This window comes from Lycium barbarum, chromosome 5 (genome assembly GCF_019175385.1).
Source record: "Lycium barbarum isolate Lr01 chromosome 5, ASM1917538v2, whole genome shotgun sequence".
Taxonomy (NCBI): domain Eukaryota; kingdom Viridiplantae; phylum Streptophyta; class Magnoliopsida; order Solanales; family Solanaceae; genus Lycium; species Lycium barbarum.
Window position 1 is genome coordinate 20024383 of NC_083341.1, and position 72089 is coordinate 20096471.

Here is a 72089-nt window from a genome sequence, read left to right on the forward strand (position 1 = left end):
AAACTTTTGAGTCCGGCCCGCGCAATGTGTTGCGAAGCTCTCTATAATTAGGCTTACGCAAGAACCTCTCAACGTGTATGATCTTTCTCGGGGAATTGCTTTCATTGGTTAATGGTGTGGTATGAGAATGGAATTTGTTTCCCCCGAATTGGGATGACATACTCCATCTCTTTTTCATAATCAAGCCCGGGGTCCCAATTTGCATAAAATTCTTTAACCATATCGATATTTGCGGGGCCAACTGTTTGGCCCAAACGACCATAACCCAGAGAAAAGATACTTATATGGATGCATTGGAACTTATTGCGCAGCTTATTCGCATCAATGGCAACCTCTGGCGCGGGAGCAATTGCTGGCTCAAAGTGTTGGAACCAGTAGCGACTATGTGGTTCTATTGCCCCAAACAACGGTGCATTGTTTGTGTCATCCTCTTCTACGGGGGTAGGCCTCTTGTTTTTAGCTCGACTACTTGAGGTAGCAGGAGCTTTGCCCGAGATTTGTTCATTTCGGCCTTTGAGACTTTATTCCCGCAATCAAACAAACCAATTAGCCCAACGTATAATCAAGAGGGTCCACCCCCACACTTAAATCATTGATATACTCATGGTGACAACAAATTTGTGGTGCTTACAAGGGGATTCAGACTACCCCATTTTATCCAATTCGTGCGGGTGGTAGTCAAATGACACTCGGGGCCATCGCTTTTTATGACAACAATTTCAACACAAGACTACACCCCCACACTTATTTTTCACAACATAATCACCCCTAAACATTCATGCCCTTTAACAACAAATTTTCTTTCTTTGTAGCATTTTGACAAACACCTAGCATGTATAAAAGTATTTGTCATTCATTCACTTAGCAAGCTAGGGATTGTTTTCAAAAATTTAACCCAACCCACATATCCACACCACCCCACACTTAATTTTCGGCCATTGCACATCATAATCCACAAACTTTCACATGTCACATGCTAGACTTTCATGAAGAACGAAATTAATGGAGGGATTGGGGAAGTGGGTTTTCCATGGAAAACAATCCTACCCTTAAAATAAATCATAAGAAAAGAGGGAGAAAGAGATATATACCTTGATTCTTGCAAAGGATGGAAAGGATTTGAGGATTTGGGAGGAAGAAGGTTTTTGGTCATGGAGGGTTTTGATTTAGAGAGAGAGTGAAAAGGGAAAATAAGAAAAGAGAAGGGGAATAAAGAGGGCTTTTACGTTTTTGTTGTTGCTGTTTTTCTGATTTTTTATTTTATTTTGTTTTTTTAATTTTTCGAAAAAAAAAAATTAATCCTGGAGCGCCACCTTGGGCGGCCCCCCCAAGAGGGTTTCTCAGAACCTTTTTTTTTTTCTTGTCATATGGATCACCGTCGAACGAACGTGTGCATTGCCTGGGGCGACACCCAGAGTGTCGCACACGGTCATTTTTTTACCTGAACGACTTTTTGCCTCAATTCCAACCTCGTTTAAGTGCTTACCTTGCTTTTTCCTTCGAATTGCCACTCCAAAATCCTGCAACATGAACAAATGTGACCTATAATTATAAAAACATTGGGTTGCCTCCTAATGAGCGCCTTAGTTAAGTCGTGGCACGACACTTTTTGTGATTTGTTTTTCTCATTTTTTCATGTTTTTTTCTTTATGCTACTTTTACAAACACGGGTTGCCTCTCGATGAGCGGTTGATTTAACGTCACGGCACGACGCAGGCTCTCTCAAGCCTCTTCTAGTTCCACTGAGATCTTCTCGCGATCAATGACCTCTCCAAAGTAGTGCTTCACTCGCTGCCCATTTACCAAGAACGACTTGTCAAAATTCAGCGACTTCAACTCAACTGCTCCATGTGCTGTCCCACGCACTATCTGAAAGGGCCCGGACCACTTACTTTTCAACTTTCCGCCGAAAACCTTCAGCCGAGAATTATACAACAAGGCTAGCTGCCCAAGCTTAAACTCACGAGGTTGGATGCGCTTGTCATGAAGTCTCTTTGTCCTTTATTTGCACATCTTCGCATTCTCATATGCATGATAGCGAAATTCATCCAACTCGTGCAATTGCAACAATCTCTTTTCTCCAGCTTGTACCATGTCTAAATTCAGCTTCTTTATTGCTCAATACGTTCTATGCTCAAGTCAACCGGTAGATGACATGGCTTACCCAAGACGAGCTTATAAGGAGATGTGCTAATAGAAGTTTTGTAGGCTGTTCTGTATGCCCACAGAGCATCATCGAACTTCAACGACCAATCTTTCCTACTCACGCTCACAGTCTTCTCCAAAATTCACTTAATTTCTCTATTCGATACCTCCACTTGACCACTCGTCTGAGGATGATAAGCAGTCGCTACCTTGTGTTTCACTCCATACTTGAGCAACAATATTACACCTCATAGTTTTGTACGTTGAGATTCGTTAGGTGTTGGTTATTTTAATTGTGGACACTGGAGTTACCTTCTAGGATATATGAGATTATATGTGCCTATCTTATGGTTATGAGGGTTTAAGTTCATATAGTAAGCTATGGAAGGATTGGAGAACAAGTGAATTAAGGAAATTAAGTTTGTAGGAATTTTGGAGAAAAGACAGGGACAATTTTGGTCCAAATTGAGGAAGGGATATCTCCTAATATACTAGGAGTTTTAAAGTGAAACGAAAGCCTAAATTGAAGTTCAGGAAGTCTAGTTTCCAACGCAACAAACCGCGTATCGATTCGACATCGGAATCAAATGTTATGAGCATTTTAAGACAAACTGCCAGAGCAGGGTATTAACCTTGCACGAACACGCCTGTAGGTGGCGCGAACGCGCAGAGGAGCACTGGGCAACTATGCGCGAACGCGCAGAGCAATTATTAAGTCAGTGCCAACCTACTTCAACCCACTATATAAGGGTCAAAAACCCTCATTTATCCCCCAAAAATATTCTAGAAAGCTCAGAAAACATAGAGGGATATATATATATATATATATGTATGTATCATAGAATTGAGGAATTTGAGTGATTTCAAGTGGTGGAGCACTAACCTAGGCTCGGGTAACGTATAGTTGTGGTTATAGTATCGTCTTGTGGTGGATTTTGGCTTGGATTCAAAGTAGATATTGAAGATATTGTTGTTCTAGTAAGAACAAGGTATGGATCTCTCTTTATTGATATTGAATTAGGTTTATTTACAAAGATAGAGTTATGAAATCATCGTGTAGTGGATTAGTTGGTTGAGAAATCGGGTAAACATCGTGTGGGATGTTTTATGGAGTATATTGGTATTGATGATGATGTTATTGATGTTAGTGTTATTGTTGTTATCTTAAGAAACAATGAGCTTAAGACAAGTGAGCTTCCAGGTATGTTAAGGCTAAATCCTTCTTTCTTAAGGCATGATTCTTTTGTTGTGAACCTATACATGATATCTTCAATAACCCTGTTTCTAAAGATACCAAAGCTTATAGTTCCCGATGTTCTTATGATATCATTGAGCTTGTTTCGTGACTATAGATGTTATTCATTGGTGTTGATCTCATCTTATAATTTTGTTCTTTCAAAGTGAGATATGTTCATGATAATAATTCCATAATGTTAATCGGAGGTTTACCGACCTTACATCACTCCGATGAGTTTAGAAATGTGTACCTAAGCAATGTTTTGTAGGACATGAATAGAGTGCTAGTAGAGGATCCCTAATGAGGTATTTGATGCTAGAAAAGAGGCTTATGATGTATGTCAGGATTTGGTTAATGTTTAGTTAAGCGGGAAGAAGTCCTAATGGCCCAGAACTATGCTTATAAGTCTTATGTGATCATGTACGCAATAATGGATAAATGATGACCATGAGAAGTACATAGAGATTACTCATGGAGGTCGGGTCATGATGTTGATTATATTTACCACTGGTCCACAGCCAGTTGAGCAGATTATGTATCACTATTTACCACCATGCTACGGCTGGTTGGGCAGTTATACCACCGAGCTACGGCCGGTTGGGCAGTTACCACTGATTAGTCGGGCAGTTGCGCTCTACCATTGGGCGATAATCGGATGGGCAGTTACCACCGTGCTACGGACGGTTGGGCAGTTACCACTGATCAGTTGGGCAGATAGCACCAGGATGATACGTAGGTCAGGATCACAGTATTATACATAGATGTAGTTAAAGACATGAGAATATAAAGAGACATGCGTAATAGATTCTCATTAGTAAGCCAGTTGTGCCAAGTTGATTCTTATCCTTATTCTTTGTAGCATATGTTTATTATGTTACATTTCCGCCTTACATAATCAGTACACTATTCGTACTAACGTCCTTTTGCTTGTGGACGCAGTTATAGACAAACGAGACGAGGACCTTCCACAGTAGGCTGCCTCCAGGTACTAGTCTTGATTGGTGGGCTCCACTTCTTCCTGGAGCATTGCCGAGTCTAAGTTCGTATATGTATTTTTGTGTGTTACGGGTATTTCGGGGGCCCTGTCCCGACTTGTATACTTCAGTCATGTTCATAGAGGCTTTGCAGACAGTTTCTTATATACAGCTTAGTTATGTCTTGCCAGTGGTTATGTCGGCATCGTGGGCCCATTGTACATATACATATGCATGATATTATATTCATAGTTAGCCTCCTTGGCCTTATTTTGCCATTCGAGACATAGAAGATGCAAGTTACAGCTTGGTTCGCACGGCCCCAGTAAGGTGTCGGGTGCCAATCAAGCCTTACCAAGGTTGGGGTGTGACAAATAATTTATCAAAAAGCCGGTTGCAAAAGTGCATACCTTGATCGCTGATGATGGCTCTTGGGGTTCCGAATCTCGTGAATATATTATTCTTCAGAAATCTTGCTACCACAATAGCATCATTGGTGGAAGTGCAATGGCTTCCACCCACTTCGAGACATAGTCTACAACAACCAATATGTACCTATTCCCCTTGGACGGTATGAAGGGACCTATGAAGTCGATACACCATACGTTAAATAGTTCAATCTCCAAGATGCCCTTCAAAGGCATTTCATGATGCTTGGAGATATTTTCGGTTCTCTAGCAGCTATCGCAAGCTCTCACAAATTCATGAGCATTTTTTAACAAACTAGGCCAATAGAACCCGGACTGCAGTACCTTCGCAGCTGTTCTGTCACCAGCGTAATGTCTACTATAGGGTGACACGTGACATGTGACACTTCTCAAGAATCGCGGGGACCTCTTCCTCTGTGATATATCTTTTAATCAGCTGATCTGTGTCAACCCTGTAGAGATAGGGCTCATCCCATACATAGAAACGACTATTATACAAAATTCGCTTCTTCTTCTAGTGATTAGCACCAGGTAGGGGTGGACGTTTGGTTCTTCGGTTCGATTTTTTCAAAGTTTGTTTCGGTTTTTCAATTTTGGTTTTTTGAAAATGGACACCGAATACCGCACCGAATTAGTTCGGTTCGATTCGGTTTTTTGAAGTCGATTCGATTTTTCTAATTCGATTTTTTTCAGCATGGGCCTGAAATGGGCTAATTCCTGCTTGTAAAATTAGGTGTGGGCGTTTTTATCAGTCAATAATCGTTTTATCGAACAAGGTCAATTTAATTTGGTGGCTCTGCGCAGACTGCAAAGTACTGATTATTGAATGCTTATTGATTGTTTCAAAATGAGATGCTTTATATTTATGACGAAGTCCTATAGATAAGTAAACATAATCACCAAAATGTTTGACTTCTATGTTAACTTCCAATACCACATTGTTTTGTTACATAACTTAAAACACATAAGAGGACATAGAAGTTGATATCATACAGAAAATAATACTAAGCAGCTAAGAAGCAACAAGAAAATGGATCATGAACAGAGCCTATCAAAGGCCAACATGAGCAACAGTGACCAAAGGTTCTGAACTTCTGATATACATAAACCAAACAACTGAAGATGTACCAATATTAGCTATATTCAGGACAAACATCACATTTAAGAATGAATACTGAAAAATTTGAACTCGTGATGTAATCTTTTGCATTATGGAAGTCAAGTTGATCATTAAACTGACTGCAATTCATCAGTTCATTAAACTGAGGACAGAGGAGAGGAACTGAGGAAGTGAGGAAATGAAGTTAGAGCTTAGGTTAAGTGAATGAAATGAGAGTGGGTCTATACTCTATAGGGATGGGCTTGGATAAATTAATTTGGGCCTGAGAGAGTGGACTGAGTGTTGTAAAAAAAATTGTATTCATGTAGTAAATCTTCAAAAAAAAAAAAAGTTAATCTTCGGTTAAACCGAAATACTGAAGAACCGTTGACCCGGAACCGAACACCGAACCGAAATACCGGATTTGTTATTAAAAAAAATTGAAACCGAACCGAAACACCGAAAAACCAAATTAATTCGGTTCGGTCCGATTTTTTGATTTTCGGTGTTTATGTCCAGCCCTAGCACCAAGGGGATAAATATTACTCACTATAAGTTCACATGTCTGCATACCATGGCACCTCAGCTGACTGAAGAGCAACGAGTTGTTCATCAGGAAAAGTCTCCCTAATCACCATTGCTTCATCTATATGTTCCCGATCTTTCAATCTCGCTAAGTGGTCTGCTACTTGATTTTCTGTGCCCTTCCGGTCAAGAATCTCAATTTTAAACTCTTGCAGCAGCAACACCCAATGAATAAGCCTCAGCTTTGCATCCTTCTTCATAAACAAATATCGAACTGCAGTGTGATCAGTATAAAAAATTACCTTTGTGCCCACCAGTTATGATCGGAATTTGTCAAAAGCATACACTACCGCCAATAGCTCCTTCTCTGTAACCGTGGAGTTCTTCTGGGTTGCATCAAGTGTCTTGCTGGCATAATATATCGGGTGAAATATCTTGTCCCTCTTCTGACCAATGACAGCTCCCACAGCAAAATCACTTGCATCGCACATCAAAATAAACGGGAGAGACCAATCGGGTGCGATGATAATAGGAGTAGACACTAACCTTTTCTTCAACTCATCAAAAGTCGTCAGACAGGCTTCATTGAACACAAACTTCATATCTTTTTCTAACAGCTTGCACATCGGATTAGCAACTTTAGAGATATCTTTGATGAACCGTCGATAAAAGCCTGCATGCCCAAGAAAACTGGGCACTTCCGGAACTGAAATGGGTGGTGGAAATTTTTTAATCGCTTCAATTTTCGCCTTGTCAACTTCTATTCCCTTGCTCGATACTTTGTGCCCAAGAACAATGTCCTCTCGAACCATGAAATGACATTTTCCCAGTTAAGTACCAAGTTCGTTTCTTCACAACGAACCAAAACGACATCAAGATGGTTCAAGCAATCATCAAAAGAGTTCCCAAAAACAAAGAAGTCATCCATAAATACCTCCACATGGTTTTCCATCATATCGGTGAAAATAGCCATCATGCATTGCTGGAAAGTGCCTGGAGCATTGCACAAACCGAAAGGCATCCTCCGGAATGCAAACATGCCATATGGACAAGTGAATGTGGTCTTCTCTTGGTCCTCTGGTGCAATCATGGTCTGGTTGTAGCCCGAATATCTATCCAGAAAGCAATAATAATCGTGCCCAGCCAATCTATCGAGCATCTGATCCATGAAGGGTAACGGGAAGTGATCTTTTCTGGTGGCGTTGTTCAACTTGCGATAGTCAATACATATCCTCCAACCAGTAACAGTTCGTTGCGGCACCAATTCATTCTTCTTGCTTTCTACCATAGTCATGCCCCTTTTCTTCGAGACACATTGTACATGACTGACCCATTTGCTGTCAGAGATGGGATAAATAATGCAGCTGTCAAGCCACTTGATTACCTCTTTCTTCACCACCTCCTTCATAATTGGGTTCAATAATCTATGGCATTCAACACTGGGCTTGCTATCCTCCTTTAATAATATTTTGTGCATGCAAAACGAACTATTAATACCTCGAATATCAGCTATCGACCACCCAAGGGCTTGTATTCAATCTCTTAGCACTCGCAATACACATTCAACCTGCACATCAGTCAAATAAGCAGAGAGGATCACAAGTAATGTGTCTCCACTACCCAAGAAAGCGTAGCGAAGATGAGGAGGTAATGGATTCAACTCAAGAATAGGAGCCTCTTCGATAGATGGTTTTGGCTTCTTCCACGACTCTGGTCTGTCTAACTCCTCAAATGGTGTGTTTGCTCGCAAATAAGCACATGAAGTGTCAAGGATGCTAAGACACTCCTCGACTTCTGCATCAACCATCAAGTCTTTCCCATACACCAAAGCTGTCTCCAAAGGATCTCGCGAAGCTAGAAATTGATCTAACTTTGCATTAGTGAGCTCGAGCTCCACCACTGTAATCATTTTCAACTCCTCATAATGGGCTGGAAGCTTGGTAGCTTTAAACACATCAAACGTCGCCTCTTATCTATCAACTGTCATGGACATCTTCCCATCTCTAACTCGGATCACAGCGTCAACAGCTGCCAAGAATGCTCTTCCCATGATGAGAGGAACACTCTTATCTGCCTCATAATCAAGTATAACAAAATCAACCGGCAGAATAAATAGACCCACCTTCACAAGAACATCTTCAATAATACTGTCAGGATAAGCAAGAGATCGATCAACTAGCTGCAAAGTAATAGTCGTTGTCCTAGGCTCACCCAAGCCCAACGTTCAGAATACGGAAGTAGGCATCAGATTAATACTAGCAACCAAGTCACATAATGCTAGCCCAACTTTAATGTTGCCAATAGTAATCAAAATCGTGAAGCTACCCCGATCTTTCAACTTTGGAGGAATTTTACTCCTCACTCTAGAACTGCACTCTGCAGTAAGTGCAACAGTCTCAAACTCTGTCCAACGCCTTTTGTTCGCAACCACATCTTTGATATACTTAGCATATTTTGGAACTTCTTGTAAAAGCTCCACTAAAGGAATGTTGATGTGTACCTGTTTCAAGAGTTTAAGAAATTTTTTACAAGCCGAATCTGCTTTTTGATTATGAAGTCGTTGTGGAAAATGAGGGGGTGGTCGAACTACTTCCTCTACGGGTTGCTCTACGACTTTCGGCTCTGGCTCAGCTCGCTTAGCAGGGATAAGTTCTGCTTCTGCTACGTTCTTCTTTTTCGGAGGCACTTCTTCAAGTTCTCTGCCATTCCTCAAGTTGACTGCCTTGCACTCCTTGTGATTCTTCTCAGTATCACTAGGAAGAGCACCCAGTGGTTTGACATTCTGCATAATAGCCATCTTCCCTGTTTGACGCTCAAACTCATGAATAGATTTTTGCATCTCACTCTGAATTTTCTGATTCTGCTGCTACGTTACTTGTGTTTGAGCTATAAGCTGCTTCATCATCTCTTCCAAATTGCTAGTTGGCTGAGCCTGTGGTTGCTGATAATTGTTCAGCTTGTGGAAGTTCTGCTTCCCGAATGGAGGATTATAATTGTTTCCATAATAGTTCCCACGATTTTCGACACCACGGTTCTGCTGCCAAACATAATAGACAGTTTCTGGGTTCAATGGGCAATTAGAATAATCATGAGGCTCACCACAACTTACACATGCTGCTTGTTGAATATGTTGAACTGGCTGGACCTGTTGAGCTTGAGGAAACTCCCTCAACATCACATTAGTAAGAGTACTTATATCAGTTCGAATAGCTGCAACATCATCTACTTGAAGAACCCCAGCAGTTTTCTGTGGCAACCCCCGGCTCGTCTCTTGATACTCATAAGCACCTTCGGACATCAACTCAAGGCGAGCTTCTATCTCCTCATATGTTTTGTTTAAGATCTGCCCTTGAGCTGAAGCATTCAACAAGGCCCTTGATTCATGCTTAAGTCCTTCTACAAAATAGTTTCCAATGATCTCCTTCGGCTGCATGCAATGTGGGCAATCTCACAAATAGCCCTTATACCTTTCCCAAGCGTGTGTCAGAGATTCAGAGTCCCTTTGAGTGAAGTTAGAAATTCTCCCTTGCAGCTCCTTTGTTTTCTTGGGTGAGAAAAAACTGTCGATAAATTTATTCGATAATACCTCCCAAGAAGTGATAGAACCTGCAGGCAGATTTGTCAACTTTTCCCTCGCTACACCAATCAGTAAGAATGGAAATAAAGACAGCTTCACATAATCGTCGGGAACATCTCTATATTGAAAATTCTCTCTCAACTCCACGAATTGCATCAAGTGCTTATGCGGGTCTTCACTAGACTTACCCATATACTGGCACGTATGCTGCACCAGCCGCACTATTCCTTCTTTCAGCTCAAAATTTCTAGTAATGTCAGGCATGATGATAGCCTTAGCAATAGTTGCCAGACTAGGTCTAGCATAACTGGAAAAAAGAATATGTTGTTCTTGTGCCCTCGCAACATCTCTCACACCCTGTTCATCCCCGTTTCTGTTTCTTTCCCTTTCTGTCGCTTCCAAAGCAAGTCTTGCTGCTTCCTCAGCCATTTTTCCCTGTCTGTGTAAAGTTCTTTCGATTTCGGGATCAAGATCAGCTAACAGTTTTCCTGAACTTCTAGTGCTTGGCATAAACCAGAGGAAGTCACACAAGTGGACCAACAAAAATAGTAAAAACTTGAATAGAAAAACAAACTCAAATTAGAAAAACAGTAAATCTTTCTAAGTCCCCGGCAACAGCGCCAAAAACTTGTTGCTCCCAAACTCACACGCAAGTATACGCGGTCGTACAAGTAATATAGGATTTTTAAGTCCAGATATCGTACCCACAGAGACTTAGATTCTATTGTTAAACTAATTCAAATTCAAATGAACTATTCAAGGAAGTAAATAAAGATGGTTTTGTTTTGACTAACTAAAACTGAAAGGTAAACAATTTATGATGGGTGTTTTTGTGACTGAGAATATTTCGACAAAGATTGTAAGGTTTATCAGATGATGGAGAGTTCCAGGGTCATGGCTTTCGACAATTCAGTTGATCTTCTGACATTTCTACCTATCTTATTTCCTGGGTTACCAGTTGAGGGGTTAATTGTAACTTTATGATATTCTCTCGAACTACTCACAAGCCTGTAGATGTTGCTATAACGCCTATATCTCTATGGTCATCAGAGGTAACAAGAACGCATTTAATTCTCCGTATTCAACTAAGTAGGGCTAAAGTGTATATCTCTATCCTCAGTAGCGAAACGATTAGATCGAACAAACTCTATTTATTCTTATTATGTACATGAATTCCCTTTCTCAAGTCCAATTCACGCACCACATATAATGTCTAACTATGATAATCAAACAATTAAGCATAAGAATAAATAAGCAACCCAAAATACGGAAATTTAATCGATAGAAATTGTCGTCAAACCAACTATCATGTCTTTCGCCACAACCCTAGAATTAAGAAGTTTAGCTACTCATGATTCTAGATGAACAACAAGAATTCATGAAGAAACTAGGGTTTAAATGATGAAAAATAAAATAAACCTAGAGAGAGAAAGTAGAACGGCGGCTTACAAGTCTTAAAATAATCCCAGCACACCATTTAAGCTATAGTCTAGGGCTAAAAATAAATTAAGTAGACCTAATCCCGGTCGAACTGGGAAAACTTTGCCAAAAATAACTTGGGGCGGCGCCCCAAGAAGATTTAACAGGGCCTTGGATCTCTTTCAGCTATTTTGCCATTTTGTGCGAGGGCGGCGCCCCAGGAGGCTTTTACAAGCTTCTTGTTTTTCCCACACTTCTCTTCGCTCCTTCTCGTGCACACTTGGTCCTCGATTCCCAAACTTGACCAAACTGCTCGGTTTCTAGTCATTTGTCTTCATTGTACCTAAATACAGAAAACATACCGACATAAGCACGAATACAATGATTCCATCATAGAAATTGCAATTAAAGTACTAAGAACGAGAGGTAAAGTGAGGCTAAATATCGATATTTGTGCCAAATATCAGTTGTAGTTGGCGTATCTCGTTTTTAAGACTTCTAACAAAATACCACATGTAAAATTGATGCAAACTCATTTTAGTTATCTCCTCAGAATAAAATAGACAGGTAAAAAACTACAGAACTAAATTTTTTTATCAAACGTGCAGTCAATGATATTGTCGCAAAATGTGTGCTTTTAGTTTTTATAACTAATAAAACTAAAATATATATCAATTATTTTTACAATATTAGTTATAAATATATTATTATTAATTGATATATTTTCAAGAAACAACATGTATCTTAAATAGCAAATTTAATATCAGTTATAAAGTAACAGATATTTTTGCAAATATTAACTTTTAAGTTTTGATAATTAACTTTATTTAAAATTTAAGTTAACTGTGTAATTACACTTGTGCAACCAAACAGTACGCATGTAATTACGTTGTGATATTACTATAGTGTGTAATTACAGTTCCAATTACCAGGTGGCTTTCCAAATAGACCTTTAGGGCCTGTTTGGAAAGCCGCCCAGGTAATTGGAATTGGGTGTAATTGGCTGTAATTACACAGTTTGGCCTGTTTGTTTGATCAAGTAATTACACAGTTAGGTGGGAATTGGGTGTAATTGAGAGGGTGTAATTACACTCTCCAATTCTCAAGGGGGCGGGGGTTGAGAATTGGGTGCAATTACAGGGTTACTTTTTAGTTTGTTTTTTTTTTTTTTTTTTTAATTTTAATTCTTTTTATTTCTATTATTTTAATTTCTTTTGATTTTTAATTCATTTTTTATTTCAATTATTTTAATTTCTTTTTAATTTTACTTTTTAATTATTTTTATTTTTTAAAATGTATTTTTCTTTTTATATTATTTATTTTTCATTTCCTTTCTTCTCATTCCTAATCTTACTTTTTGTGGTTCCATGTAATTGCTCGTTTTTATTTATTTAATTAATTTAGCATAACGTGTTATTATTCTAATTTTTGAAACTACACCTCTTAATATTGGAAAGAATGAGTCATAGCTCCCGACCCAATTCCAATTCTAGTGCTTATTCACTGGAAATGCTTCCTTTACTGGAGCAGGTAATGGAAATGCTGAAGTTTGAGCTTGTGTTTTCCTGTCTTCTCTGCCTTGCCCACTCCACCTTATTTGCTGGAGGGAGGATACGATTGTCGATTAACAAACTTGACATATAACGAGTAACGTTATCAAAGTAGAATTTCGTTGTGAATGAGGTTATAGACTTATATTTTCCCTTTCTTTTGAATTATTTTCTTAAGTTACGTTGGAACTTACTTATGTAATGTTGGAGTTTGACCTAAGAGTATTATTTTAAACTTTTTCTTTTGGATTTTGAATTTAGGTTATATTTTTAATTTTAAGTTATTTGCTTTCACATTGCATGTTGTTTATTTTTCACTTACATTTGATGGATTTTTTGTGTCAAACATTTGAATAATGTTATGGCATTATATTTATAAATATTATTTTTTTGTCAAACATCCAATTCATGACGTTCTCACAAAAACAGTTTTCTTTTAAGTTTTACGATTAATTAAAATTAAATATTACATTAATTTGAAAAATATATATGAATTATTTTTTACAATATTAGTTAAAAATATATTATTATTAATTAATATATTTTTTACAATATTGGGTAAAAATAGATGATTAGTAATTAATATATTTTCAAGAAACAATGTGTTATTAAATAAGTAATTATTTATAATTTATAAAGGCAAACATTCTTTAAATATTAATTTTAAATTTTTTATAATTAAATTTTATTTTAAAATTAAACTAACTGTGTAATTACATTTGTGCAATCAAACAACACGCTTGTAATTACATTCTAATTACATTATGACAAATAAACATGTCGTTCTAATTATACTACTGTGTAATTACTAGGCGTAGTAATTACACCAATTCCAATTACCAGGTGGCTTTCCAAACCGGCCCTTAGGGCCCGTTTGGCCATAAATACTAAAAACTTTTTCACTTTTTTTGGAATTTTTGAAGTTGGAGTTGGAATTGGAGTTGTGTTTGGCCATAGTTTTTGAAATTATAGTTTTTGGTGAAATGTAGTGTAAAAAAGTAAAAAAAAATTGAAAAATAAGTTTTCTTGTTTTTGGTATTCCAGAATACAACTCCGGAAAAAATTAAATAATTTTTATGGCCAAACGCTAAAAGTTAAAAAAGTAAAAAAAAATTCTGAAAAAAAAAGAACGATTTTTATGGTCAAACGCCCACTTAATGTTTTTCCCCGGTTTGCTGTCCTTGTTGGCAAAGATTCTGATACAGCCCCCTCTTTCCCAATCGCGTGGCTTGCGCTAAGCCGTTGAATTCACCAATCTTAACCGTCCATTTAGATCCAAATCGAGCTCTGGGCCCCACACTGATTTACTTGCTTGTGGGATAAGCCCGATCTTACACGTGTTCCTCTTTTTATTACTAGTATACTACGGGGCCTCAATTTTAGTAAATTTAGATTTTAACTCTTGGATATTTGATTAGATATATTTTATCTTCGTATTAATCCAAACGTGTATTTTGAATTCTTTTAACGTGTAAAATAAATTCATGATGATTATAATTGTTTCATCACTTAATAACTTTTTTTTTCAGTACTCAATAACTCGTGTTATATATTAAATTTCTACTATTTCACGTTAATATAGTTTTAAAAATATTTTACATGTAATATATTTTTGTAAATGGACCTATTCAATAAAAAGGGTGATCCGGTGCATAAAACATTCTGTATTAGCAAAGTTTTGGAATGAACCGCACGCCAATGATGTAGACTGCTGTACCATAACTCAAGTATTAGTGACTCCTTTCACAGTCCCGTGATCTATTACCGTCACTCCAGCTTCAACTCCAAATTTAAAATTTCAAAAAAAATGAAAAATATTTGGTTTTCGTGGCAAAACGCCTACTTACATTTTACTGCCCCTTTCTTTCATTCAGCGGATTTGAAATGAATTATCCAATCTGGTTAATATTCCCATTATGTTATAACTAAATTGTTTGCGGAGAACAGACCACGTCAGAGTCTGACACAACAAAATTAGTGGTAGTATTAATTAAATTAATTGGCCAATTAAAACCCCACGACACGCAAGAGACGCGTAAATCAAGTATTGAAATGACACGTCAGAATAATAGGTTACGTAGGTACGAATTAAATAAATACACGAAATTCAAACACGCCAGCTCAACCACTAAAGCTCCGTATGTACAGAAGTATATATCTACGTATACGTGAGTAAGCTGTTTTAGATACGTACACGTGTTCGGTGACGTGGATCTTGCCTTTGTTCTTTCATCAACAACAGCAATGTCACATGCTTTTTATGTGCTCGTCTTTCTCATTATTTATATTTATTTCTGTCTAGAGAAACAAAGTAGATACAAAATGCAGAAATTTTGATTAGAGTTTGAGGTATGTACAAAATTTTTATGATTAATAAATTTCTTGAAATAACCTTAGATAGAAGAATATGAAAGTCGCGAATTAGCGCAGAAAATTAAAAGGTAGTTGAGTATCGACTCGCTTTTTAATAGAATTAGGCTTGTTGGTAGTTTGGAGCACGTGTTTGCCTTTCATATTAGCCTTTTTCATGTAGTTTTTGCTTTTCTATATCTGTTACAATATGTTGTTGCCTTTTTTCATGTAGTTTTTTACTTTTTGATATGTGTTACAATATGTTGTTTATTGTGTTTCTGTTATCACACCATTTTTGCTGTTGTTACTATTCTTTTTTGTGAATGATCTGTACTGCTTTCATAATTAGTTGTCATCTTTTGTTTACTGTCGAATTTCCTCATTCATAACTACTTTTATTTGTTGCACCCGAGTCGAGGGTCTTGCGGAAACCGTCTCTCTACCGCACGAGGGAGTGGTAAGGTCTGTGTACGTTCTACCCTCTCAAGACTCCACTTGTGGGATCACACTGAGTTTTTGTTATTGTTGTTGTTGTGAAATGTTTAGGCTTCTGAAGCTGAATACAAGTTTGATCTCTTGTGAATTCTGTTTAATTTTCTGTACTGGAGGATTACTTTCTGTTAATTTATGTTATTTTCTATTGAAGAGAATTCTTGAGTTATGATTGTGATAGTAAAAACAGGAAGGAGAATAAAAAAAGAAGAAGAAAAATAAGAGCAATAGAGTAGAGCTGGGAGTAATTGAGATTTCTTTAAGGGGCATATAATTTCTTATGATAATGCTTAGAAATTAAGAAAATTTGTTAGTCCATGAAACGTAATTTAGAATTCATGTAACAATGTTTAATTATTCTTTTGTTTGATATTTTCTAGTTGTAATTTAGGTGTGTTGATGTCTTGATGAGGACTAGTTTGTCCTTACATCCTAGGTAATTCTATAGGTTCATAGTTTTGTAAAGTTTGTCTTTTTATTTGGTTTTGGATGAGGAGTATGAATGGACTATTATGCCCCTGCTTCTCTTTCTCTCTGTTTTACCTGAGTTAATTTCTTGAAGGGTCAAAGTAATCAGATTTTTTGACAAGTAATTAAAGTAATAAAAAATTATCCAATCAAAGAATTTAAGAAACCTGAATATTTCTAAAAGCATTATGTACAGAAAACAGATTTTAAATTTTTCGAGGAAGCTATGGTCTTCAAATCTTCCCTTATGTTTGCCTTATGTTGCAAAGATGACAGCTTTTCCGACCAGCAGGGAATGGATGCAATCAGCTAAAATCTGTGTTAAAAGTTTGGGCTGTAGAAACTATTTCATAAAATGTCCAACTTTGAAGATGTTACATAGTATAAATTTGACATTTAGAGTAATTGAGGGTCTTTATCTAAATATTACTCTCTTTGAGTGCCAGCCTTTAAGTCTCCTATGTGGTCCTCTACCAATTTTCTAAAGATGTGTTATGTATTTTCTTTGCAAATTCATATACAAAAACTTAACGTTTACTGGAATATATTAAAGACGGATTAAACTTCTCAGAGTTATTTGCTTCCTCAGCTTCGGATGTTTTTCTGCCTAAATCCTTTACAAGTTAGACCATACTTGTATTAAGAAAGAGGGAAGTTTTTTTTGTGCAATCCTTGGTCTTGTGAAATGTTGTTGCTCACATTTGACGGGCTTTATTTTATGCAGTTGGCATAATAATCTTTACCTCCAACAAACAACGCTTCAGTTCCAAACAAGTTGGGATATTGGTCAGTACCTCCAAAAGCAAATAAATCATTTAGCAGTGAAATAGTAGAGCATTTAGTTGCTTTCTGACACATGGGAAATAATGAGGACGAGAAATCTTGTAAGCCTGAGAAATCATCTTCAACTGCACCAGTAAGCAAATACAGAAATGTGTCTTCTTTAGTTTGTGTAGTTGTTTGACATTGTTCTTCTATGCTTCAGAATATTTGTGGCTCGTGTCTTTGAATGTCCTCTATGTTAGTTTCCTCTTTTAGTCTTAATCTCATCTTTGAAGTTCATCTCTGAGTAGTTAGCAAATGTCTTCCCTCTATTGACAGGATCAAAGCAATATCCACGTGTATCCTGATTGGGCTGCTATGCAGGTTAATCACTTTCTGCCATGCTGTTAGATATTCTTTACCATAGCACTAGTGATTGTTGATATTTATGTAAGCAGCTAAATCTTCAGGCATATTATGGTCCTCGGTTAGCTGTACCTCCATATGTTAATTCTGCCGTTGCACCTGATCATGCTCCTCATCCTTATATGTGGGGACCACTGCAGGTACTTTCGACTTTTGCAGGCCGAGTTTTTCTTTTTAAATTTTTGCAATTTGCTTAATCTAAGTGCTAGGTAACAGTTTATTGGGCTTTGACTACAGGAGTGCTAACTAAGATTCTCCTTTTTTTAGACTATGATGCCACCTTATGGAACACCATATGCAGGAGTCTATGCGCATGGTGGTGTTTATGCGCACCCTGGAGTTCCTATTGTGAGTCCACATTCCATCATTATCGTTCTTTTATTCTTTTTCAAAATCATGAGTGTTTCTGATTCTTACTATGCTTTATAAAGTTTTCTACATGTAATGTGGAAACAGGCCACTGGCAACAGTAGAACAATGCTGGTGGCTGTTAACTTAGCTGAACCCTGTCCACACTTTGCTATGCCATCCAATTTAGTTTAGATTTTAGGGCATCGATCAACAGCTTAATTCATTGAGCTAGGCCAGCTAATTTCTTAAAGGAACTGAGAAGAAGTAACTTCTGAAGAGAAGTGAATTGTTATAACTATGTTAACAGTAAATGGAGTGTGAAAAACAAGCAGTTGATTGATTTTGGAATTAGGCCCTACAATTAACCAACAATCATTTCCAGTATCTACCCTATTAGGATTTAGGAGTGTACTGCTCATCTGTTGGTAAGAAGAAATATGAGGGAGAAGCTTGTTTTGATTATTAATTTTTTTTTTTAAAAAAAAATTACATGGGGCCGCGGGGGTTGTTAGGGAAAGGGGATTGCAACGTGAGGATTCGAACCCTCACCAACAAGGTGAAAGTTCAGGAGCTACTAGATCCCTACTTTTGATTATTAATTCAGTTGAATATTTATGGGTTGGCTCAAGCTAATGGTGATCATTGAAAGAGGATATCATATCAAAACTTGAACAACCTCTAAAAGTCCATATTCTTTGCACGATGTTGACTTTTTCAACTTGGTAGGATGCATGTGTCATCTCTTGATAAGTTAATATTTCATATGCACTATTGGGAACTTAATACTTCTCAGTGAATAAAATAAAATAAAATATAGGAATTCCATAATTTCTAAACATACTTGGATTCGTCATCTCCATATTAAGCATATGATTGTGAGTTCCCCTAGAGTTACTGCGTCATACAACTCTAGTGACAGAGTTGTGGCTACAACTTATGAACAAGCCCATCTTAAAGATTATTCGTTTTTCTGATTCCAGGTGTCTTGCCCTCAGGGTACCGGAATGACATCATCTCCTGCTGTTAGCCAAACCATGGTATATATGACTTTTAGTTCTTTCAGCTTTTTTGAACTTATTTGTATTGGGGAATGCCGACACTGACAAATTATTCTTTCCTTTAGCTCAATCTAGTATACTAGCACCTAATGGTGGGATTGAAGCTAAATCACTCTACATTGTGTAGGATACTGCTTCTTTGAGTATGGACACTTCTGCTAAGTCTTCGGGAAATACTGAAAAAGGGCTTAATGGGCTTGGAATGTCAATAGGAAATTGCAGTGTTGACAATGGTGATGGCACTGACCATGGACCTTCACAGAGGTTTGTGCAATACCAGTTCATGCTTGAGATCATACTCACTTACTTCCACTGTTTCAATTTGTTTGTTTTACTTTCCTTTTTAGTTTGTTTCAAAAAGATTGTCTCTTTCCTAATTTGGCAACTCTTTAATTTCAACATCCCACAAGGCATGTTTAAGACCACAAGATTAAAATGCATTTTGGTACATTATACATATCTTTAATGCAAAACCACAAAATTTAGAAGTCTTCGTTACTTTCTTAAACTCTATCCTCAGTCAAACTAAGACAAACAAATTGAAACGGAGGGAGCAGTTAAGAACCTTGCTCGACTCAGTCATAGATAGTATACATAATACAATCACTGGTCATTCTTGAGAATACATTGTCATCCTGTTAAAGATATTGACTAATTGTTAGATTTCATGCTATGACAGTGGGCAAATTGAAGGTTCAAGTGATGGAAGTAACACACACTCAGCAGAGGTATGATCTTCTGAGATTTATAAATCCATTTGTGTCTATTTTTTTTTTATTTGTTTTGGGAAGAAGGCTGTGGTTGCTGATACTTTCTCCTCATACTCTAGGTGGGTGAGACCAGTAAGAAAAGAAGCCGTGAGACAACTCCTGATAACTGTAAGAGTTTGGTCTCTTTATCACTTTGTATCCGAATTTCAATCAAGTTCAATAGATATAGGATTTACTTATTTGTGAAGTGTGGAGTTTCTTCAGAGTGAATTTTTAGTCCTTGCTTTTATTCAATTGTCTTGCTTCGTTTCCTTATTTCTTGACGTTAGTGTCAACTGCTGTAAGGTCCTGGGTTTAAGACTACTGACGGTGGCATCAGGTACATGCAGTAAATACACAAACTTGAACGCTAAATTACTGGTAAAACAATTGGACCAAATGGTTTGCCTTTCTTTTTCCAGCCATTAAACGTGTACGGCATTTGCTATTGTGGGGACTTGCTTAGAAGTATCATTTTCTTAAATTTCGTCACTTGATCTCTTAAAACACTGTTGATGCATTTACTAGAGGGTAAACAAAAGTGAGAAAACCCCAGTTCGGACGTAGTTTGACTGATTTCATCTTTTGATCTCTCTGCTCTTCAAACCTTTTACAGCTGATGATCGGAAGAGTCAGAAACTGTGCAGTCCACAACGTACTAGGGAGATAAACGGCCCCTCAGAGAAGGGAACTTCTGTAGCTGCTAATCCTGGTAGCACAGCAGAAACATTATCGGGAACAGTATTTCCTGCTACTACTCTGGAACTGAGAAATCCTGTTGGTACACTAGTGAAACCTAGTCCAACTAATGTTTTACGAATCAGCCCTGCAGTACCGGGCGAAGCCTGGTTACAGGTATATGCATCTACCAGGTGAACTTTGCTTTGCTTATTTTGACGTGACCTTGGGTGTCTGCATTTCTGTTTTGTATATGAATTTGATGCGAACTGTGTTTATTATGTGAAAAATCTAAGTTCTAATTGTTAAATGCAACTATATTTTCAGAATGAACGTGAGCTGAAGCGGGAGAAGAGGAAGCAGTCTAATCGAGAATCTGCAAGGAGATCAAGGTTGAGAAAACAGGTAAGAGGGAAATGTCAACATTACAGAATATCGCGATATTCATTTAATTTACTATATGGCCTATGAGCTGTTTTTATATACTTTTTTCTGATACACATACTCTCTGTATTTCCCTCCTCCCTCCAGGCAGAAACTGAAGAATTGGCTATGAGGGTTCAATCTTTAACCTCCGAAAATTTGGCTCTCAAATCAGAAATAAACAAATTCACCAAAAACTCTGAGAAACTGAAGATTGAAAATGCTGCTTTAATGGTATGAGTTTGACTCTTTGTTAAGTAGTCTTCAACGGAAATTTTTACTGGCACTAGTTGTGTGAGACTTCTTTTTGTCTTAGAAGTTAGTAAATCAAAAGTTTGTGAACCCAAAAGTGAGAATTGGGTCCACCAACTTGTGAGATAGAAAGAAGGCTTACACAACTAGTGTCAGTTGTGTGAGGCACATAATAAAAATTTGCATCTTCAGCTGTTAGTGACGGCATGTATCTTTGTTGTTTGAGCTTACTAAATGTGACCTGGATCGCGCAGGAGAGACTGAAAAATAAACAACAAGGACAAGCAGAAGAGGTAAAATTAGGTGAGATCGATGATAAGAGGCTGCAACCTGTTAGCACGGCGGACCTATTAGCAAAAGTCAACAACAATGGTCCCTTCGATAGAACCAACGAAGGTGAATTTCATGAGAATAATAGTACCCCTGGAGCAAAGCTTCATCAACTCCTTGATGCAAGCCCCAGGACTGATGCTGTGGCTGCTAGATAATCATCATCAATTAATAGTCATGACCGTGCCTTCGACTTTGAAAGATGTTAAAAGTTTGATTGTGTAATTTTGGTGCAAGTTCAAACTAACTGCTAACTGCAGCAGAGGTACAGTACAGAAGAGCAGTGATAGGACTCTGGAACTTAAGAAATCCTAATTTTCACCTAATTGTAATTTAGCCATGGATGAAGCTGAGGAGTCTTTTTTTTTTTTTTTTTTGTCCCTTCACTTCAGAGTACCATGTTGCATGATCTCCTGTAAGATTTTGGCTTGGATGTCTAAAAGTATTGCCTAGGGAGAGCATTCAACAAGTGATCTTTGAGCTGTATTTGGTGTTAATAACTGATGTCTAGTATTGAGAGTTTTTATTATCGAAAATGCTTACAACAACATACCCAGTGTGATCCCACAAGTGGCGTCTGGATTGTTGAAAAAGCTTGTTTTAGTTAAACTTTTGGTAGTGCAATGTTATGCACATTCTCACCCTATCATCATGCTCAAAATAGTACTTGGAACGGGCACAAGAGACCATCAGGCCTTAGCTGGTGGTGTACCTGGTATTTGCCCAGGCACATATGTGGTACTAAGATAATATTACTCTCATTAACTGTGAAAATAAGCTTTTCTATTAATTCCATATAAGCCAACAAAGAAGTACCTTAAAAATAACTCACATGGGCTGTGGGTATATGCAACACTTTAAGAATTTGAGGACTGAATTAACAAGTTGCCCAATACCTAATATTCTACTAACTAATATTAGAGAAAATAACATGCAAAACAACCCTAACTTTTATCGAGAAAATCACTAATGCAGGCAACAAATACGCTAATACTAATTAAGATGAGAAAAAATTCCTAGTCTATATAGTATCTTCTTCTCTTGACGGTCCTGAGCGAAATTTGAAAACTAATAAGTGCTTCCGTCCTCTTCTCAACCCCAACAAGTTTCACTAATTCAATGACTTGATCTCTCTTACGCTCTACCTTCACAGGCACTGGGATTGTAGCCCTCCCAACCACAACTTCACCCGTAGAAGTTCCTGGATCGTCGTAGCAATTTTCGCGAATCACCATCAACTTCAATATCTGACCAAAAGGATAGCTACTGAAACGTATCTCAATGTCCTCGTCCCACACTGGCGCAGGCCTCCCTATTCTTCTGTTTGTGCTGAACTCTCTCCCGCTCTCATCGCTCACAATCACACGATAAATCCCGTCCAAAGAATACGGGAAAGTGCCTTTCAGTAGAATAATATTTGAAGCTCTTCTAATTAAAAGCTTAATGACATATTCTTCTTCCCCACAACAGTTCTTGTCATCGCGGTAAAAGTTATTGTTGTTGTATCTTCTACGGTTATTGTTGTGTAAAGTTGCTATATCATCGTGATCGGATGTCATCGGATGGTAGAAACTTCTTCGTGAAAAATCCATGAAGGAATTATAATTAATGGAGAGGGAGAAAGAAAGAGACAGAGAAACCTCTTTAGGTACTTGGTGTTTGCGTAGTATTATAGCATGTTTGGCCAAGCTTATTTTTCCCCAAAAGTACTTATTTTTTTAATAAGTGTTTATTTAAAAAAAAAAAAGTAAGGTGTTTGGCCAAACTTTTGGGAGTAGCAGAAGCAGTTTTTCAGAAGCTAAAAAAATAGTTTTTGCCCAAAAGCACTTTTTTGAAAAGTACTTTTGAGAAAAATACACATAGAAGCATTTTTTAAAAGTTTGGCCAAACACTAGTTGCTACTCAAAAGTATTTTTTAAATTAATTGGTCAAACACAAACTACTTTTAGCCAAAAGTACTTTTGAAAAAAGTAATTTTTTTAAAAAAATAAATTATTTTTAGAAGTTTGGTCAAACAAGCTATTAGACTTTTATACAGGTTTAATTAGTTAGAACACTAATCAAAACTCTGTACACATCGCAAGGTTTCTCTATAAAAGAGTTTAATTAAATCAGGTAAGTTTAACGCCTATTATAGGTAGTTTTTTTTAGATATTTTTCCTTTTTCAATTTTAAGTTATAGAAAAGGTAAATAGTAATAGAAGGTAACTTGGACTCTATATTCTACCGAAATTATGACCTTGTTTACCCAAAAATATAAAGAACATATGAAAACTTTTTATACATTTAATTTTTTTCCTTCAGATTTTAGAGATGGAAAAGTTTTGTGGTTGATCCACATTGTTATACGTAACTCTTTTTAAGCTAATCCAACGTAAGAAAGTACCAACAACGATTCTTTATTCTGATGACTAGGCTAAAAAGATTATTTCATCTCATTTTTTAAATTAACTGTCATAAGTTATGATTCGATAGTTTTTAAAATTATGAACTTCTAGGGGAGTACGGATTTAGTAGTTTTCTTCCAATTGAAAAAAGATCAATTATAGTTTCTCCGAGCTAAACCTTGAATTTTTTGATATTTAAAATAGCTGAAATATTAATATAGTAAAAGTATGTTTTTCAATGGATAACCAATTAATTTTAAGTAATAGCATATGCAAGATCAACTGATAACCAAAATAAGTTTTAAGTAATAGCATATGTAGAAAGACGCATCACTTGCACGCGTTAGGTAAAAGATTTACAAATCACACACTCAACATTTATATTAATTTTAAGATACTAAATAAAGGTTAATTTATATTACCAATTCAAAATTCATAAAATATTAACCATCAATTTCAAAATTTTCACCTGTGTTTGGGCCTGTGCACAACACGGGGTTTTACCTAGTATAAGAGAAGATAATGTCTCTTATTTACTTAATAGTTAATGAAAAAAGAAAGAAAATAAAAACGGATGATGAAAAATCTAAACTATTTGATCAATTTTATTAAATTTGGACCGATCAAATAAAGCATTGCACATATATTTTTTTAGTCCTTTATTTTGTTGATAAAATATATGCTGACCACGTATATAAAAAGGTGTGTGTTAGACATATCTAAAAAATTATTTAATGTGTAAAACTTTCTCTGTTAAATTAAAATGTGTAATTTTTAAACTTCGAGAGTAAATTATGTATTAAACCTCGAAATTAGAGTCGTCAAATGAACTAGGCCCTTGAGGTCAGCTCAGCCCATCTCGCTACTGGGCTAGGGGTAGGGTTAGGTTAAGACTATTTAAGCCCATTGAGAAATGACACTTATAAACCCAGCCCACTAACCCTCGAGGCTTGGCTAAGGCCCGTGAGCCAAAAGGCTATTTAATTTAAAAGAAGATAGTGAAAAACAAAGTAAAAAACAGGAATAGTGATTACCGAATAAGTTTTGTATCTCAACCAATACTTTACGCATTTGGTGTTAATCACCAAGAATAGAAATTGCATTTATGATTGTGATTTAATTTAATTTTAAAATTAAAAAGAAGATTGTGAAAAGAAGTAAAAATTAGGAATAATGATTGCTTAATCAGTCTTAGTATCTTACAGAATACTTTACTTATTTAGCGTTAAATCCCTAACACTAAAATTCCTAATCACTAAATGTAAAAGTTGCATCAATTATGAAAATGTCCAAACACTTGTTGCTTCTCGAAAATGGTTGCATTACCCAAATTCAAAGTGGTAATAAGTGAATTTAAATATTACTAGTTTTGAAATGTAGTTATTTGATATGTTTAACTAATTGAATTTGCATATAAATGTAGACGAAGATGAAGATGTTAATTAAGATAACTTTATGGGAAAATACATAAAAAAAAACCCCTAACATATACTCGGATTAATTATGACGCACCTAACCTTTGCAGGCGACCTATTACCCCCCTGGCTTATTTTTTTTTTGTATTTTTGTACCTTTTTTGGTTGACATGGAAAAAAAATTAATAGCAAGTGAAAACAGTAAAAATAGTTTTTATATTTAATAAAAATTAATTTTAAAAAAAAAACCCATTTTTTTCTCTTTCTTCTTCTTTCACCTTTTTCTCTTTCTTCTTCTTTCTCCTCAACCACCCCCACCGCCGCCGCCACCGCCGCCATCGATGCCGCCATGATTGAACATAGCCCAGTTCGTGAAATCATGGGCAGTTCGTGCAATTTCTACATTGTTGTTAAATTTCATTCTCCATGAATTTCCATGAAATTTAACAAATGGCAAGAGGAGCGGGTTGGACAATTTCCATGAAATTTAACAAACAACAATTTCCATTGTTGTTAAATTCCAGTCCATGATTGAACATAGCCCAGAAAGGAAGAAATTGCACAGTTTGTCCTTCAAATGGCAATTTCTTCAAATGGGTGGGGCAAGAGGAGCAGGTTGGGGGACAGCAGTAGCAACAGGGGGTGGCGGCGGCAGCAGCTCCTCGAGTGTTTTTTTTTTTTGGGGGGGGGGGGGGGGGGGGGGCGGCAGCAGCAGCTCCTCCAGTTAGTGAAAAACTTCAACAAAAACTTTCTAAATAAAATCGAATTCTCGATTTCTTAGAAATTAATACTCCACAGAGAACACAAAAATTTGAGCATGGAAATTAGTAAGGGGGAAGGCAATTTCTAGGATGCAATTTTCTTTTCCTTTGTGTTTGAATGTTATGGAAAATAATAACAGAAAAAAATAGGAGTTTGAGTCAAGTTGTGGAGCCCCCTGAATTTCGATTTATGATGAAATTGAATGTATGTGTTAATGAAGGAAGAAATGGGTTGAAGAAAATAGGTTAAATGTTTCTTGAAAATAAGCTCTTTATGATTGATGATTAAATTGAATGTGTGTGTTAATGGAGGAAGAAAATGGGTTGAATGTGTGCGTGTTAATGGAGGAAAAAAATGGGTTGAATGTGTGTTGTTAATGGAGGAAGAAAGTGGGTTGAATGTGTGTGTGTGTATTAATGGAGGAAGAAAATGGGTGATAGATTTCTTGAAATGAAGAAGAAGAAGAAGAAGAAGAAGAAGAGTTTTGTGATGAAGAAGACAAAATTAATGGTTAATTAGAGGTTAATTGTCACACCCCTTTTTTGGCGCCTCACGCGTTATAAACGCGCAGGTTTTTATTATTAAAGGGTTTTTCCATTTGAAGTGACGGTTTTGAAAAGGAATTATTTTATTTACAGAGTCGTCACTTGGAATTGAGTTTTGGTGTTCCAAGCCACCTTATGAATCCCTAATCAAAAGGAAATGACTCTTTTATTATGGTCCGCGAAAATAGAAGACCGGGGAGAAGGTGTTAGGCATTCCCCGAGTCCCGTGGTTCTAGCACGGTCGCTTTATCGACTTATACTTAATTAGCTTAAATTAATTTTGGATATTTTATGTATCCGAGCCTTGATTCGCTCGTACTTTTATTTTTTGAACTTTTTATTGGTTTTAACTCGGATGCGTAACCGCATTCCGGATCTTTTAAGCGTCTCAAAATAAGATGCATAACTGCATTCTTACTCGAAACAAGATCAATTATTAAAACGAATTTAGCCAAGGTGCGTAACCGCATCCTTGAGTTATTTAAAAAAAATGTCTCGAAAAAAGATGTGTAACCGCATTCTTAATCGAAACAAACGTCTTAAAACGTGCCTAAAGCTCGTCTAGCGTTAAAGGCAATTATTTGTCTCTAAAATCTGAGACTTAAAATTATTTGGTTTTATTAATTTTCACTCTTTTGACAACGGGTTTTGAATAAATTCGCAACCCATCTCGCTCCCTCACAATTGGTTTTACCACTCTTATCTTTTATACTTGACAGTGAGATTTGAAATAAATCGCGTCTCATCTCGCTCATCTCACACTAATATTTGATTAATTAAGCCTTGATCATGGCCCAACATTTGTTTTTAAACCCCAGTTCCATATTGAAAAGAAGCGATTAGATCACGACCCAATTGACTATTAATCATTCAAAAAACTTAACTTAAAACCAGTCTGTCCAATAACAAACTGCAAGCATAATATAAAGTATTATAATCTACCAAAAACCAACATGAGTATATAAGCTATTCTAGAATGCGTACAAGTTAAAATTTAAAACAAATAAATTTCCTATACAAAATAAGCATGCTAAAGTTAACTACATTTTTTAACGATGAAAGCAGTGACCTCCTAAATACCATTTTTAGACAAAAATTCGTTTTCGCTACATAGCATCGATGCACCTGTCATTACTAATTTAAAGGAAATAAGTCCCTATTATATTAAAGCATATAAATAAACATATCATCACTTTCATTTAATGTCTAAATAAGACCACATAAGCACAAAAAATACAGTGACACGTAACAGAGAAAATCAAAATCATATCCTTAAGGTATAAAACTCCCCCAATGTTAATAAAAGGATGATTGCTGGATATGAAAGCTCAGAATTCCTACATAATCAAATCTTAAACACAAATACAATTTTAGACATGTTTAATGATTTTCAAAATTAAACAAAACACAACAGGCTTACGGATTTGAAACAAAGACATCGATTAACGTAAAATAACTAAAAAGGGATAGACCTTCAAAGACGTGGTCAAAACAAGTGAACTGAAAATCTTTCCAAACTTTTGAGTTACACAGCTTTAAGGAGTAGAGACTTCTTCAACATTAATAACGAATCTCCAAGCTTGGATTATAGAAAACAAAAGCACACCAATCGAACTTGAAAACAAGAATGTTCACCGGAGCTCGACGACCGGAAATCTTGACCCGTACCTCAACCACAAAACTCAATATGTGTCTCAAAAATAGAAGAAACTCAGGCAAACAAAATCTTTCAAAGCTGGTTTACGGGGTTTTTGGGAGAGTTTACGATTGATATCCATGGTGGTGTTCAGTGGACTAAAAAAGGAGAAAAAAAAATGACCTTTCATCTGTTTTGGGGCTGGTTTTTGTTGGAGTTAAAAGGGTGAGTTGTGGATCTTTTACCCATCCACAGTAGAGTAAGGAAAGGGTCTAGCTGCTTATAGGGTTTTTTGGTGTACTGAGTTTCTTAGTTTGATTATCATTCTTGGGTACACGTTTTTAGCTACTAAAAATGAAAAAGAAAGATCTCATGCGGCTCATATTTTTGTCTTTTGGTTATGGTGGCTGTAGGTTCCTATATTCTAGGTCTTTTGTTTCATTTGTTTGTTGCGGCTCGATTCTGTTGTGTGTCTATAATTAGATATTTATATGGTGTCTAGGCTAGGGTTTTGAGTGTGTTATTCCTTTTTTTCTTTTTCCAAAATGCCCACATGAATAAAAATATCTTGAAGGATGAAAGGAATATTCCCTTCCCAAAATGGATTGTGCTTTTTGTGTGGATAGGGTGAAATTTTGCCAAATGGCAGGCCATCATTGGTTCCATTTTTATTTTTCTTTTCCATTAAAAGGATATATAAAATACCAAAATAAATATATTAATCAACTATTTTTAAACCAAAACTAAGAAAAAATTAAATAAATAGACTAACGAAAAATCCAAAAGATAAAATTAACTTAGAAAAACTAGATTAAAAGAAACCTATTGTAATTTTACTTTCTTTTAAACACAAAACTTATGCCTTGAAAATAGCGAATATTTTTTTTGTTTTTTTTTTTCATTTTCACAGACAAACCTACTAAAAATGAAATAATAGTTAAAATCCAAGATTAGACTAAAAGAAAAATTAATCAATAAGACAATGAAAACATCCCGGGAGGATCAAAAATTACGTGTCTACATTAGTTAGTGTAAATATAATTAATAAAAGAAAAATCAAATGAAAAAAAGAAAGGAAAAGTGGCAGTGACGTGGCAGCAGCGTGACACCAATGTGGCGAAGAGTGTGCAACACTCTCCACTGTGCAACTGAGCTTCAATTTTTTTTGCCACGTCAATCAAAAAATGGTACAAAAATACAAAAAAAAAATAAGGCCAGGAGGGTAATAGGTCGCCCACAAAGGTTAGGTGCGTCATAATTAATCTGAGTATACGTTGGGGGTATGTATTTTCCCATAACTTTATCACAAACAGATTTAAATGTGCTTGACGATTTGTTGGTGTTGAATATGCTATAAATTATCGTAAAATTATGTATTTTCATAAAATAATATGTTAAAAATGTTAACAAATTGATATATTTATAAGTTCGAATTTGGATTGAAAATAATTTTTCTCATAAGGAAGATTAGAAAAAAATGAAGGGCTAGTTCGCCCCAGCTCGCGGTCCTTTTAGGGTTGAGCTGGTTCATTTTTTTGTGTTTTCCCTTCAAAGACGCTGGCCTTAAAAATTTTTCCCCTCAAATTGTTGGTCTTTAATTTTTACTCTTCGGTTAAAAAAGTGGTCGAAAATATTTGGAGGTTCTGGGTTTGAACCCTCGCTCAGTTTAAAAAAAAAAGAATTTTGCAAGGCAAGGCTTTCGCGAAACCTATGCCTTAAGGCCTAACATTTGCCAAAATTAGGCTTATTCGGTAAAAGTTAGGCCTGAAGGCAGAGGTTTGCCTTAAGGCATAATTTTGGGCAAAAGTTTGCCCTAAGGCCTAACTTTTGCCCAAATAGGCCTAATTTTTCTATGAACCCAAATAGGCCTAATTTTTTTTTCTGAGCCAGAGTTCGAACCCAGAACCTCGGAGTATTAGGAGAAGGACAAAAATTAAAGACCACCTCCGAATAATGGCAATCATGCAAATTGCCCAATCTGGTTTGACCATTTTAAGGCCCTTTCAAATTGAAGGATCGGTCACCATAGTCCATCAAGTTTCTTGACCCGTGTGACTTGGGCTGAGCTAACTCATTTTAATAGTTATACTAAAAATATCCATTGTTCAAAAAATGAGAAATAAAATATTTTAAAAAATAAAAAATCTAACTAATAAAAGATGTGGTGTACCAGATTAGACTGCTCCTCCAGATGTTTCGGATTCAAGCCCTAGGTATAAATAAATACTTAGAAAGCGCTTTCTCCGAATGGGCTCTACGCGGCGCGAATATCGGACACTTAATAGGAAATAAAAAAAAAAGAAAATAAAAATTTGAAAATTATGGATAACACTGAAGTGTGGGGCCATGAGAAAATCCCAATCACACAAGACTTCCTGTGGGGCTCAAACTAGGGGCAGCCATATAACCATTCAATATAGCCAACTTGAACAAACAACAACAAATAAAAAAGAAAAAAAAGTAATATATTCCTCCAACCCAATTTTATCTACTCCTTGTTTGGCGTAAAAAATCAGCACCTTTTTCAGTTTCGAATTTCCATTTTTCTAATATCAGGTAATTCACACCTCTATCTATATATATATATATATATATATATATATATATATATATATATTTTCCAGATTTTAAATTTTTTTAAATTCTGATCTAATTTTGTTTTAGTTTTCTTTTTGATCAGATTTGTTCGATTGCTTGGATTTTGATGGCTTCGAAAAGAATATTGAAGGAGTTGAAGGATCTGCAAAAAGATCCTCCTACTTCATGTAGCGCTGGTATTTTGTCTATTTTGATTTTTTTTTATGCTCTTATATTTGTATTTATATGAATTTTTGTGTAGAGTTTTAATTTTTTTCCTTGAACTTCTTGATTTGTTATGCTTTTATAGTATTTTTGCCATTTTTTATACTGTTTTGAATTGCTTGTCCTCGAGGGTCTATCGGAAACAAACTATCACGCCCTCAAACTAGGGTGGGACGTGATTGACACCCAACCCTTGCTACCCGATGAGTGAACCCCTGTTCTATCTAACTGAAAGTCACATCTGAACTCAGCCTTTAATGAGGTCTGGGGAGGGTAGGATGTGCGCAGACTGTTTTCGATAGACCCTCGGCTCAAAAGAAACATAGTCAGTGCAGGATTGGAAGAGAAATAAGGCAACAAAATATCAAGATACAAAACAAATGGAGCAACACATAATGATACACACACATAAGGATAATGATCTATGCGATACCAAAATAATACTGCTATAAAAGGGAGAGAGAAGATGGAAAGGCTAGCCCCCTACCTCTCTCACACTGCGCGACAAAACTCAACTACCTTCTAAACCTTTATCCTAATCCTCGACCTCCCAAGCTTCCTATCTATTTATTTATTGATGTCTGAAAACTGAATAATAAACTCAATTAAATATTATCTCAAATGTAACCCAATGACTGTCACGAGCCTCTAAGAAACTGATATCTAATATCATACATAGTCAACGAGGCATTCCCCGGGAATAATATCAAACGTCTAAGATAAGTAAAAGATTGAGAAGGATCCACTACTGCTGGGATGAATCAACGAGGACTGCCAACTGATTCTAGAACGTCTGCTTCTCGTCACCTGCGAACTCAGCACCTGCCACACGACGTGACAGGCTCAAACGGGCTAAGTATCTTCCAAGGGTACTCCTACCTGCTAAGAAAAAGGCGGATCTAGACTTTCTGTGAAAAAATACATTTCACAAGAAAGCGTGTAAATCATATAAAATCTTAAAACTAACATACGCTGATAACTGAGATTGTAAGCTGATAACTGAATGAAAAACTGAGTCTGAAACTGATAGCTGATACTGAAGCTGAAAACTTAGTTATTTTAAAATACAAATAACTTTTCTGAGTAAAAGAGTTTTTCACATAATGGCCCTACGTATGTGAGGATCTGACAACACGCACGGGAGAGTGTTGGCCTATCTCCCCAACAAACAATTGGCACCTGCGAGCGTGTGGTAGCTAACCCTCTCTTCATGGCACTAATGCAAGGGGAGGTTGGCCATTTCTCCCAAACTGAATGTGATCACATTAATGCATGTAATGAATGCTGAACTGTAGGTAAGTATCACAAATAAAGGCAGATAACAAGTTGTGATACACATAAGCATGTAATGCTATTATATTTTCATATAAAGTCATACTGAATAAGAATGGAGTGAACTGAGTACTTAATGGCAAAAATTCTTCTTAGGGCATTCTGTCGAACACATAGAGTACATAAGTTCTACTAGAATTTCCTATTAGAAAATAAAGTCTTAACTTACCTCAAGATACAAGCTCAACCGCAACTTCATGTATTTTCCAATCAATCACGAATCATGAATTCTCAATGCCGATCTTGGTTGGAGACTATTGGTGGTTCCAATTTTTGCAGTTGTTGTGGCTCTTGAATTGTGAAGTTTTACTTGATCAATGTTTCTATCACCCTACATGTTCCTTGACAACTCTAGCAAAACGAACAGAGGAAAAAAAATCCATCTTTGATGCATCTCTGCAATGAATCGAACAATTGCCGAGCTGGCTATTTCCAAAGATTTAATTTATTCAATGTGGCAATTCAAACTCTCCCGTGAGAGGTTTAAGAACATAGGTTTTCAGCCAAGTCAAACTAAAAAAAAAAAATTTAGCTTCGTTCTGATAGTCATGATCTGGTGTGGTGGGCATTATATCCTCCATAAATGCACCTTTACCCATCCACATAACTGCTAAGAAAAATTGTCTTCAACAAACAAACCTTTAGATACAAATTAATTAATTGTCGCCGTCGGACATCCCTGCGTCTCCGTTGCTTCTCTTCCAAATCAAGAAAAACATATCTTAATACCTTAAACAAGTGAAACATATACTGTATACGTTTTGGGTGGGCTTGGCCCACTTCCCTGACTTATAATTATTATTAATCAAAGCATAAACTTGTCCAATTAATTGTGTACTGCTCTGTAGCCACTTCAATTAATTCTCCCACTCATATACTTTAGCATATGCAAATAAAATAATGCTCCGAATTATGTATATACTATAGATATAAATTAATCCATTTATTCAACCAAGTTCTCAAAACGAGTCGTTAATACTTATTTGTATATCTACATCGTCTTGGGGCTTAGATTTTGTTTTAATCCTAATATATATTTGTCATTGAGTGAGCATTAACTCACGATTTCAAGGAGTGTTAAAGTTTTAATCTTTTCCTTGATCTTCTCGATGTATTATGCTTTTATAGTATTTTGCCATTTTTTATACTTCTTTGAATTGCTTGTCCTCAAGGGATTATCGGAAACCTCTCTACCTCCCAAGTTAATAGTAAGGTCTGCGTACACACTACCCTCCCCAGATCCCACTTTGTGAGGTTTAACTGGGTGGTTATGTTGTTGTTGTTTGTCTTGATCTTCTCGATGCATGCAAGTTTACTGTTGTTAGATACTCAAATTTCAATTTTTAGCCTTGCTGAGATGATTTTTTTCTCTTTTTAGAAAAGAAATTCTTATTAGGATGCTTGATGGTTAGTTATTAGATCATATTTCAAACGTGCGGTAGAATTAGCAACCATCCAAATCGAAAAGAATTGTCAAATAACGGTTTTGGTTGGTCAAAATATTTTGGAAAACATTTTCTCTAGGAAAACAAGTTCCATAAGTAACATTCCAAGTTTATTGTTTCCTCCTAGCCCCCAACGCCCCTATCCCCTACCCCTTGACCATCTTGCTCCCATCACCCCCACTCCCCACTCTATCCCACCCCCATAGTGTTTTGCCAGATTATATATAAATATTCTTGGAATAGTATTCTTTTTTGCTTAGTTTCCAAATACTAGAAAATACGTAAGAAAAACACTTGTTTTCCAAGAAAATATTTTCTAAAAACATTTTCCTTCATACCAGGCGTACCCTTAGTTTCTCCTTTTTCTTATGATTTCTGCATGTCACTATGAAGTTTGAAAATATAAATAGCACAAAATTAAGTATTGATGTGTGATCGGTGGAGCAAGCCAAAGATATATAAGCGCCAAACTATTTCGAAATAGAAATGTCGGACTCTTGATAGGTTAATTGTAAGATGCAGTGCCAGAAACCCTTGGCGCGCCATCTCAAATGAGTTCAATAATGAGCTATTTCAAGCATGGTTAGTCTGGAGTTTCTGTCACAAAATGCATGCTTGCTGATATACAAAAGCATTTTGCTACTTCAGAATAAATAAATAATAATAATAAAAAATACAAGAGCATTTTTCCGGTGTTATAGTTTTGGTGGACATAGGAGGGGTTTCAAGGATCAGTGAATGAAGCACCTATATTTTGCTCGTCTTCAAAATATTTTCTGGATATGAGAGTTTTTTTTTTTTTGAATAAGATCTGCATATGAGCTTTCTGTTGTGCAGAGGAGCATAATATTGCATAGTGCACTCTCTGATTTTCATGGAGAATAGAGAGCTTGTCTGTAGTGATTTCATTTTGTCTATAAGGTGTTGTGTGCAGTTACTCTTCCAATATTCTTATCTTATCTTCATTTTATATTTTTACAATTTATTTCCAAGGCTTTTGAGTTTGTTTTTCCTTATTCTTTTTTGTATCATTGTGCTAAAGAATTGTAGTTATGTTAACTTTTTAAGGGTAGAGGGGTGGACCCATTATCCCTGAGTTTCGAAGGCTGTGGTTGGTCCTAAGGGTTGGCCAAACTTATTTTTTGCTCATCAAAAAACAAAAAAATCGTAGTTGTGTTGTGTTACCTTTTAAAAAGAGGATTTCTAGCATTATTTATAAACATGATAGTTCTGTGCAATTCTTTTAATTAGCTTCTGTATCTAGCATAGGATGTACTCTTGACTATCTTGATACATGATATGCATCCTGATTTTTTTTTGGTAAATAAAAGATTTTATTACCAACATATGCATCCTGATTTGATAATACTGGTTTGAATTATTGTGATAGGGCATTTTGGCTATTCTTCAACAAGATGTTGTGCACATATTCCTGCATCTTTTGTAATGGATATATATATATATATATGCTATGTTATTCATTGTTTTTTGGTATTGGCTCCCTAACATTTTTGTACCATGTGTTACCAGGCCCTGTTGGAGAGGACATGTTTCACTGGCAGGCTACAATAATGGGGCCCTCTGATAGCCCTTACGCTGGGGGTGTATTTTTAGTCACTATCCATTTTCCTCCAGATTATCCATTCAAACCTCCTAAGGTATCTTACAGTTGCAAATTAATTTTGATTTAATAATGTCTCTGCTGGTGACTATTCTATTTGCAGATGCCTTCTTGTTTGCTTTTGCATATTGGAGCATAATTTTGTTTGATTATTGTTGTCTTCTTCTAGCGTTGTTTGACGATGTTGAAATATATCTCCTAAGTAATGATCTTGTAATTGTTGTGCATACTTTGGACTTTTGAGGCATTGCGACGAAGAAGAGAAGTTGATTTCTGCAGTTAACTGTTCATGTGTCAGTGCTGGAGCCTTTTCTGGCTTTATTTTGTTAAGCTTGTTTATTAGGCTGTCACCTTGGAGTCCGCAACTTTTTTAACCCAAAAAGTGTCAAAAGGCACCAAAATACCCCGATAAAAAAAAGAAAAGAAACCAAACTACCTTTTGCGCACTAAAGTAGTGCGCAATAGGACCAAACTGCAAATTTACAGTTAAGTTCTATTGCGCACTAAATTAGTGCGCAATAAAGGCTTTTTTTTTTTTGTACAATTTTGTTTTTCTCAAATTCACATTTTTTACATACTTTGACCAAAGATTAGTCATGTTTCAAAACTCCGAAATATCAATATTTGATATAGAACTTGATATCTTTTTTTTGCGGATAAAAATGTCGGCTCATTACATCAAGTATACCTAAACGTTTGGATCGTCGTTTTTAGGGGTTGTAAAGTGCCCCGAAGTAAGTTTTGTTTGTTTGAATCTTGTTATCTTTAGGTTTAAATGTTTTATTTTATAAGGTTTTGATTTAAGTGTCTTATTATTTAGTCAAGGCATTAATTACTTTATTTATTTCGAATATACAAATAAAAATATTATATTAAAAAATAATTCATCCAATACGAGAGGTTCAAAATAATTAAAAAATACAATAACAAAATAATATCCCTTATCATGTCCCTCCACCAAGGTTCGATCTCTAGTGTTTGAGGTAAAAAAGTAGTCAAATAGCTAGACCACCAAGCCAAGTAGGCATTTAAGTAATATGTAGACATTTTTTATGTTTTATAGTGTTCACTAATGCTGTTTATCTTGTTTTCTCAAATTGAATTTCCAACATTGAAATTGACATTCAAAACATCATCACCACGGGATTTCCATCTTGAAATCTACTTTTTGTCATCACATTTTTACCAAGGAAGAATGAAAATTGTGCACCAATTTGGGGAAAATTCAAATTGAATGAGATAATGGGCGTTTTGTTTTTGGAAAATCGGCCTGGCCAAACCGCCTAGCGGCGATTTGACCCGCTAGATCTCGAAAAAAAATACCCAAAATAAAAAAAAAATCTCATAAAACGGACAACCAAGCTCAAAGTTACGACCGTTTAAAGTTTCATCAATTTACAACTAGTTTTTCTCCCTCTATTCCTTAAAATAAAATTGCCTTGACTAAAAAAAAAAAAACAAGTTAAAACTTAATAAAATAAAACACTTAAACCTAACGATAACAAGTCATCAAACAAAACTTACTTCGGGGCACTTTACAACCCCTAAAACGACGAACCAAAAGTTTAAGCCTACATTATTGTTCGCAAAAAAAGATATCAGGTTCTATATAAAATATTAATATTCCAGAAATCCTGTGGTATGAAGTTTTGAATGTCAATTTCAATGTTGGAAATTCAATTTGACAAAACAAGATAAATAGCATTAGTGAACACTATAAAATATAAAAAGTGTCTACATATTGCATAAACCTAAAGATAACAAGATTCAAACAAACAAAACTTACTTCGGGGCACTTTACAACTCCTAAAATGCGATCCAAACGTTTAGGTATACTTGATGTAATGAGCCGACATTGTTGTCCGCAAAAAAAGATATCAAGTTCTATATAAAATATTGATATTTTGGAGTTTTGAAACATGACTAATCTTTGGTCAAAGTATGGAAAAAATATGAATTTGAGAACTTTAAAATTGTACCAAAAAAAAAAAAAACCCTCTATTGCGCACTAATTTAGTGCGCAATAGAACTTAACTGTAAATTTGCAATTTGGTCTTATTGCGCACTAATTTAGTGCGCAAAAGGTAGTTTGGTTACTTTTTTTTTAGTGGGGTATTTTGGTGCCTTTTGACACTTTTTGGAGTCCGCCACTTTTTTAACCCAAAAAGTGTCAAAAGGCACCAAAATACCCCACTAAAAAAAAGTAACCAAACTACCTTTTTCGCACTAAATTAGTGTGCAATAGGCCCAAACTGCAAATTTACAGTTAAGTTCTATTGCACACTAAATTAGTGCGCAATAGAGGGTTTTTTTTTTTTTTTTTTTACAATTTTAAAGTTCTCAAATTCACGTTTTTTTCATACTTTGACCAAAGATTAGTCACGTTTCAAAACTCCGAAATATCAATATTTTATATAGAACTTGATATCGTTTTTTGCGGACAACAATTTCGGCTCATTACATCAAGTATACCTAAACGTTTGGATCATCGTTTTAGGGGTTGTAAAGTGCCCTGAAGTAAGTTTTGTTTGTTTGAATCTTGTTATCTTTAGGTTTAAGAAATATATTCACTTTTTATGTTTTATAGTGTTCGGTAATGCTATTTATCTTGTTTTCTCAAGTTGAATTTCCAACATTGAAATTGACATTCAAAACTTCATTACCACAACATTTCCGGAATATCAATATTTTAACTGATATCTTTTACTGCGAACAATAATGTAGGCTTAAACGTTTTGGTTCGTCGTTTTATTTTATTAAGTTTTAACTTTTTTTTTTTTTTTTTCAGTCAAGGCAATTTTATTTTAAGGAGCATGAGGGAGAAAATAGTTGTACCTTGATGAAACTTTGAACGGTCATAACTTTGCGCTCGGTTGTCTGTTTTACGCAATTTTTTTGTTGATTTTGGTTATTTTTCCGAGATCTAGCGGTTCAAACTGCTGCAAGGCGGTTTGGCTGGGCCGATTTTCCAAAAAACGCCTGTTATCTCATTCAATTTGAATTTTCCCCCAAATTGGTGCTCAATTTTCATTCTTCCTTGGTAAAAATCTGATGATAAAAGGTAGATTTCAAGATGGAAACCTCGTGGTAATGAAGTTATGAATGTTAATTTCAATGTTCGAAATTCAATTTGAGAAAACAAGATAAATAGCATTAGTGAACACTATAAAACATAAAAAGTGTCTACATATTCCTTAAATGCCAACTTGGCTTGGTGGTCTAGCTATTTGACTACTTTTTTACCTCAATCACTAAGGATCGAACCTTGGTGGAGAGACATGATAAATATTTGGTATTGTTTTGTTATTGTATTTTGAACCTCTCGTATCGAATGAATTATTTTTTAATAGAATATTTTTATTTGTACATTCGAAATAAAGTAATGTCTTGACTAAATAATAAGACACTTAAATCAAAACCTTATAAAATTAAACACTTAAACCTAAAGATAACAAGATTCAAACAATTGCGGTGGTTGGCCTGGTGGTAATTGGCTTGAGCCTTGGGGTTTGCTCCCTTTCAAGGTCTCAAGTTCGAAACCCACTGGGTGCAAACAATTTCTGAGGCCCATCGGACTGGGGTAAAACCCTGAATTACCTGTGGTGCACTTGCGGGAAACTCCTTGCCGAGGGCCTGTGCACCCCCGGGATTAGTCGGGGCTCAAAGAGACCCGGACACCCGGTGCTTAATTTAAAAAAAAAAAACAAGATTCAAACAAAACTTACTTCAGGGCACTTTACAACCCCTAAAACGACGATCCAAACGTTTAGGTATACTTGATGTAATGAGCCGACATTGTTGTCCGCAAAAAAATGATATCAAGTTCTATATAAAATATTGATATTTCGGAGTTTTGAAACGTGACTAATCTTTGGTCAAAGTATGAAAAAAACGTGAATTTGAGAACTTTAAAATTGTACAAAAAAAAAAAAAAAACCTCATTAGTGCGCAAAAGGTAGTTTGGTTACTTTTTTTTTAGTGGGGTATTTTGGTGCCTTTTGACGCTTTTTGGGTTAAAAAAGTTGCGGACTCTGTCACCTTGCATGAGAAACAAATTTCCAAAGTTGAGGTCTAACACAAAGAGTGAAGCACCTCAGGAGGCCGGCTTGGAAGTGAGGCTTGGTACCCAAGCCATCCAGAAGAAAAGTAGTTTCAAGTATCTTGGGTCTATTATGCAAGGCAGCGGGGAGATTGACGATGATGTCACACATCGTATTGGGGCAGGGTGGATGAAATGGAGGCTTGCTTCCGGAGTGCTATGTGACAAGAAGGTGCCACCACAACTTAAGGGCAAGTTCTACAAAGTGGTGGTTAGACCGACTATGTTGTATGGGGCGGAGTGTTGGCCAGTTAAGATTTCTCTCGTTCAAAAGATGAAAGTTGCTGAGATGAGAATGTTGAGATGGATGTGTGGCCACACCAGGAGTGACAGGTTTAGGAATGAGGATATTCGGGACAAGGTGGGAGTGGCCTCGGTGGAAGACAAGATGCGAGAAGCGAGATTGAGATGGTTTGGGCATGTGAAGAGGAGAGACACAGATGCCCCAGTGCGGAGGTGTGAGAGGTTGGCCATGGATGGTTTCAGACGAGGTAGGGGTAGGCCAAAGAAGTATTGGGGAGAGGTAATTAGACACGACATGGCGCAGTTACAGCTTACCGAGGACATGACCTTAGATAGGAGGGTTTGGAGGACCCACATTAGGGTAGAAGGCTAGTAGATAGTCTCATTATCCTGTCTTATTAGTAGTCGCATTATCGTAGTATAATTTCTTGTGCTCTGATTTATGCTATTATCTGTTATTTCCTGTGCTTTGATTATTCTATGTTATCTGTGTCGCTTGCGTTACTTCATTTCCATATCGCTTTGAATCTCTTAGCCTTATCTGACCTCTTTTTATGTTTTTTTATTGAGCCGAGGGTCTTTCGGAAACAGCCGTCCTACCTTGGTAGGAGTAAGGTCTGCGTACACTCTACCCTCCCCAGACCCCACGTTGTGGGATTTCACTGGGTTGTTGTTGTTGTTGTTGTTGTTGAGGTCTAACACAAAGATAAAACACCAGTAGGTTCTTGTTACTGGGGTAATGGTAGGTGTTAAGATACTTATATCAGCCTATTAAACATGCTTGTCTTTTTACCTTTTGGTGCCAGATAAAGTGAATAACGAGGAGTAGAGATTTCATCTTTCAATTGTTATTTTTAATATTGCTTTGGACTATCCGTACTTCGTGCATCATTTAGAGGAATAATGAACTAGATTCTCTTTGTGGGGGTGCGGGGTTGTGAGCGAGGAAGGTTCAGCTTCGTTAGAATCACATCACCATCAATATTGACTAGGTGATTTACATGACTCATATATTTTTATGCACATGTATTGATACCCACAAAAAGAAAAATAAATACGTAGAACTATTGAGGATTCAGCTAACAGACGACACCAGTTTATATTGAGGCATAGTTGTTGATAGGTCTATTTGGAAAATTTTCATGTCGGACAAGCTTTTTGTCATGTTAATCTTTAGTTGGTGAACCTGAACATGTAATTTCATGTGTGTAAGTTTATGAACTGTAGTTTCCCACTAGACTTTATTGTGTGTTACATTTATGGTTAAATCCTTGCAGGTTGCTTTTAGGACAAAAGTTTTCCATCCAAATATCAATAGTAATGGGAGTATATGCTTGGACATACTGAAGGAGCAGTGGAGCCCTGCCTTAACTATTTCCAAGGTCCTTTCTTACCTTAATCTGCTGAAATATAATACAAGCTATAAAAACATACTTATTCAGAGGATTGAGACCTTCATTATATAAGAGTCTTTTCAAATCAATTTGGATTCGTCAGCTAATTGTGTATTATCAGAAGGATAGGTTATTAAAACTTTGTTGACTCCTTAAAAGGGAAAGAGCATTGTATTGGACATTATAGATAATAGGAGACCTAATATTATTCTTTAATAGCTTTAGGGAGCATTGGTGAAAACATTTAAACTGTCTAATTTAATCCTTCATAAAGCACTTTGGTTTCGGTTGCTTAGGATAAGATCATGAGGGTGTTTGGCTAAGCTTATAAGCACTTACGCATTTGGTAAACACTCAAAGTGCTTATAAGCCCAAATCAGCCAAAAGCCATAAACTAAACATCCCCAACTTATGACTTTTCAGCTATAAGCACTTTTGGTTTGACCAAATATTTTACTATTTTATCCTTAAATACTTCTTCTAATTCGACTAGTACCTTTCTCAAAAGAAAACTCCTAAGTCCAACTTCCTCTTCACCCGTATCTATGTTTCTTCCTTTTCTTTACATGGATACTTTAAGTTTATAATTTTTTGCAAAAAATTTAAGGGTACTTTAGTCATTCTAACAAAAGAACAACTTATCAGCACCTCTGACCAAGCACGTTAACTGTTTATGAAGTATCAACACTTGTATCCAAACACGTAGCTGCTTATTTATGAAATCAGTTTCTGCACTTAAGAATGCTTTCAGTACTTAAAGCTTATCAGCCATATACAATCACCTAATCCAAATGGCCTTGTCTCTGTTCTCTGCTGATAACATCAATTGTTTTTCTGGAATTATGTGTTCTGTTAAATGGTTTTGCAAGACCAGTTAAACTGGTTGTGTTTCACGAAGCATGTTGTGTTATTTATGTTTCTTAAGGTGGGAAAGGATTCTGGATTATATTTCAGGTTTTGCTTTCCATCTGTTCACTTTTGACGGACCCAAACCCTGATGACCCGTTGGTTCCTGAAATTGCTCATATGTATAAGACAGACAAGTCCAAATACGAAGCAACCGCCAGGAGTTGGACCCAGAAGTATGCCATGGGTTAAACATTACCCTACGATGGCTTGAATTGATATAAACAAAAACAAATTTCGATGTTCCATCTTCTCTATTTTCTCCATTAACAATGTGTAGAATAGCATTATGCATTGCCCTCTACAGGAAGAATGGCGATGCTTTGAATTTCTTTATGTATGGATACTAATATTTGAACATGCGTGGTAAGCACATTTATCTGGTTTTGGATTGTTTCTTTTGGTTTGACTGTCTATCTGTGTAAATATTTTTATACTTCATAAGCCTTTTGTAAATTCTTATAGTGTTTATTATACTATAGTGCCGCCTGGATATTACTTCCCTCCATGTTTTGGAATGTGTTTGGCATGACTGACGTCATTTTCCATGGAAAATGTTTTTTGATGTTTGAAGTGAGCAAAAAATATTTCTGGAAGCTATTTTTTTCATGACTGCTATCATACTTAAACTCCAAATATCACCTGATTTGAACCAATTCATCTGCCACACATTCTCAGTGTTTAGTCTAAGCTGGAGTAGTTCTAAGAACTAGTCTAAATCAACATGAGGTAATCAGAAACGACCCAATTAAGTTAACCCCATCTATTTCTATAACTAGAAAGGTTAAAAAGAATTTCTTCCAAGCTTTTATATGCTTATAATATGAGTTTTTTTGTGCGTGTTTCGTATCCGAGCTAGTTTGTGTGCATCTCCAACAGAATTCTTAGCAGAAATCACTTAGCTTTGTCTTCGTTGGAATTCAATCCTAGGTTCTCTTAGTTTTACTCCAACGGTCCGACTCTTCGGGTATTAGACCATCTAATGTTGGGGTTTTATTCATTACACGAGTTTTATCTTCTTTATATCATTCCAATTATATTGGATGTCCCCTAAAGGATTATTCCTTGCACGATTGAATGTAGCTAGGATAATTAGTGTTGTTGATACTTGGCTTGGAGCCTGAACTTGATGACAGTAAAAAAGTGAGGGAAAAGAGATGAAAATGAAATTCGTTATCTAAGTTATGCCAAAGTATTAAAGTTAAAAACTTGGAAATCACAAAGAATCCACCTTTTTAACGCGCGAGTCACATTAGCAATGATTTCCCTCCTTTTGTTTTCTCCCTGGTAACCAGAAATGGGAATTCTGCAACTGCAATCAACTTGTATTTAGTTCCTTTTTTGTAACATATGATCCGAAACCGCGATAAAGGAAAAACAACGAGCAAGCCTTATACCGATGTAATTTTAATTAATCATTTTTTTGCACGGATTGCCCTTCAAAGGCGTTGGCCTTTAATTTTTGTCCCTCAAATTGCTGGTCTTTAATTTTTATCCTTCGCTTAAAAAAGTGGCCGAAATTATCCCGAGGTTCTGGGTTCGAACACCCACTCAGTAAAGAAAAATAAATAAATTCGCAAGGCAGATTTCGTAGCAAAGTAGATCTATTCAGGCAAAAGTCTGCCTTAATGCAGCATTTGCCTTTAAGGCAAAAGTATGTCTTAAGACAGAGGTTTGAAGCAAAAGTCTGTCTTATGGCATTTTTTTCTCATATAACTAATTTCAACTTGTTTATGATTGAGACATAGTTATTTAGTTATTGTTACTCGTATATTTTCTTTAGGCATGTATACGTGCACAAAAACACAGTTTTGTGGAGCCTGGACAGTGCAGATTCAGGAGTTGAAGTTATGTGTTCTTAGCTTCTACCCTTTGAAGTCAGTGGGTTCTAAATTTATGCGTATTAGATAAATTTTAAAAATAAATTCAAGGTTTGAGACAAAATTAATGCGCACCCAAAATGGTAGAGACGAAGCTAGAGTTTGAAGCTTATAAGTTCGGGATTCTAGTGTTTTAAAGTCACTGATTTCTATATTAATAATTTGTACATATTCAATAGGGTGTATGTAGCATTAAAAGGTGGGGGTTCAATTGAACCCATAACTTTTGACGTGGAGCATAAATTTATGTATAAAAATATATTAAAATTTCAATAAATAGAGGATATGAATCCATTACCTTCAAAATACAATGTGTTCAACTAAGAATCTTAAAAGGCTGAACCCATAAAGTTTAAATCCTGAATTCGCTTCTGTTCAGTGGTTTAACACAAAAATGGGGTTTTGGTTATATCTACTAGATTTAGCTAAACCCGTGAGCGAAGCGCCAACTCCGCCCATCCTGTGGGGTCATTTTCAAATGAACCTTTACAAAATATTGAGTGCGAATACAAGAGCGTGTGGGACAGGAAACAGCTAAAGGTTTCAGCAGAAGACAAAACTTGTTACTAAAGAATTACCACATGCAAAAAAAAAGAGAAAAATGACAAAACGATTAGGCTAAAGTACAAAATCCAGACCACTAAAGTAGGAATAAGGCTCTACCTTACATTCCAATTGATCAAATAATTTCCCAACCAAAAAAGAAAACAAGAAACAGACAGAATCTGAAAAATAAAAATAAAAAAGCAAAGGCAAGGAACCTTTTCAAGTATAAAATGAATTGACTGATGGTGCATTTTATAGTAGTACTATGATATATCAAGATGAATAATAGCTATAAAGATTTGAATAATCTGAGTGAGAGGGCAGGGATTTTACATGATGAGATTAATGATAGAATCCATTGTGAAGAAATTAATTTTTGTAGACATTGTGCTGAGCATGGTCGTTTATGTGGAATTGCAGACCTCACAATGGAAGATAAGGAGAAATTGATTGCAATTAGAGACTCACTGAAGGATGTTCAGAACATGCTCCAGTTCTACCAGGTATTTATTACTATTGGTTTCTTTCCTTGTCAGTGAGAACATTTTTTATTTTCTGTTATTTATTCTAAATGCATGAGTGGTGGCAATGCTGATGTCAAAATAAACTACTGAATATATAAACAAAATTGTACGATCTTTTGAATGATTTAAGTTTATAGTTGAGACGGTCATACACAATGCAACATATAGTGTCAAAAGCAGATATAAGTCGTTGTGGCCTTGGTCTCATGGCCGTCGCCTATTATGAAAAAGAATTTTCTCGTGCTTAATCACATGCGCAGAGCTGGAAGGTTGTGTATAGGTTAAGTCGAACCTAGTAGCCTTAGTTTTAACCCCGTATTTTACTAAGAAATTCATTGAATATGTATAGAAATTAAATTCAGAACCTAGTTACTAACATTTGATGTCGCTATCCTAGAATTTAGAACCCATGAAGCTGAAATTCTGTCTCTACCTCTGCTTAACCATGGAACGATTTAACTCCATGTGATGGATTGTGTTAAATGTATAATTAAATAAATATAAGTGTGCGCTCTCTAATAAGATGGGCTATCTTTTACTAGGGGTGTCATCCTACACCGTTTTCCAAAAATTGTCCTTTTATAAACAATATTTTATAAATATCAAAATGTATATACAGTAGAGCGACATCACATCCAAAATAAATATTCTCAGTTTTCGGGCACGAAGTAGAAGCTTAAAATCATCACAGTCGGCGACCCCAACTCACTTGTAAGACAAATTTACAATAGATCGACACTGTTTGTGTAAAATTCTGCGTGCGCCACTATTTGCATAAATGGTAACATCCATTTAATAATAACATTTACTTGTGCAATGCAGACATTAGTCTCTCGGCAGCAGAGACATAACAAGGGAGCACTTGTGCGTTTGGAAGCAAGCAGAATGCTATTGATAAAAAAACTAAATAACTACCCAACATGGGGAAAGAAATCAGCTGTGATTGAGGAAATAAAAGAATATTTTGGCCAAGGAAAAGTTGCATTATTTTCTGAGAATTTGGTAGAAACAGAACAGAAACAGATTGAAGATGAGAAAGAAAAGAAGAAGAATTTCTTGATCATTTGCATAAGAGGTTTATTTAATCCATGGAATTGGTATCGTACTACAAGAATTGCTGCCTTAGCATTGATTGTTAATTTTTACAGGAATAGGCTGCACAATAAGAACAAGATGGCTGTTCCAAGATTGAAGATTGGCTATTCAGATAGCCAACTGGCTGTTTCATATGGAAAGGGATAATAGTTTTTTTTTTTTTTTGTGTGTAAGTCATATGGAAAAGATTTAGGTTGAATACCTAGTCGATCGGGTTGGCTAAATAGATATTGAAATATTGTTAGATAATGTACACACGAGGCATATGGATATATACCTAGACAAATAGAGCACATAATTCATTATAGATGTGATAGATATCCTTGAATAAGATATAGTCAGAATACAGATTATAATATGATTTCTATACAACAATATCAGATGTAGTTTCTGAAACAATTTCAGCTATCAGTATAAAAGAAAGATTTATTTTCAGTCAAGACTTTTAGTATCCACCTTTTATTATGCAGTACTGCATAAGATGTTATTTTGTAATTCTCTGTTTTCAGTAGTTATGGATGGTTATCTATTCACTGGGTTTTTAAGCTCCTCACATTTTGTCTTCTTGGTTCTTCCGTTGTACTAATTTAAGAACTCATAGTCATGAGCTATGTATTAGTATAAATTTAAAGTACAAGAGGGGGTGGATGAATTATAATCCTTTCTTTTTCAGTCGACTAGAGTGTGTTGTTAGTCGACTCTTATGTAAGCAGCGAGACGGATATAAACAGATAGCAGAACTTAAAACAACATTCGATGTTTTCATACTGGTTTGGATTCAAGCTCTTATCGTGATCTTGATTACAACTTTGAGGGTGAGTTTCCTACGCACACACCAGCTTTCTTCTTAACCTTGTTTCTCTGGTAAATAATTGATACAATGCCTCACAAATAGATTTCTATCTCTCTTCTCTCTTTTGTATACTCAGTAAGTCAACTAGAGTGCATTACAATGCTTATTAAGAGTAGAACAAATAACTTTAGAATGATTAGACAGAATGTATGTGCTTCATCTTCTTTCTTCGTCAATATATAGCCTGCTGGCTTTTGCTTGATTCCTGGAATCCTAAGGATGGACAGAGAGATGCAACCCAAGAGATTTGATCCTCGGAAAAAGGATTGATTGATCTTTTCCCAAGAATAAGGTTCGGGCTTTATGGTCGCCGACTTTGAATCTTCCTAACTGATGTGCTATTTCAGATCTCTTACCTTCTTTTGGTTGTCTTCATCTTGGTGACTTATTTTTGTTTCCTTTCCTTGTGTCCGCAATTGAGGCTTCTGATTCTGTCAGATTTACTTGATTCCTTCCTTTGTATTCGCGATGGATACTTCTGATTGATCTCCTTATTTCTTTGGCTTCGTTGATAAATGCGCTCCTTCCTTTGCATCCGTGATTCAGTCTTCTGATTGATCCTCTTCCTTTCATCGACTTCCTTGATGGAGTCGACCTTTCCTTCTTTGTCTTCTTTAATTGACTCATTCCTGATTTTGCCTTCTTGATTTATGATCAAGCTATCTTTCTTTTTTGTGCTGATGACTTTATTTTTCGTGCACAATGTGCACAATTATATATGTCATCATTGAAAGTAAACACTAACAATATCCCCCCTTTTTTATGATGACAATAAATGATTTAAGTTTCATTCTACTTCGCTGAATGTTTCCGAGTTGGCGGAGAACTCCCCCTGAATTTGATCTTTCTCTCTGTTTGTCATCAACAAAAAAGAAAAAGAAACAGCTGACTACATGTGCATCAAAACAGGATAATATATTAGCATTAGTCGACTAAGTATAGTTAGCAGTCAACTGGTGATACAATAATGGATATGCGGAAACAATAAAATGACAAGGAAATGAAAAGGATAGATAGATTGACACAAAAATAGACACAAAAATAGACACAATTAGGCAGCCAAAGTTCTTAATTAACTAAGACCTCCTAATTACACACTATTAAACACTTAATCTCTTAGGATGACCTCAAGGGAACCAATCCTCTGGACAAAGTGACAAACACAATCAATGAATTCAACAAGCCCTCAAACACTCAAACTCTCAAAATATCATTCATCAAAATAGCCTCAAGTCTAATGAAATGTTTAGTCTGCTTATTTATACTAAGAAAATAAGGAAGACATCTAGCTATTACAATTATACCCTTAATGAAGTAAGAGCCTTGTTTGGTTGGTCTTCCTTTTGGAAAGAATGGCTTTGCATTTAAGTAATAGCCCCTCTTTGCACGCATAGCCATCCTCTTCACTTATTTGGCCATCTTGATGCTCCTCTTTCTCCACTTCATCCTCCCATGCAATCATCCACACTTGGAATCCCCGGAAAAATTCTAAAAATGTCCTTGAGGCAACTCGGATTGCATCAACTGGACATCAGCCCAGAGCAAAAAACAACAAAGCAACTTAAAATTAAGCATTCAATTGGACACCAGTCAAATCAAAACAACCATTGTCTTATAGAGCCATGCAAAAGTATCCTAATGCCTTGGAAAGTAGGTGAGAGTGTTCACGATCTCATCTTTCATGGTATCAAAGTTGCCGGTAACAGTAGTGGTGAAAGCCTTGATGCTGGTATGAATATTCTTCAGAGCTTTAATTGCATCCTTGGCAGTTGGATCCAATTTTAGACGAAGCCGAGCAACATCAGACGCAATTTCCTTAGTGATGTCCTTATCTTTTCCAAATGGAACTAAGTGGAGACCAGGAGGCCTTTGAAAGTTTTCAGCTTTTCATCTATGGTAATAACTTGGCAAGGATCTCTGGATTGCAGTCCGTAGGTGGAGGGACACAAGACGTAGAGGTTTTGCAGTGGGAGGGAGCACTGACCATTGAACCTTCACATTCAATTTTCCTGACCTAGGTGTCACCAATGAGTATGTACCACATACTGATAAAGGTTCTGGAGTTATAGGATTTGGTTGCGCACAGAGATGGGAAGTTGTCGAGACAGATGTGATGGGCTTCTAATAGGCGAGTGATGAGCATCCCATATAGTAGATTAGAAGGGTTAGTGGCACTTTCAAACATGTAATTAATTTCAAGGGGTGAGAGCTTCACTTTGCGTTTGGTGACAAGACAATAGGTGATGAGTGTGTCCCTCTGAGTCAGAGTGGTAAAGGAACCAGTTCTAGGAAGTATGGTAGTAGTAGCAATTATGTGAGCAAGAACTCTAGTTTCAAAGGATAGTTCATTTAGTCCTAGTTGATCTGGGAGAGAGATGAATGAGGTATCAATGATAATTATTTCGCTTGTTCAAGAGATACTTCAAAATCGTCTGGCCAGGAGTTTTTTACCAGAGCAGTGACATTGAAAAATAGACTAAAAAATGGCACAATCGAGAACGATATGCTTACCAAGAACAATACATTCGAGTTCATCTGTTTTGGAGGAGCGGAAATTTTGCATAGAACATGCGAACCAAATTCTCATACACTCTGGGTTGCCTGAGAGAAGAAATTTCTCCAGTCTTGGAATTTCAAGAGGTGCCTGACCTTGCAGTTGAGGTTTTCTATAAGGTCGAGATCAACAGTTCTTCCATGGGTGACAGATTTCGATAAAGGTATTCTGATTTGCTGTGTCCCAGAAGTTGATTTCTCCCCTCGTCTCCATTCTCAAAATGTAGAACATCCAAGTGACCTGCTATCAAAGTACCCCATAAGCTTCTTCTCCTGAAAATTAACTTAGAGAGAAGCATCCATTTACCTTGTGATTCACAATTGCGCGTCTACATGAGTGCCAAGAAACAATAGTAGCTAGAATCATGAACCTTAATATTTGGAAAGGCCATGAATTGGAACATATTAGAACACACCTTATGCAAAAGATAGAAGCATCCAGTTACCTTGTGCGCAGCTCAACTAATTCACTCAGGTAGTTTGCCTGGTCCACAAGCACAATTTGTCAACGTTATCCTCAGACTGAGGTTAAAGTACATTAGCTGATATCAACTGTTTTAGCCTGGAAGAACACCAAGCATGTTATATGCAATGGAGTACCATTAATCAAAATTTGGAACTTTTCTTTTCCTTTTCGTTCTTTATTAGCCCAACTCGTGATATTATATTGGATGATACCTAGTCGATTGGGTCAACTAAATTGAAATTTTTAGCACACCAGGCGTGTGGTTACCTAGCTAATTGATCGGGTTATGATCGAACCATTGGCACAGAATGCACGGGCCCCAGTGTACATGGTTTCAGACTACTCTTTCGATGTTATTATCTTCATAGATAGATATAGCACAGAAAATTCAGTTATAGACGTGATACCTATGACAGAATAGGATACTGTCAGAATACAGATTCAAAGATGATTTCTATAATACAATATCAGATGTAGTTTCTGAAACAATTTCACCTATCAGTACAAAGGGAGATTTAATTTCAGACAAACTTTTAGTATTCACTTCTCATTATGCCATAATATGTTGTTTTATAACTCTTGTTCCAATAATTATGAATTCTTATCTATTCACTGGGTTTTTAAGATCCTCACATTTTCTCTTAACAAACTTTGAGATAGAGCTAGCAGCTGGAGCAGTCACATTTCCATTTTTTTCTTATTTCGCACCTGGTGTTTGGTACCCGCATTGAGGCTGACTGAATTCGGATTCAGTCTGAAAAGTCACACAGTTTTTCGTCTTGATATTTCAATTGTACTAATTGAAGAACACATAGAGTCTGCTCCATGAGCTATGTATTGGGTCGTGACAAAAGCACTAGTTGCCACAATCCAGTCCTGTTATTTGGTGAATGATGGAAGTGGATGATGAGCCCAATTTCGTGTTGAAGCAGGAATGCCCCTTATTTGGGGTGGTCTTTAATTTTTGCCCCTCAAATTGCTGGTCTTTAATTCTTGCCCTTCTCCTAGAATACCTTGAGGTTCTGGGTTCGAATCCCGGCTCAGAAATAAAAATAAAAATAAAATCGCAAGGCAAGACTTTTGGAAAAGTATGCCTTATGCGGCATAGGTTGCCTTAAGGCATAACTAAAGTTCTGCCGGATCCAACAGAGGTTGCCTTAAAAGGTAGACTTTTAGTTATGCCTTAAGGCAACCTCTACCAGAGACAGCATAGGTCGTCTTAAGACATAACTAAAGTTATGCAGGATCCAGCATAGGTTGCCTTATAAGGCAAACTTTTAGTTATGCCTTAAGGCAACCTATACTGGATCCGACATAACTTTAGTTATGCCTTAAGGCAACCTATGCCGCATAAGGCAGACTTTTCTCAAAGTCTTGCCTTGCGAAATTATTTTTGTTTTTATGCCTGAACGGGGGTTCAAACCCAGAACCTCAGTATTTTCGGCCACCTTTTCAAGCGAAAGACAAAACTTAAAGACCACCAATTTGAGGGGCAAAATTTAAAGACCACCCCAAAAGAAGGGCAATCCGCGCAAAAAAATGAAGTTTTTGCGGCCCTTCAAATGGGCTGGTTTTTCCTTGAGGGATAAAAATTAAATACCAGCACAAAATAGGGACAAAAGTGCAAATGACCCTTTGGTGTTTACCTGAGCTGGAATGACTTGGCTCAACTTGTAATAAGCCCAAAACAAAGAGAAAAAGATGCTATTCACCCGCTAGTTTTCTAAAAAGAACAGCTCTAAATTTCTAGATAGAAAAGAGGTGTGGGAAGGTGGAGCAATGGTAAAGTTATCTTTGTATAATTTATAGGTTTCGAGTTCAAGCCCTGAAATCAGCCATTGATGATTGCGACAGGGTAGGTTGCTTACATCACGTCCCCTTGGGGGCGGCCCTTTCCCGTATCCTACAAGAATGCGTGATGCTTCGTGCACTAGGCTGCCTCTTTTCGATTTACCTGTATCTAGTCCAGTTTTTGGAATTAGGCTAATTGAGCTGTAATCGTTTTTGCTTAATCTAAAAGCAAATCATAAGGTATTCTTTGTTAAACAATTGGAATCAAGTTAGAGTTAACTTGAAGGAGTTTGCAACAACCGAGTAATTGTTGGGGGGAAAGGGATTATAGTTTATCTCTTGGGTGACTGAAATGTAATCTAAATATTGGACTTTTATTTTATTGGAGTTTGATTTAAATTTTATAGGATCATGGTTTTGCCACCTTTGTTCCATGTAATGTGTAGAGCAATTATTGCCGAAAATAAAGATATATTTATGGATTAACTCATCATGGAAGAAAATCATAAGTTACAGAATTGGATTGTATTGCCTCAATAACTAATTTAATTCTGATAAAAAATTCGCTTATATAAGTAAATTCTGAAATCAATTGAAATACTCTACTTTTGCATTAGAACTCTTTGTAAATTTGGCTAAGCTTATCTATTCACCTCTTGCAACAGAAATCACGTTTTTTATTTATTTTTTTGTTGTGTAATTTCCGATGAGTATCATGAAATTGTATATTTTTATTTGTATTTTGGGTAGGAAACACTCCATGTTAATCCCTACGTCTCATTTTAATTGTCTTACTTTCCTTTTTAGTCAGTCCCAAAAAGAGTGACCCTTTTTATATTTGATAAGTTGACAATTCAAACATCGTATATGAAAAGTTTAAAACCACAAGATTCAAAGGACATTTTAGTACATTACACACATCTTTAATTTAGGACATTTTAGTACATTATTCCTTTAAATTTATGCTCAGTCAAACTAAGACACTTAAATTAGAAGGAGGGAGTACTATTTAGTATGAAGTGTCCTCTCCCCCCCCCCCCCCCCCCCCCGTATCATGCATATACCAGTAACAAATGATATATTGGGCATTTGACAGTTTATTACACCCTCTGTTTTAATTTATTTATTTTACTTTCCTTTTTTGTCCGTTTTAAAAAGAATGCCACATTCTTTTTTAGCAACTCTTTAATTCCAACTTTTCATATGACATGTTTATGACCACAAGATTAAAGGGCATTTTGGTACATTCTACATGTTTAAGTCCACAAGATTCAAAAGTCTTATTTACTTTCTTAAACTCCATTTACAAGTCAAAACCAGATAAACAAATTAAAACAAAGGAAATATATATCTTTTGTTGTGAAAGGTAATTTAGTTTGGATATCCAAAAACAACCAAGAATCATTTTTTTATCACAATAATTTAGATATTCATGGAACTTATTCTCTGCATTTAACAACCCTTTACTAACATCATATGATGCTTAGGTATTTTCTATCACTTTTATCATAATTTATGTTCAACAATTTTAAGCTTTTCCACATAAAAGCTTACGTGCTCACAATTTAATTCCGTATTTTTTCTACGTACAACAACTAGACAGAATTCACCTCCCCTCTTGTGTTGTATAGATGCATAAAACAACCATTGTTCTTTAAATTCCTTTAAGTTTTCCTGTTTTATTTATATGTTTTAGTAATTTATTGATCGAATCCAAACAAAACACCATCTACTAGTAGAAATCACAGAACCTCTTATTTTGACTTAGAAATGAGGTACAAAAGATCAACCAAACGTACAACAAGCTGCTCACTCTCTTAGCAAGCATAGAGAGAGTACAACTGATAAAACATGAAAACAATAGAAAAAGACAAACACCACATGCAGAATAGAAATAAAGGCCCCACTGGCTATAGATGTATCCATGCCAGTAATTAGGTTTATAATATCAAACTGATCCCCAATATTTAATTTGGACGAATGTCAATGCCCTTAACGATGAGACCAGATTTCCATTTATCGTTGCTGGTTTCCATCAACGTCATTTCAACTTCACCATCTTCACCTAAGTTGTTGAAAAATTCACCAAGCTTTATTTCCATCCACTCATCGGTTCGAAGGTGTGGGAATATGCCATGTTCTCTGTGTTCCTTTGACTTTGAGATGAAAACAGTGTAACCCTCACCATTAATGCCCTTTGCCTTTTCCATAACAAATCTCACTGATGCAATGGCTCGTTCAAGGTTTTGTTGTTGATCATTCAACTTGAACACTAGATATGCCCCAAAACTAGTCTTTCGAGTAAGTCGTTTTGAGTCTATCTTTCCAACGATGTTAAGAAAACAAACGCGATGAAGCTCAGCCACGTCACATCTATGCATGCAAGAAATATTTATGTGAGCCATATATAGATGCATTAGCCATAAACGGGGTTGAAGAGTTGGGGATGGGTGGAAACCAACAGTTGGAAATGACATGGGAGAGTAATGGAAAATGACTTCCCTCCTCTTGTAAGGGAAGTATTTTTCAAAAAATTTTTTTTAGAGGAAAATGTATTCCTAAATAAAATATATAAACATTATATTTGTCCCAATTAAACACGGTATAATCAGAAAATATTTTTTATTGAAGGGTTTGAGGTGGGTGAAACCATCAAAATATATTTTCCTCCATACCAACACGTTATAATTAAAGATACCAAACTTTCCAATCATTTAAAGTTTGAGGTGGGTGAAACTTCCCTCCTCTTGTAAGGGAAGTTCTGTGAATCCATAAATGTTTTCCAAGAATATTCTTATTCTCAAAAGCTAGAGATTCATGATTCATAGAGTTTTTATGATGCTAAAGATAAACATGTTTTATGATGACGATGATACTATTTCTAGAAACTCCTATGTTGTAATTCCATACATATGTTTCATAACCTCCTTACTTCCAAAAGTTAGAGTTCATGATTCAAAGGCATGACTTCTTTCTTGATAATCCTTAAATGTAATCCAAAATGTCCCTATTTTCCGAGTCAAAGATTTATGATTCTATAAGCTTTTATGAAAACAACAACAGACATGTTTTAATAATGTTAGTGACGATGCTAAAGATGAGAATGTTTCTATGATGATTACGACGATGATGATGATTTCAAGTTTAAAAGTCCCAAGCTTATGATTCAATGTGAATATGAGAATATTGAGTTATTTTTGTGATTTTCATTCATTTTTGTTGATCTCGCCTTATAATAATTGTTCCTTCAAGGTGATATAGAGCGATGATGATTATTCCATAATATAATCGGAGGTCCCGACCTTATGTCACTCCGATGTATTTATAGATTTTATTTGGCTCTCATGCATGCTTTATATATATGTATGTATCTTCTCACACTGCGCCGCGCTATAGTCGGCCGGGCACGGCACGTAGATGTGCACACCACTGCAGTGGGCATGTTATGATATTGCCTCAGACGCGGGAGGCCCGGACGCGGGCTAATGATGGTGACACCGAGCCTTAATGGCTGGGCATGATACTATATATATATATATATATATATATATATATATATATATATATATATATATATATATATATATATATATATATATATATATATATATAACACCGAGCCTTAATGGCCGAGCATGATACTATATATATATCACACCGAGGCTTAATGGCTGGGCATGGTACTTTATACATATGTATTAAAATGTTTTTTTTTAAAGGCCAAGCATGCATGACAACCGCCTTATGAAGCATCCAGATGTACAGGTTATCTCTCTTATTCCATGTTACCTTTCATTCATACTCATTATATTTTTCGTACTGACGTCCCTTCTTGTGGACGCTGCGCTCATGCCCGCAGGTAGGCAGGGAGACTGATCAGACCCGTAGGTGTTCTAGCAGCAGATTCTCAGAAGCACTCCACTTACTTTGGAGCTGCAGTCTATTTGGTATTGTCCTTATGATCATTTGTATTCTATGGGATATTATATATATGTATGTAAGAAAAAGTTTTTTTTTAAAGCTGAGCATGCATGACATCCGCCTGATGAGGCATCCATATGTACAGGTTATCTCTCTTATTCCATGTTACCTTCCATATCTATATTATGTTGTTATTCATGCCTTACATACTCGGTACATTTTTCGTACTGACGTCCCTTCTTGTGGACGCTGCGTTCATGTCTGCAAGTTGGCAGAGAGATGGATCAAACCCGTAGGTGCTCTATCAGTGGATTCTCACGAGCACTCCACTTACTTCGGAGCTGCAGACTATTTGGTATTGTCCTTATGATCATCGTATTCTATATAGAGGCTCGTAGATGTGTGTGTACAGTTAGATATTTTATAGCCCCACCAGTTCATATTGTTGTGTAATATTTTGGTGGCCTTGTCGGCCTTATTTTGAGCTCTTGATACTTTACTGTTATCCTTGTCGGCTTTATGATATACGTTATGTTGTGGCGACCTTGTCGGTCCGCATATGAACATATGTGCTGAATGATAAGATATTTCTATGTTGGGCCTTTTCTGCGTGCAGGTGTTCCTTGAGTTATGGTTTATAATGTTCAAAGTAACGGATAAGTCAGGTGGTTCCCGGCCTATGGGTTGGAGCCCGTCATACACCTGATAGGGGTGGCTTGTTCCAATTAAACGCGATATCCTTTGATCATTTTCTTTGGGGTTCTCCTTCTACTTTTAACCTTTGCCCGATTCTCACTTAATAAGTCTTTCTCATAGTCTGATGCACTTATCTGTCATTTCGGTTAGCGGATCTCTTAATTCCTTAAATGTCCATCTCCTTTATTTATATCCTTGAATCCTTTTCCTGCGATCTTATCTTCATCTACTTCCATGACTTCACCTTCTGTTGACTTAGTCCCTCCTGTTTCGCAGCCCTCTATTTCTGTACTAGTGGACAATTTTTTTATTTGGCTGTGACACTTTTCCTTGCTTGCTTCTCTAGTGCTACTTTAGATTATCCTTCTTAGTACTAATCGATTGTATATACATATCATTTCATCTTCTTTTTAATGCTTTTGTCGAACTCCTTAATTCCTTACAATGTCATCATAGTTCCACCTATGGTAGCGCCCAGATCGCTTGCAATAGCATTTTCTTGCTAATGGCTTATTATTCTCATTAATTACTTTACTTCAGATTACTCATCCAATGCGTCAAAAATACCATAGCCAAGGGATTTATATTCAAATGGGACTCAATTCGACCCATACAACAACCTCAGCATCATCCCTTATACACTTGTATACAACATTTTCTTATCACGGTCGTTACCCCTTATCACAAGATTACACTTACAAGTTACAACATACTAATGCTCATATCCCAAGCTAATTTACTATTCAAAATATCTTCAAATCTATGTTTGAATCTTTCCTCCAATTTTCTCTCCTCTAATCTTAACATCATTACAACATAACTCATAAGAATGAGACTAAAATAAGATCTTACTTAATCAAAACTTTCTTTCAATACAAGTGTGCTTCCCTCTTTAAGTCCTTGGCTCTCCTATACCAGCGGCTAATTGAGACTTAACTAGCTTCCATTCTTCTTCAAATATTTTTGTCGTCCCCGCACCATTTTACTAGCCATTTCATCAGGATGATTATTTATATGGTCCTATGACATATGCTTTCGCAATTTAATATAAACTGTGACTTATGATTTCACGATGCAGGAGGTATTTTCTAGTCTCAAGCACTACTGCTGTCGTGCTATCCATAGGCATACTGTCTTTATTTCTTTTGACGATCATTGAGATTCCTATAAATATTCTTCTTTTAAAACTCTCATCTCTTCCAACGCTGCGATTTCTCTTTAGTAATGTCGTCTGTCCCTGATACTTATCCTTGATCACTTGTAGGCCTTCTCACTTCCTCCGTTACCTTTTTGGGGTACGCTTGCTGCATATTTAATTGTAACAAAAACTTTCTCTGGGACGAGCGATTCGAATCATAGCTCGGAACATAACATATTGCATTAACTTATTTCCTTGATTTGCTAAACCTTCATTATATTGTCATGCCTCCTTTCCTGTGTCTGTCTCATAACATACTTGCATTTAGTCCATTTCCACTTTTCTTTAGCACATCCTTGCTAAATTAGTTCATCTCGAATTTCGACTCCTTCAAGCCAGTGCATTTCCTTCTTCTGTACTTGGAAATATTCTAATTCGCCTAAGAATGTTCTCATATAACCAGTAACATTCGAGCATTGACCGTCTTTGGCAGTCATTTGGCCGACCCTAGCGATCCTTCTACTCCTCTAGTCCATATCATGCCGGAGTTACTTTCATCGCATGGTTTGACATTTATTTTTTTTGCAAACTGGATTCTTGTATCAAGTCAAATGTCCACATACATTGGAACCAACTCAAACTACTTCCTTCCTTCATGCCTAATAATCCCCTAGGTTAATGAATCAATGGTGACATCGGAATTCGTTAGGCTCCTTATAGAATGCCCGACTATACCATGCACCTTCAGCCACAATTTCCTTCATAGCTATCCTTTCACCAGTACCGTTGAGATTCCTCTTACTCTTGGTTCTCGATTCTGAGCTAGGTGTATACCATAACAGTAAAAGTCAATACTCTCTCTCATTCATTCTCACGATTCATCCTTTCCTCAATTTAGCTCATAGTGTCCCATAGTTTCTATTAACTAATTGTTTGTATCATAATCATGCATCATAATCTTTCTAATGTCCCGCTGATTCTCGTTCTAATCATGAAATTTTAGTAAAATACGCCCTTTTCTTTCTTCCTTCGTTCATTTCTTATTTCCCTTTACGATACCATAGCTTGCTCGTATGTATGTCTATTCCTCGTATATTCATCCTGTTTCCTTTATAATCGCATCTCTATTCCAAGTCCACTGTCGTATGCAATCACTTCTACCTATGGCCAACCTTACTAATTTATTAAGATTCCTCTTATCGTCGCCGCTCACATAACTTCCTTTAATCAATTTATAACCACACTTTCGCGTACTTCTGTCCTCAAGGTCCTCCTTGATTTCCTTTGCTCTTAAAGTGCTCTTTCCCGTTTGCCACTTAATAATATCTACCTAGAATTTTGCAGAACATTCCACTATGAGTACAGACCCATCTTGATCTCGTATATATATATATATATATATATATATATATATATATATATATATATATATATATATACTTCTAGGGTGGAACTTTCCCGTACTCGTTAACTTCCTTTCCCATATCAATATCTCTTTGTTATCACTTATTGACCAATCTAATCTATAAATCATAATACTGTATTTGAGTTCAATGTCAACTTCCTTTGTGTTTCCAATAGGTCCCAATCCTCCGAAATCTCGGATGCAACTCATCCTAGTTTCTTAACTGCTAATCATTTTTCCCTCCAGGGTTTCTCCTTTAAATTAAATTAAATTAAAATCACTCTAAAACTTCTCTTTGAAAGCATCACATAGTTGTTCCTTCAATCATGACTTACCAAACGGTTGATGGTCACATTTTCGCTTTACTCTTTCTCTATACACATGAAAACAATTAAATTTGTAAAAATTGCGATAAAGTTTCCTCTATAATTCTTACTACCTCATTCCTGCACACAGTTCAGAAAACACATCCAATGCCCCACAGAGCAATCACAAATACCCATAATATCTTGCTCAAGTTCTTATATCAACATCTATCTGTCACACCCCTTTTTAACCCGGGAGTTAAAGTAGAGTACAACACATTGGTGATTCCTATTTTTTATTTATTTTAAGGAGTCGCCACCTAATTATTTATGGTGAATTAGGACACCTAAAGTTTATTAAAGTTATGTTTAAAGTTAACTCTGTTTAAGGTCTGCGAAACTTAAGATTCTAGGTAAGGGTTCAATTAGTCTAAAGGGAAGGTATTAGGCACCCTTTAAGACCCATTAACAATGGTTAACCGACCGGACTAAAAATTAATTAGGCTAAATGTAAATATAGTATTATAGAAAAAAGGAAAGCAGTTTTGTAAGTATGGCTAAAGTTATAAATAGATATGTAAGAATGTTATTTAAAATAGAACTTGTAAAAATAATAATAATTTGTATAAAAGAGTATTTTATAATGTTGTTTTGAAATACGACTTATAAATGTTGTTAAGATTTTAAACGAAAGTAAAATGATATTGTTTAGAATGATATTTGTGGAAGACATAATAATTTTGCGTAAAAGAGGAAAATGTTAAATGATATTTAAGGATATTGTTAAGTCCCTAAATAAATAAGTAAAAGTATAGTAATGTTATCCAAAAAAATAAGATTTGTAGATAAACTAGGATGATTTTCCTATGAATAATAATCTTTTAAAAAAAGGTAATTTGACGCAAAATGATCTTTAAATAAAATGATATTATGTGAATGTAAATGTCTAGACTTATGTTCTTAAATACAACGAAAAGGCCATGACTTTCTTTCATTTTCTCATTTTTTATTTAATAAATTTGATTAAAAATATGTATGATTCTTGAAAATGTATTCATAAAATATACTTGAATTTATATTTACATCTATCGAAAAATATATTGCATTACAATGTGAGTTCTAGAAAATTGTTTGTAACGTGATATAGAGCGAGAACGGACATAGAATATACATTTTTAATTTTTTCTTGAAATATTATAAAGACATGCTCTTGAAAATCAATAACAAGAAAACAAGTGAAGCTTATGGGATTGATCGGTTTTCCTTAAATTAATTAACCATTGTTAAACTAAGCCCCACTATTTTGTTAAAATTCATCTGAATTAGGAAAATAAAATAAGATGTTAGTCATACAAAGCAAATAAAATATACAGCAATAAAATAAAGAGAGTAAAAGAGTAAATGGGTTTGGCCCATTTATTAAGGCCAACAGCTGCAAACTCTTCATACTATTGGGCTTCGGCCCAGATTTATATATTGCTGCCGACAGGGGGTGGACACGAGAGGAGTCATGTTGGGCTTTAGCCCAACGCCAAATGCGGAAGGATATGACGAGTCGCTTGGACTCGTATGCGAGATGTCGTGCAAAAAAAAAATGAAAAGAAAAGGATTAGTATATAATCGACGAATAAGACTAAACACGTAAAATATACCCTCAAAACAGTATAGCAAACACCAACAGCAATCTCGTCTCAAAATTTGCACTAAAACAAAGAATCAGTCTAGCTGATTATAGCAAACACTTGCTCTCACATTTCCTAATAACCAAACCCAATGATTATAAAACTGAAAAGATGATATTTTTTAACTAATGCTCGCCAGGAATGTAACTGGAAGCTATGTGTTTGAGGGGGATTATCTTAGGTAAATTATCCTTATCTTAGCAGTACATCAAGAAGAAGAGAAGGGAGGAATAGAGGCACAGACATGTCATTCAACTTATAAAATAGTATTTAACTTTAAACCTCAATTATCATGGAGAATGTTCAATTCCTCTAGACAGAGACAACTGATCAGGGAAAGAGGAAACAATGAAGGACCAACAGACATAGGTTATGCAGTTTAAGGACTTAATGTAATCATACAAAATTCATAGTTAAAGTTCCTTCCCTCATTTCTTTTAAGCATGGCTGTGTTCACACTTATCATACTTATTCTTTTACAAGTTTTCTCTTTTGAAGGCAATGACTAAACATAGTTGAGTCCAATACCTATGTTTCATACACACATAGAACAAACTTAACCAATGCACAGCAAGGTCTTGATTCGGAAAAAAACAGTTTTCCCTATGCAATGCACCAAAATTAAACAAAAGAGTTCTACTTTACCAATTTGCATCATAAATGTATATCGTTATAACTGCATAATGTCCATCTGCATCTTACAGGATGTTTGGGAATTACTAAAGCTTAGAATAGCACATAATTACTTTGACGCAGAGCTGACCAATTTAATAACTCATAACGATAGTTAATAAAGCACATTCTTGCATATTTAAAGCCTATTTAAGTACTCAAAGATCATACTGCTTTGATACAATTCAAACTGGGAAATAACCTCATATTTAAGAGAAGAATGATCACTATTAAAAGCAGCTCTTTAGCCCCATATGTGTACTGGGTATACTTTCATATACACATCTTAATATATACATGATGGTTTCTATTCATGTAGTAACCAATGATAATAAGTTTGTTATAGAAAAGTCATTATGGGAAAATCATAAACTACTCATGAAATGTGAAGAAGCAAGGTTAGATAGAACAGTTACTATTTGAAAATTCTTTATTGGGTTTGAAGACGAATATGTGAAAGATTTAAAGCTCAGATTTCAAAGAGAAAAAGGCCTGGAAGTGAGATTTGAAACACAAGTTGAATTTAAGGTGAGCGGAGACAGTGCTAAAATTAACCATACAGTGGGTTCTATTAACATGGTTTCCCACATCCTTAAGAATAAACAAAAATACATTATAACTCGACAAAGCATACTTTCTTCTTTTCTTAATGATCAATCAAACAGGCAACCTGTTAACTTCATACCTAACTTAATTCTGATCTTAATGATCTATGGCCTCTGTTATTCTAGAATGCAGATCAAGGCAACAGCTTTGCTAGCTACGGTTGAATCAAAACAAACAGGAATCCCAATGTTAACATGCTAACGCGAGTATAAAGAAGTAGAATTGAAAGAAATGGAAAGAAGGGGAAAATTACTAAACCAGTGGCCTCAACTTAGCAAACTAAATTAATGCGTGAATATGCTCAACTGAACCAGACAAACTCAATATAGGGGATAAGTCTGATATGCAGTGGTTTGATTAACTAGATTGGACTATCATTTAAGTACACCTAAATGAGCTAATTTCCATGTTCGACTAGTTCAACCTAACATGAACATGTTTATGAAAACCGAAATGTAAGTAGCTTGAACTAGAAAGGGATCAAGTAGACTGAACATGCACAGTTAACATGCTGAGTTTCATGTTTAAAATATACAGATTACACTAATACAAGTAAGTTGTATCATACAGGCAATCCCAACGAACTTATCGCGAAAAACAGTCCATGAACACAACAGTTGAAGCTAAATCAAGTTCGTCGTTGTTTTGAATAAGCGAATAGTCATGTGATGATGCAGGGGATATTTGTCCTTTTAAAACAGTCGTAGGTAATGCGAGATATGTTAATGGATACTGCTAACCACATAGAGGGGAAAACAAACTAAAACTCGACTGAACATAATAAATGTGCTAATCAGGATATGAATACCATGCCAAACAAGTAATGAGATTGATCCATGTTGATTTTGAACCTATTTAAACATACTAAAACAGCAGATACGCAAGTTTAGACCAGGTTGTAAATGGTAAAGTGGTCAAAATGCCATACAAGAATGGTAGACAAGCAAGGCTGTTTATACTAAGAGTGCATATAATCAAATAAAATTTCACATAGACTCCTAATTTAGGGACAGTTATGTCAAAAACTCACATGGTCTAAATCAGTATTCAAAACAGTCATTTTGAGTCAATCATTTGAACAACTAAATCAGATTTTTATCTAAGTATGATAGCAGAATAATCAAGTTGACATCCAGTACATATTAAGGCAAGAATTATATCTAAATGTGTTAATGCCTATCATAATTTTCTAACAGAACCTACCACATACATAACTAAATAGGGAATGCAACTAACAATTCAAAGCAGATTATATTCATGACAGGACATATTCTTTGAAAAAGATAGAGTAAAAGAGAGGTAGTGTCGGCCTGTTCTAATCATATATATAATATACTCAAAATATACACACCATGGTATGTATATCATATGTATATCGAATGTATATCTTTTCTTATCTTGATAATCCACTGTATATCATACGTATACTCGGTTTTAAATGTGTCCTAAGTTCTGGAAATTCCATCTTACGCATCCGAATTACAATGGGCAATTTTCAAATTCAATTAACGATTAATAACCTATCCTAACAGCTCCCAAACATCAAACAAATAACGCGACGACAAAGAAACTACATAATCACTAAACATACAGTAGAATAAACTAAAATATTAACCCAAACAGAAGCTAAAGACCATGAGTAATAAATGTGTTGGAGTTTACCTTTTTTGTGCGCAGTGAAATGGGTGTCGACGTTTCGAATCTATGCTCGAACTCGAACGAACCCGAAAACAGAGCGAAATTTAAACAAAATCCCAGAATTAGAGTAGGTAAAGTAGAAATGTTGAGGATAGTAGATTATCCCCTTTTTTATGAATCAAACCCAGATAAAAAAAGCAGAGTCCCAGCCCCTTTGTTCTAAACAAATGTCCAGTCCTCTTTGTCCTAAACAATATTCAGTTCCCCTTTTCCCTCTCCTCTCTTCCAGTCGATTCAGTTCCCTTTTTCCTCTCAATTCCCCCTTCTTTATAGGGTTGTGATCAGGGTTTTAGAAAAGGAGGAAGAGAGCGTGGGGGGACAGAGATGAGTGGGTGACAGAGGCGCGGGGACAGGGGTAAGTGGAGAGGAGCGGGGTGCGAGAGAGACGAGGGAAAAGGGGAGCGGCGACGATGAGGGAAAAAGAAAAAAGAGAGAAAGAGATGAGGGGAGGCGGAGAAAGAAAGAAGAGAGAAAGAGAAGAAGGGAAAGAAGTAGGGTTAGGAGAAAGGAATTGGGCCGGACCCGGGTCGGGTGAAAATAGAATTGGGCTGGTCCGTTTGGGCTGGCCCATAAATGTAAATATGGGTTGAAAAATGTGGGTTGGGTATAGAAATGTGGGTTGTTTGTTTGGGTAGGAAATAATATTGTATTTGTATTTTAAGCCACTAATTTGCTGAAAAATATTGGTCCTTCCTCCGCTATTTTAATTATTTCCGGGCTAATAATTTAGTAACTAGTACAATATTTATTATGTGAAGATAAATAGTAATTAGTATATAGAAAGTAAGGATTTACAAAGTGTTGTCTTGTAATTAATTTAACGATTCCAAACCCGAAAGTGAAATGACGATGAACATTTAAAATTTGTGATAAATTAATACTTGTAATGTTAAAATAAAGGTAGCGAATATAAATCGCAGTGAAAATAAAGTATCTAGTTCGTCAATAAATTTAGACGTCCGAGTGAATAAAATTAAATAAAGGAGGGACAAAATTGGGTGTCAACACTATCCATATTAATAAAACAGGAAACATACCTTTCGATTGAACAACTTCGATTCTCAGTAATTTCCTCGTAGCGCCATAATCAACTGCTTATCCATGATAAAAATATTTGAGTTAGGATCAGGGACATCATATCCTATGATTTAGCTCTATGGCACGATCTAAGATAAGAAAGAAAGGTCAATGGTTCCAAAAAGCCCTGTAGCCTCTTGTTTATAAATGTGGCGCGCTTCACACCCATAAACAAGACTCTACTGGACACGGCTCGTAGACATTCCCTTGGACGAACTGCTCTGATACCACTTTGTCACACCCCTACTAGGAGTATAACGGGCTCCGACCCGTAGGCCGGGAACCACCTGACTTATCTGTTACTTTGAACATTATAAATCATAACTCAAAGAATACCTGCACGCGGAAAAGGCCCAGCATAGGAAGATCCAATCATTCAGCACACATGTACATACGCGGACCGACAAGGTCGCCATAACACAGCGTATATCATAAAGCCGGAAAGGCTAATAGTAAAGTATCAAGAGCTCAAAATAAGGCCGACAAGGCCACTAATATATTATACTATAATATGAACCGGTGGAGCTATAAAATATCTAACTGTACACACACGTCTACGAGCCTTTACATAGAATACAAATGATCATAAGGACAATACCAAATAGACTGCAGCTCCGAAGTAAGTGGAGTGCTCCTGAGAATCCGCTGATAGGACACCTACGGGTCTGATCTGTCTCCCTGCCTACCTGCGGGCATGAGCGCAGCGTCCACATGAAGAGACGTCAATACAAATAATGTACTGAGTATGTAAGGCATGAATAACAACGTAATATAGATATGAAAGGTAACATGGAATAAGAGAGATAACCTGTACATCTGGATGCCTCATAACGCGGTTGTCATGCATGCTTGGCCTTTAAAAAAACATTTTAATACATATATATAAAGTACCATGCCCAACCATTAAGCCTCGGTGTGATATATATATATATATATATATATATATATATATATATATATATATATATATATATAGTATCATGCCCGGCCATTAAGGCTCGGTGTTATATATATATATATATAGTATCATGCCCGACCATTAAGGCTCGGTGTTATCAGCATTAGCCTGCGTCCGGGCCTCCCGCGTCTGGGGAAATATCATAACATGCCCACTGCAGTGGTGTGCACATCTACGTGCCATGCCCGGCCGACTATAGCACAGCGCGGTGTGACAAGATACATACATATATATAAAGCATGCATGAGAGCCAAATAAAGCTATAAATACATCGGAGTGACGTAAGGTCGGGAACCTCCGATTATATTATGGAATAATCATCATCGCTCTATCTCACCTTGAAGGAACAATTATTATAAGGAGAGATCAACAACAATGAATAAAAATCAAGAAAATCACGAAAATAACTCAATATTCTCATATTCACATTGAATCATAAGCTTGGGACTTTTAAACATGAAATCATCATAGAATCATAAATCTTTGACTCGGAGAATAGGGACATTTTGGATTACATTTAAGGATTATCAAGAAAGAAGTCATGCCTTTGAATCATGAACTCTAACTTTTGGAAGTAAGGAGGTTATGAAACATATGTATGGAATTATAACATAGGAGTTTCTAGAAATAGGATCATCGTCATCATAAAATATGTTTATCTTTAGCATCATAAGAACTCTATGAATCATGAATCTCAAGCTTTTGAGAATAAGAATATTCTTGGAAAACATTTATAGATTCACAGAAAGGGATCATGGGACATTTGGAAAATACCTATTGGATTCGTAAGAAAGGAATCATGCCTTTAGAAGAAAGGGACTAGCCTTAACATACCTGGAAGATAATTTCTCGACTTCCAACTTACTTCATGTCTTGCAATTCACTTAAGATCATTCGTAGCCTCGTAATCTACATATACGACCATTCATACTATTGTTAGGCTCATCGTCATACGCTCATCTTAAACCCTTAATTTAAATCCATTTAGAATCTGCCGAAATTTGGGCAGCATCTCCCCTGTTTATAAGCCTAGCCCGAAATCACAATCCAATAACCAACAACAACAACAACAACAATACCAAAATCACAACAACATTATCAACACCAATAGGCTCCATAAAACATCCCACACGATGTTTTCCAAGTTTCTCAACTATTCAACTTATTATACGACTATTTAATAACTTTATCTCCATAAATAAGCTAAAATTAATATTAATAAGGAGAGATTCATACCTTATTCTTGCTAGAGCACCAATATATTCAATGTTTACTTTGAATCCAAGCCAATTCCAACGCAAGACAAAACTATAATCGCGACTACACGCTGTTCGGACCTCGACTAATACTCCATAACTTGAAATCTCTCAAAATCCTCAGTTTTATGTTATATATATGCTCTCATATGTGGCTGAATTTTCTGGAATATATGGGAAATTATTATGACCAAAAAGAGGGATTTTAACCTTTTTATAGGTGGGTAAAGTCGGCAGTACTGTAGCAGTTACTTTAGTGTACGTTTTTGCTCTGTTAGCCTAACTTGTAACGTCCATAATTCTCGATTCTGACGTCGTATCAATGAGCGGTTTATTGCGTTGGAAACTAGACTCGACGAAATTCGTTTTAAGCAATATAAGGACCAACTGTAGGAACTGGACAGATCTAGCACTGGAGATGAGCCTCATCCCTAACAACCCAAAAGGATCACCAAATGGGAGCAACACCGCGACACCACAAACACACACAGAGTGCTCATTGAACATTATTTTGGGTGGGAGACACTCCCTGTTATTATTTCGCATGAAATAGTGTCCTCGTTTTTTGCCCCCCTGTAATCATATTCGAGTAACAAATGATATATTGGGCATTTGGGAGTTTATTGCCTCCTTTTCAATTTATTTGTCTTACTTTTCTTTTTTGTCCGTTTTAAAAAGAATGTCTTTTTCCTTTTTTTGCGGCTCTTTAATTATTATTTTCCACATGACATGTTTATGACCACAAGATTAAAGAGCACTTTGGTACATTTAACATGTTTAAGTCCACAAGATTCAACAGTCTTATTTACTTTCTTTAACTCTGTGCCAAGTCAATACCAGACAAACAAATAGAAACGGAAGGAGGAGATCTTCTGTTGTGGAAAGGTAATTTAGTTTTGATATCCAAAAACAACCAAGAATCATTTTTTATCACAATAATTTAGATATTCATGGAACTTATTCTCTGCATTTAACAACCCTTTACTAACATCATATGATGCTTAGGTATTTTCTATCACTTTTATCATAATTTATGTTCAACAATTTTTAAGCTTTTCCACATAAAAGCTTACGTGCTCACAATTTAATTCCGTATTTTATCTACGTACAACAACTAGACAGAATTCACCTCCCCTCTTGTGTTGTATAGATGCATAAAACAACCATTGTTCTTTAAATTCCTTTAAGTTTTCCTGTTTTATTTATATGTTTTAGTAATTTATTGATCGAATCCAAACAAAACACCATCTACTAGTAGAAATCACAGAACCTCTTATTTTGACTTAGAAATGAGGTACAAAAGATCAATCAAACGTACACCAAGCTGCTCACTCTCTTAGCAAGCATAGAGAGAGTACAACTGATAAAACATGAAAACAATAGAAAAAGACAAACACCACAACATGCATGCATAATAGAAATAAAGGCCCCACTGGCTATAGATGTATCCATTGCCTTGAACACTGCTTCAGGCCGTAATTAGATCTTTTCAATTTACAGACGATATGTTCTTGGCCTTTAACAATGAAACCTATAAGTTGTTTTCCTCGTTTAGTTCTCCATTTGAGAAAAAAAAACTGTCTTCATGTCCATTTGGTGTAATTCAAGATCTAAACGTGCAACAATAGCCAATAGTAAGTGAATTGAGGTAAGCTTCACAACTGGTGAAAATGTTTCCTCAGAAGTTATTCGAGCTTCTTGAGTAAAACTTTTTGCCACCACTTGTGCCTTGCATCTTTCTATTAACCCGTCCGCTTTGCGTCTAACTTTGAGAACCCATTTGTTCCCAATAGCTCTATGTTGGGAGGAAGGTCAACCATATCCCAGACTTTGTTGGTTCTCATGGACATTCATACTTCTCTCATTGCTTTCATCCACTCATCTTTTCAGGGCTCGCTAAAGCCTCAGTCATAGAATTAGGATCATTCAATCATGTGGCGGATACCAAGAAAATGTAATCTTCAATCCCATAAGATTGATTAGGTATACCTTTTTTTTGGTACTCTTATGTAGTTGAAATCCCGATTAATCAAAAATATTTTCGGGATTGAGAACTTCCACTCCCACTCGAATCAAGCACAATATCTTGATCAATTTGATTATCAAATATGTCAGAAGACATTATCTAACTATCTGAATTCAACATTTCATAAAGAGGCTCTCCATTCATTATATCGCCCTACTTTAGAAAATCATTTTCCAGGAACATAACGTCTCGTGATTCCGTTTCAGTAACACTTCCATCCTTTAATCACCATTGAACACATACCCTTTGGAGTGTTCAAAGTTTCTTATAAAGATACATTCTTGCCTTTTGACCCAATATACCAAACTTGCTAAAATGATCTTTTACACATGTAGCACAACCCAAGTTCGCAGATCATTCAGGTTTATTTCTGACCAGTCCATAGCTCATAATAAGTGGGAGTAACTGATTTAGAAGGCACTTTATTTAATATGTAGGCCGCAGTCAATAACGCATCTCCCCAAAAAGAGAAAGGTAAATTTTCTTGCGCCATCATGGACCTTTGTCATGTCCAATAGTGTTCTATTACTCCTTTCCGCTACACCATTCTTTTGAGGTGGGTAAGGAATAGTTAATTGCCTGGTAATGCCTTTTTCATTACATATTTGTCATATTGTCTTAGTCGATATTCACGTCTTCTAATTGGTTCTCAACTTCATTCATATATCTTCTAAAGCATTCAAGTGCTTCAGATTTATGAGAAATCAAATAGACATAATCAAAGTGCGTGAAATAATCGACAGACATAATGCAAAGAAACACAACAGACCTAGCCTTCACATTGTTGAATTACAGACATCTGAATGGATTAATTGCAATAAGAAGTCAGCTCCTTTAGCCTTCCCAAATGGTTTGTATGTAATCTTTCCGACAAGATAATGTTCACAACATTAATGCTGAAGAGAAACCTAATACAAGAAGAACAAACGTTGGCAGTAGCAGTACTTCATTTACTTTTATCTTTCTTCTTGTAATACCACTTTTTCTTGTTGGAGTTCATTAGGTTTCGTTCCATGGAGGATCCACCTCCGGTCTCCTTGACCCTTTGCTAAATTTCTTGTGCTTGAAGTCTGGAAGTTTTAATACCACTTGATTTGACACATATGAATTAGATATTGGTTTAGTTGCAACAAGCCGCTCATCTTCAAGCTCCACATGATGGACAACAATAATAATTGTTTTGATGTCATCATTATGGTTCAAGTTAGCTTTTAAAGATTCTCAACTATTGGGAAGAGATCGGATCACTGCCTACCCTTACTGCTCATCCAATATAACATGACCAACACTTTTAAGTTGAACAATCATTTCAGACATCACCCTTTGGTGTTGATTGACACGATAAGAAATTCACTTCTTCTATGTGCCAACCTTGATTGTTAGTTGTCTAAGGCTAGTCAAAATTGCATTGCCATATATATCGTATAAGTGTGCCTACCTGACATGAGCAGTAGAATATATTTTACATCATAGATGGGATCATTAACAACTGAACTTACAATAATTCCACATGTAAGTACTAAGATTTCTTCTATATTAGGCAGTGTTACCCTCCTCTGGGTGATACATCACAAGGGTTATACTCTTTAAGGCATCTTGCTTTTCCAATGCAAATCATATCTTAGTGCTCCGTGTATCACGATTTTCGTCGTTCGACTTATCACCCTTATTCAGATCAGCAATTATACTTTTGAAGCCATGGTCTTTTATGAGAGACAATCATGCAAGTAGTACTCATCAATTATGCATGTGATATACATACTCAAGCAAATCAATTCCATAATGACTTCACATTTAGTGTAGAATCGAAAGGTCATTTAATTTCCAATCATTATCAACTATCCAAAAGATTAATCAAAATTGAAAATCATTTCTTAGTATGTACCAAATTACATTTGTGACTAGAATCACACAGATTCTTCAAGTCTTATCCTCTTACAACATTCTCCTGTACAAACCAATTAGTAGAAAATAAAACAGACATGACAAATAACACATTCATTAAAAATATTTTCAACTCGTTCAGCCAAATTCTTAGCTAGCTTGTCGACCGGAGAAGGTTGAAAAAAAAAACGAGGCATAGGACATGTCTTTAGAATCCAAGACTTTTTAAGCTTAGCTTCTATGTCCTTTTTCTCCTCCCACTTGGCTTCAAGCACCGGAGTATATACCCAAACGGGCTAATTTGGACCATACACATGATGAATATTATCCAATCTTCGCCCTACTACTCTAGGAGAGAATCTCTCAATATGGACAAAAACGATCCAAAATTCAACCCATAAATAATGAGTTATCAATTCTGCTAATTTTGCCCCAAATAGGCAAATTCGATATAGTAGCAGAAAAAGGTCCACTTTTTTCTTTCTCTTCCCTTCCCAAAGCTATTCATCCCTAAAGATTCTTTCTACCGCCCTCAGAACATTAAGTTCAACGGTTTCAGATTTGGAATCATTACGGATAATAGTCCTTTGATGAAACAATCTTCAACGGTTTCCCTTGCTTAACTTTTAGAACCACTCGCACTTGAAGTTTTGAGCTCGTTCCCGTCCAACCATGTGTGAAACGGAAACAAAAATAGTTAGAATGGTGATAGCAATTCAATGTGACAACATATGTCACAATTACTTGAAGAAGAGATTAAGTTTAAGAGTCATATTCTAATTTAATATATTCTCGACCCTTTCAGGACCATATCAGTAAAAGAAATGACTAAGGCTTGGAGTAAGTCCTTTCACTTCAAGAAATAATGATTGGTATACTGGCCAATTCTCATTATCACAGGCCAAGAATATATGCTTAAACAAAATTATGACCGTTCTGTGATTATAGGAAACATGTACCAATTTTATGTTTTTTAATTATCCATATAAAACAAATTCTCATTTGGTTCATATATTGAGCTTTACAGTAAGAATCACCAAAGATCCTTATTTGCTTTATGGCACGTGAGAGTAAAAATCAAGCACTTAGTTCTCTGCAAATAAATTTTCTTAAATAAAAAATTGAAAGACAAAAGCACACCAATATATATGTGTGGCAGAGATCAAATGATGCAT

At 35.9% G+C, this 72089-nt stretch overlaps 5 protein-coding genes across 8 annotated transcripts; 4 read left to right on the top strand and 1 right to left on the bottom strand.

Annotated features, from left to right (window-relative positions):
* Positions 1-8377: 8377 nt before the first annotated feature.
* LOC132639283 (uncharacterized) lies at positions 8378-9247 on the bottom strand. Its single transcript, XM_060355742.1, has 2 exons — positions 8801-9247; positions 8378-8587 (listed from the first exon to the last, which is right to left on the bottom strand). The coding sequence occupies exons 1-2, from the start codon at positions 9245-9247 to the stop codon at positions 8378-8380; spliced, it is 657 nt and encodes a 218-aa protein (XP_060211725.1).
* A 5899-nt stretch (positions 9248-15146) lies between these two features.
* Positions 15147-21845, top strand: LOC132640664 (transcriptional activator TAF-1-like). 3 transcript variants are annotated; one of them, XM_060357347.1, is made up of 13 exons: positions 15147-15303; positions 16991-17182; positions 17368-17412; positions 17487-17594; positions 17722-17802; positions 18786-18842; positions 18991-19127; positions 19543-19591; positions 19693-19741; positions 20229-20467; positions 20618-20695; positions 20822-20947; positions 21220-21845. In XM_060357347.1, the coding sequence occupies exons 2-13, from the start codon at positions 17123-17125 to the stop codon at positions 21451-21453; spliced, it is 1263 nt and encodes a 420-aa protein (XP_060213330.1). In that variant the 5' UTR covers positions 15147-15303; positions 16991-17122; the 3' UTR covers positions 21454-21845. The 3 variants fall into 3 exon arrangements, with proteins under 3 accessions (XP_060213330.1, XP_060213332.1, XP_060213331.1); XM_060357349.1 differs by having other exon boundaries at positions 17499-17594; XM_060357348.1 differs by lacking the exon at positions 15147-15303 and adding an exon at positions 15413-15768.
* Positions 21846-30436: 8591 nt separating this feature from the next.
* LOC132640667 (ubiquitin-conjugating enzyme E2 10-like) lies at positions 30437-42278 on the top strand. Of its 2 annotated transcripts, none has more exons than XM_060357352.1 (5): positions 30437-30596; positions 30721-30814; positions 35150-35277; positions 40860-40964; positions 41931-42278. In XM_060357352.1, the coding sequence occupies exons 2-5, from the start codon at positions 30745-30747 to the stop codon at positions 42072-42074; spliced, it is 447 nt and encodes a 148-aa protein (XP_060213335.1). In that variant the 5' UTR covers positions 30437-30596; positions 30721-30744; the 3' UTR covers positions 42075-42278. The 2 variants fall into 2 exon arrangements, with proteins under 2 accessions (XP_060213335.1, XP_060213336.1); XM_060357353.1 differs by having other exon boundaries at positions 30450-30596; positions 30705-30814.
* On the top strand, positions 37412-40933 carry LOC132640665 (uncharacterized). The gene has a single exon (XM_060357350.1). It carries the CDS (start codon positions 39284-39286, stop codon positions 39953-39955), a length of 672 nt encoding a protein of 223 aa, XP_060213333.1. The 5' UTR covers positions 37412-39283; the 3' UTR covers positions 39956-40933.
* A 482-nt stretch (positions 42279-42760) lies between the features above and the next one.
* LOC132640666 (uncharacterized) lies at positions 42761-46362 on the top strand. The gene is made up of 2 exons (XM_060357351.1): positions 42761-44811; positions 45655-46362. Exons 1-2 carry the CDS (start codon positions 44587-44589, stop codon positions 46072-46074), a joined length of 645 nt encoding a protein of 214 aa, XP_060213334.1. The 5' UTR covers positions 42761-44586; the 3' UTR covers positions 46075-46362.
* Positions 46363-72089: the final 25727 nt, after the last annotated feature.

Coding starts and splice junctions, on each gene's coding strand:
- LOC132639283 (XM_060355742.1), bottom strand. CDS start 9,247: ATGCAAAAATCTATTCATGAGTTTGAGCGTCAAACAGGGAAGATGGCT. Junction 8,588..8,800: donor GTTGGACAGAGTTTGAGACT/GTTGCACTTACT, acceptor ATTACTTTGCAG/CTAGTTGATCGATCTCTTGC.
- LOC132640664 (XM_060357347.1), top strand. CDS start 17,123: ATGGGAAATAATGAGGACGAGAAATCTTGTAAGCCTGAGAAATCATCT. Junction 17,595..17,721: donor ATATGTGGGGACCACTGCAG/GTACTTTCGACT, acceptor TCCTTTTTTTAG/ACTATGATGCCACCTTATGG. Junction 18,843..18,990: donor CTGCTGTTAGCCAAACCATG/GTATATATGACT, acceptor TACATTGTGTAG/GATACTGCTTCTTTGAGTAT.
- LOC132640667 (XM_060357352.1), top strand. CDS start 30,745: ATGGCTTCGAAAAGAATATTGAAGGAGTTGAAGGATCTGCAAAAAGAT. Junction 30,815..35,149: donor TCCTACTTCATGTAGCGCTG/GTATTTTGTCTA, acceptor ATGTGTTACCAG/GCCCTGTTGGAGAGGACATG. Junction 40,965..41,930: donor CTGCCTTAACTATTTCCAAG/GTCCTTTCTTAC, acceptor ATTATATTTCAG/GTTTTGCTTTCCATCTGTTC.
- LOC132640665 (XM_060357350.1), top strand. CDS start 39,284: ATGAGAAACAAATTTCCAAAGTTGAGGTCTAACACAAAGAGTGAAGCA.
- LOC132640666 (XM_060357351.1), top strand. CDS start 44,587: ATGAATAATAGCTATAAAGATTTGAATAATCTGAGTGAGAGGGCAGGG. Junction 44,812..45,654: donor ACATGCTCCAGTTCTACCAG/GTATTTATTACT, acceptor TGTGCAATGCAG/ACATTAGTCTCTCGGCAGCA.